The following is a 71,126-nucleotide window of genomic DNA, read 5'->3' on the forward strand; positions in this document are numbered from 1 at the left end:
AAATGCAATGCAAATAGAACTTCAAGCACTTGAGGAGAATCACACTTGAGATATTGTTCCTTGTCCTCCTACAGTCACATCTATTGGGAGTAAATGGGTTTTCTCTGTAAAACTTTACTCTGATGGCTCTTTGGACCGGTACAAAGCTCGCCTTGTAGCTCTGGGTAACAAGCAAGAATACGGGGTTGATTACGAGGAAACATTTGCTCCTGTTGCCAAAATGACCACGGTTCAAACCGTCTTAGTTATTGCCGCTTCACAGTCGTGGCAACTGCATCAGATGGATGTGAAGAATGCATTTCTTCATGGTGATCTCCAATAGGAGATTTACATGAAGCTCCCCTCTAGTATGACTACTTCTTCTTCTCATGATGTACGTAAGCTACGATGTTCTCTATATGGGCTCAAGCAGGCGCCCCGGGCTTGATTTGAGAAGTTTCGCAGTACAATCCTTTCATTCAGTTTTACACAAAGTCAGTATGATTCTTCTATCTTCTTCCACGCATCTATGTCGGGTATAGTCATTCTCTTGGTTTATGTGGATGATATTATCATTACTGGCATTGACTGTGGTTTGATTACTAAGCTTCAGCAGTTGTTACATGCAACTTTTCATATGAAAGATCTTGGCCAGCTCACATATTTTTTAGGATTGGAAGTTCATCATCAGGCTAGTGGTATTTTCGTGAACCAGCATAAGTATATTCAAGATCTTATCACTTTGGCTAGTTTGGAGGACACTTCTTCTGTTGATACTCCTATGGAGGTCAATGTCAAATACAGGAAAGATGAAGGGGACTTTCTGAATGATTATACTCTCTATCGGCGCTTGGTTGGGAGTCTTATCTACTTGACCACTACTTGACCTGATATCTCCTATGCTGTTCATCAGGTTAGTCAGTTTATGTCTGCTCCTCGGCATCTCCATCTTGCTGCTGTTCGACGCATCATCCGCTATCTTCGAGGTTCACCTACTCGTGGGTTATTCTTTCCTACCGGCTCCTCACTTCAACTTGTTGCCTATAGTGATGATGATTGGGCTGGGTGTCCAGATACACGTCGATCTACTACGGGTTGGTGTATGTTTTTAGGTGATGCCTTAATTTCTTGGAGATGCAAGAAACAAGATCGTGTGTCTAAATCCTCTACTGAGGCAGAGTATCGTGCTATGTCTACTACTTGTTCTGAAATTGTATGGCTACGCGGTCTTCTTGAGGAGCTTGGGTTTCTTCAGACTACTTCTACCCCTCTTCATGCTAATAACACTAGTGCTATTCAGATTGCCACCAATCCCGTTTTCCATGAACGCACCAAGCACATTGAGGTTGATTGTCATTCTATTCGAGACACCTTGGAAAGTCGGGTGATATCTCTTCCTCACATCTCTTCTGATCTCCAAGTGGCTGATGTCTTCACCAAAGCTATGACTCGACAACGGCATCAATTTCTTGTTGGCAAATTGTTGCTAGTTGACTTACCATCATTAATTTGAGGGGGGATGTTACCGTATACAATTAATTAGATGCTGTATAGATTGCTATTAGCTGTATATATTATGTTACCATGTATAGATGTTGATTCTTAGGAATCAGTTAGACACTGTGTATGGCACGTACCTTTGTGTACAGATGGAATGAACGACATAAAGTGAATCCAATTGAACACAGAATCATTTTCCAGAAATGTCTCTCAGTTTCTCTTGGATTTTCTGAGTATTTTGACATGGTATCAAGAGCAGGTTCTTGATTTGTGTCTGTTCGAATAGACTCTCTTAAAAAAGAACTGCATGAGATGTTTCTTAATATCATGCCAATGGGTCAAAAAAAAAATTATTAGAAACTGTTCGATACCAGCAGTCGACGATTAGTCATCTAAAGTCTTCAGTTTGAGACCGCTACTCTCTGTATTTAAAATCACTTTTATGAAAAGCAATTGAAAGAAATGAACAGACACAATTTGCTTCATCCTCGCTACAATGACTTGTTCAAAATTAATCATTCCCCGATACATAAAAAAAATAAAGAAATACTTGTGCAAAAAATTGTATATGTGTTGATATTGTGTTTCACGGCCTGAGCAGTAACACGATGGCCCAGCATGGTTGCCTGTAACAAAGAAGGTAGAAGGAACTCTAGTGAGGTCCAGGGTCACTTCAATGCTAAAGTCAGTACAGAAGAAAGATAAGAGAGAGTCAATAAGAAGAAGAGTTCCCAGAGAGCCCCCTCTAGGCGGGATTAGGGTATTTATATCTGGCTCAGACTTGGTTGCCGACGAAGATCGTGGGATGTCAGGTCATGCTCAAGTCAAATCTGACACGAACCTCCTGTTATGGTAGTGTGTTAAGTTGAGGTCATGCCGTCTGACGGTGCCTCAAACAACATGGCATTGCATGTTCAGGCTCCCAGACATTCATTAAATGTAGTATGTTCCTGGCCTGGTGCGCCCACTACTTGACATGCCCAGCCACCTGGGCTCTGGGGGCCTACGCTAGTTTCATACTTTCTTGCAAGACTCGGTCGGTCTTTGAGATCCTAGGCGTTCACTACCTATGTGGGCTCTTCGACTAGATCGAGCTTGATGCTTGGGTCTCTCTAGAGGGCAGGCACGTCGTGTGCCTGACACACAACTTCTTGCTTCAGGCCCCTGGCTAGCTCTGGTTACTTACTGCCTGATGGGTTTGAGGCCTTCTTACTCCTTGTGGCCTAATCCTGTTGAGCCAATGCCTTTCCTGGGAAGGGCCTCGGTCACAATATACATAAATGAATCTGTATGTGCATAATTATAGAAATGCATGAGAGATCGATGGAGATAAAAAGAAAGAATGTGCGATTGGGATGTAATGAAATAGAAATATAGTGTGTGCCATATAGAGTTTAAAGACAAAAACAACTAGTATGTAAGACAGAGAGAGTAGCTTATTAGGGAAAGTGGCATCATAAAAAAAGATAAGAGATTGAACAAAGGAGAAAAGGGACCGAACTCATGGGAGGGGGTGTAAAAACCAAAAGTCAACACAAATTAATTAGTAGTTAAACATTTGCTAAGAACCAGATCATCACGAGGGTAATCATAAAACACCAAATTTGTTTAGAGCGATGTTATAGATGCAAAAGGATCTTACAAATTGACATGGTACACTATCAATGTGCCACATCTGTTTTTTTTTTTTCCCTCCCCTCCCTTTACCAATTTCTTTTCCAAACACTTGAGCCTAACGTTGTCGCAGCCTCTCAACGACGTTGCTCTCTCATCTCTAACAAGATGGGAGACATCATCATCGTCACTCTCACTGATAGTTACACAATCTCTCTCGATCTCTCTCTTTGAAAAAAGAATATGTGAAGGGACGGGGGCAGTAGTTAGGGGGAGTTAAAGAAAGGAAAAAAAAAAGGATTTACATGACACACTAATACTGTATCGTGTCAATTTGTAGAATCCTCTTTTGTCTCTATGTTTTTAAGTTGTTTAACTTCGCAAACCCTCCTGTTAGCCTTTCTTTCCTTTCTATCTAAGGATGCTAGGGAAATGAGATGATATGAAAATTTTGTTAATAATAATGAGTTGATTTGTGAATAGCACTGAGATAGTTTAGGTTAAATATTTATTGTGTTTTAACAAATGAGAGAGAAAAAGTTACATAAAAAATATTATAAATTTTAAATATTATTAAATTTTAATTTTTTTAAATAACATTTATTTTAAGATTTGAAAATTTTTAATTATTTTTTACTTGAAAGTTTGGAAATATTGTAATAATTTGTTTGAAAAAAATTAATAATTAATTTAAAAATATTTATATTTGTATAATATTTAAAAAATTCTGCTACGTGCAACTGAGGTGCAAAACTGTGGGAAATTGGCATGCCACGTTAGCTAAACAAAAAAGAAGAAGAGCGAAACATAACACAGATGAAAACGAGAATAAGGAAGGGAAATTCAGATTTCAGAAGGTTTAGAATTCACGTGAGTTTAGGAAGAAAAACTTTTCGATTTTGGGTCTGAAAGAAAGAAGAGATCACTATCGTCATTGTTGTCTTCGGGTCTGGAAGAGCTCTTCGTCGTCGTCTTCATGTAGGTGTCTCGTCCTTCTCTGCTCGCCTTCACGTGAACAAGTTGTAGCTCTCATCTTAGGTCCTACATTTTTTTTTTTTTTTGTCTACAAAAGGCAAGAATTTGAAGAAACTCAGGTCTAGGTCTTGTAAAAAGATAATGTCATAGCCAATTACATATTACAAAGAACGAGTGTACTCCCTTGAACAAGTTCTTATCTACTAGCTTTGCTTTCTTCCTGGCCAAGCTTGAACGATATAATATTCCAGAGCACATAATTTTGAAGACATAAACTTGTAAAATTGAAACGAATCCTCTCCTAGTTTCCAGTCTAAGCATAGTAATTCCAAGCTTCATTTCTTCTTTGCCTAAACCTGAATTATATCTCCATTAAAATCTTCTCGGTTCACCTCAGTTGCATCCCGCCGGAGTGTTGAGGAAATTTAATAATTTGAACGTTTGGGTTGTCCTAGTTTTTAGGAGTGCGGGTAAGTTTGTTTCAATTTATCTAGTCAATAGAAGTCTGTTTACCCAGTCAATAGGAGTTTGGTTTTAATTTTGGATAGTGCCTATTTTCATGTTACTTTCAGTTATGTATTAGCCTATTTATAGGCTGTTTGTTTATCAATGAAAAATTAGAAAAGTATATCCTCTGCTTTCTCTATAATCCTCTGCTTCCTACTGTTATCAGTGGTACTAGAGCAGGTTGAGTTCCAAGGAGAGAAAAAGTGAAATTGATGGCTTCCGAAAGTTTTGTATAGCCAACCATTCCACACTTTGATGGTCACTATGACCATTGGAGCATGCTCATGGAGAACTTCTTGAGGTCCAAAGAAGATTGGACGGTTGTTGTTTCTGGAGTAGCAGAACCAGCATCAGGTGTTATACTGGCAGATGCGCAAAAGACAGAGCTTAAAGGGCTGAATTTAAAGGATCTTAAAGCAAAGAATTATCTCTTCCAAGCTATTGATTGCTCAGTCTTAGAAACCATTCTTTGCAAAGACATAGCCAAGCATATTTGGGATTCTGTGAAGAAGTACCAAGATACAGCAATGGCTAAGAGGCAGTAGCTTCAAGCCTTTCATTCGGAGTTCAAAATACTTCGAATGAAGTCAGGAGAATCAGTTACAGACTATTTTTCAAGAACGATAGCAATCGTAAACAAGATGCGGATCTATGGCGACAAGACATAGAATGTTCTCATTGTTGAGAAGATTCTTCGATCCTTGACACCAAAATTTAATTTTGTTGTCTGTGCTATATAAGAAGCTAATGATGTTGGTTTACTGTCAATTGATGAGTTACAAAGTTCTTTGTTGGTTCATGAGCAAAAAATTAACCAACAAGAAAAAGAAGAACAAGTATTGAAGACCTTATCAGAAAATCACTCTACACCTAGTAGAGCTGATAGAGGACGAGGAAGAGGCAGGGGTCGAGGTAGAGGAGGCAAAAACAATAATGATCGTGGGAACCAACACCAAAATCATCATCATCAAGAGAATCAATTTCATGGAAGAGGCAAAGGACATGGAGGCCACCACTCAACAACTTATAGATCAAAGTCAACAGACAAGTCCAATGTTAAATGTTTCAGATGTCATAGGTATGACCATTATAAATCAAAATGTCAAACTGATTTGAATAAACAAAGTGAAGATCAAACTAACTTTGCAGAAAAGGAAGAACAAATTTCTCTTTTGATGGTGTGTCACGTGAAGGAAGAAACTCAACAAAACATGTGGTATTTAGACACTGGCTGCAGCAACCACATGTGTGGAGAGAATGAGGCATTTTCTGACTTGGATGAATCTTTTCGCAGCTCTGTTAAGTTTGGTGACAACTCCAAAAATTCTGTTATGGGAAAAGGAAAGGTAACAATCCAAACTAAAGGAAATGCCACCCACACTATTGCTAATGTTCTTTTTGTGCCAGATTTAAAGACCAACTTGCTTAGTGTGGGTCAGTTACAAGAAAAATGATACAAGATTTTTATCAAAGATGGAGTATGTCAGATTCAAGACGCAAAGTTAGGCTTAATTGCTCAAGTTAAAATGACGGCAAATCGTATGTTCTCACTTTATCTCCACAACACAGCTCATTCATGCTTCTCGGCAAAATTAGAAGATAAGGCATGGCTATGGCACTTTCGCTATGGGCATCTGAATTTTGGCGGATTGAAAACACCACAACAAAAAAGCATGGTGACTAGGCTTCCTCAAATTACAGCTTCTTCTCAAGTTTGTGAAGAATGTATTGTTAGCAAACAACACCGTAATCAATTCCCACAAGGAAAATCTTGGAGAGCGAAGAAAGCATTGGAGCTTGTTCATTCCGACATTTGTGGGCCAATAACACCACATTCTAATGGAGGTAAAAGATATATAATTACCTTCATTGATGATTATAGTCGTAAGACTTGGGTTTATTTTTTGCAAGAAAAATCTGAAACCTTTGTAGCTTTTAAAAGCTATAAAGCTCTTGTTGAGAAAGAATTTGGAAACCCAATAAAAGTTATTCGCACGGATCGTGGTGGAGAATATAACTCACATGAATTTGTAAATTTTTGTGAGAACCATGGAATCAAGAGACAACTTACAGCAGGTTATACACCCCAACAAAATGGTGTATGCGAGAGGAAGAACCGCACTATTATGAATATGGTGCGAAGCCTTTTGACAACAAGTGGAATTCCAAAAATTTTCTGGCTTGAAGCAATTAATTGGAGCACTCATATATTGAACATAAGTCCCACACTTGCTGTTCAAAATATGATACTAGAGGAAGCATGGAGCGGAAGGAAACCTGCTATAGATCATTTTCAGATTTTTGGGTGTATTGCCTATGCCCATATTCCAGATGAGAAGAGGAGGAAGCTAGACAACAAGGGATAAAAATGCATTTTTCTTGGTGTTAGTGATAAGTCAAAAGCTTATAAACTATACAATCCTAGCACCATAAAAATTGTCATCAGCCGTGATGTGGTATTTGATGAAAAATGCACCTGGTTATGGAATCAAAATGGTGTTAAAGAAAGTATTCCAGCAGATTTTGATGATGAGGAGAAATTGCAACAACCTATGGAAAATGAGCAAGAAGAGGAAGTCACTCAAAATGTTCCAACTGATCAAAGCCCACTTGCAACTAAATCACAAAGGTCTCAACGTGTTCGAAGAAGACTAGCATGGATGATTGATTATGAGGTAACTGGAGTTGACCAAGGTGATGACCCACTTACACATTTTGCTCTATTTTTAGATTGTGATCCTACCATCTTTGAAGTGGCTGTCAAAGAACCAAAATGGAGAAAGGCTATGGATGCTGAAATTATAGCCATTGAAAGAAATGATACATGGGAGCTATGTGATCTTCCAAAAGGGTAGAAGACAATTGGTGTAAAGTGAGTTTACAAGACAAAGCTGAAGGAGAATGGTGAGGTTGAAAAGCACAAGGCATGCTTGGTAACTAAGGGCTACAAGCAGGAGTTTGGTGTTGATTATAAAGAAGTCGTTGCTCCGGTTGCAAGGCATGATACAATCATATTGGTGATTACTATGGCAGCTCAAAACTCATGGTCTATCTTCCAGTTGGATGTGAAATCAGCATTCCTCCATGGAGATTTGAAAGAAGATGTATTTATCGATCAACCTCCTGGTTATGTAATGCTTGTCAATGAACATAAAGTGTATAAGTTAAAGAAAGCTCTATATGGATTAAAATAAGCTCCACGGGCTTGGTATAATTGTATAGAAACTTATTTTTTGAAGGAAGGATTTCAAAAATACACTTTTTATAAAGACTGGAGATAGAGGAAAAATGCTCATTGTTTGCTTATATGTAGATGATTTAATCTACACTGGAAATAATACATCCATATTTGGAAGTTTTAAGAAATCCATGATGGTTAAATTTGAGATGTCTGATCTTGGCATGATGCATTATTTTCTTGGTATTGAAGTGATGCAGTCTTCTACTGGAATTTTTATTTCTCAAAAGAAGTATGTGAGAGAAATCTTGGATAGGTTTCAGATGAATGATTGTAATCCTATATGTTGAACCCAAGGTTTCAAGTTTCATGTGATTATAAATCTACACATGGATTTTGATGATAACAAATGAATTCAAAAAATAAAGGAGTTTTAAGCTCAAGTTGTTCACACAATGGAATCAAGCACATCAAAGAACCAAGCATGAGCAAGAAGGAAACAAGTTCACATTAAAGTCATAGAGTAATGTTGTAAATCTCTTAAAATTCGAAATTAGGATTAATACTCAAAATTAATATTTTATCATAAAGCATTAAAATACATTTTCCACATGTGCATGAATATTTTTGAAAATTAAATTTGAAAATTTTGAAAGATGATTGATTGTCATCTTTTACATGTGCATGCCTTGATTAAAGGGTTGAACTTTGAAAATATTAAAGATGATTGATTGTCATCTTTCACATATGCATGTTTTATTTGAATATTTTTAAAAGTGATTGATGCTTTTTTAGACTTATACAAAAGGTAGATGATTTTGTTTGAAAAATTTGAAAAGTAAAGTGTGCTCATTTTGTCATATACAAAAAGTAAAAGATTAGGTTTGAATTTTTTGAAAAGGAAAGTGTGCTCCTTTTGTCATATGCAAAAAATAAAAGATTAGGTTTGAATTTTTTGAAAAGGAAAGTGTGTTCATTTTATCATATGCCAAAAGTAAAAGATTAGCTTTGATTTTTTTGAAAAAGTGAATGATATTATCTTTGACAATTGAAAAAGAAGAACTTTTTATTTGAATTTTTTGAAAAAGTGAATGATTTTGTCTTTGACATATGAATCTTTTTAAATTTGAATATGAAGTCTCATATGCCTATAAATAGATCATTTGAGAGCTTCACATTTACAACATCAAAAGCATACAATATTCATTCAAAGCTTTCATTCTCTCTTCTCTAAGCATTGAGCCTTAATCCTTGTTCATTTTGAGAGATATAGTTTGCGTTGTATTGTTCTTATTTCACTCATTGAGGAGTGTTTTCTGATAACCTACCCACTATCAGCTTTTGTTTCAGAAAAAGGATGTGTATAACCCTTGTGCGTGTAGAAAGTATTCTATACGGGGAATAGTTGAATCACCACTTGTAAGGTGATTGCAAGTGTAGAAGGTGTTCTACACTGATCCTTTGTAGCGTTGTTATTCAAAGGTGTAATAGGTTTCTATCTCCACCTAAAGGAGGTTGAATAGTGAATTTGGGAATCCTCAAGGGGTAGCTTGAGGCGAGGACATAGGCAGTGGGGCCGAACCTCGTTAACATACTGAGTTTGCTTCTCTCTTACCCTTATTCTTTATATTTATTGTTATTTCATATTTTATTTATATTTTATATTATATATTTGATTTATAATTGTTATTTTTTTAATACAACTCAATTCACCCCTCTTGTGTTAGTCATCTGGGTAACAATTGGTATCAGAGCTAAGAGCTCTATTATAAGATTAACTATCTTTTGAGTTAAGATCTTATGGCTAACATTGCAACTTCATTTGGTGAAGGTCAATCTAGCAGTCGGCCTCCACTCTTTTGTAGAGATAATTACTCATTCTGGAAAGTTAGAATGAGAATATTTCTTCAAACTCAAGGTAGAGAAATCTGGAAATGTATTGTAAATGGACCTTATATTCCAACAAAAGTGGTTGATGGAGTAAAGGTCAAAAAGGAAGAACAAGAGTTTGATCGTGAAGACGATAGACTTTATACTTTAAATTTAACTACTATGAATTTATTATATAATGCTCTTAATGGAAATGAGTTTAATAGAATAATGAATTGCGCTACGACAAAGGAAATATGGGATAACTTGGAAGTAACTTATGAAGGAATTTCGCAAGTCAAGGAATCAAAAATTTATATTCTTACTCATGAATATGAAATGTTTAAGATGAATGATGATGAATCAATTTCTAGTATGCACACTCGTTTTACTAACATCATAAACAGTTTGACAGCTCTTGCCAAAGTTTATTCCAAGGTGGAGATAGTAAGAAAAATTCTCAACTCTTTACCAAAACGTTGGGAATCAAAAGTTACAGCGATTCTTGAAGCTAGAGACCTCAAGAAACTCGAAGTCAATGAACTCATCGGGTCACTTATCACCCATGAGTACATATTGAAAAGAGGAGAAGAAGAAGGAAAGCCAAAGAAGAGCTTAGCACTTAAAGTTGTTCCTCATGAAAGTGAAAGTGATGAAGATGAAGAAAATGACGATAAAGATGAAGAAGTTGCAATGATAACAAGAAGAATTCAGAGGTTCTTGAAGAAAAGTAGAACTCCTCCGAGGAAATCCTTCCAAAAGTTTTCCAAGAAAGATTCAGGTAAAAATGACACTTTAATTTGTTATAAATGCAATAAACCTGGTCATATCAAGCCAGATTGTCCTCTGCTAAAAAAAGATCGAAACAAGGGCAAGAAAGCAATGAAAGCTACATGGGATGATGATTCAAGTAGTTCAGATAGTGAAGCAAGCAATGAAGAATCAGCAAATCTTTGTCTTATGGCTAAAGATGACATTGAGGTAACAAATCTTGATAATATTGAAAATCTTTCATATGAAGAATTGCAAAATGTTTTAGAAGAGGTTTATGAGGAATTTGAAAAATTGGGTATCAAATATACTACTTTGAAAAAGAAAAATTTTTCTTTAACAAATGAAATTGATATTTTAAGAAAAGAAAATATCATTTTGAAAGATGAAAATCTTGAATTGAATAAGAAGAAAACCGATTTAGAAAATATTATTGAAAACTTTACAAATGGAAAAAGAAATTTTGAAAAATTTCTTGGTAGTCAAAGATGTGTTTTTGACAAGGCAGACTTGGGATATATGCCAAAACAAAAATATAAACCTTATAAAAATTTCTTTGATAATCCTTCTATATCAAAGACCAATAATCAAAATTCTTTTCATAAAAATAATTTTGTCAAAAAAAGATATTATTATAATCATTCAAGTTCTTCATATATGTCACATGCTATTTGCAATTTTTGTAATAGAAATGGTCATAATTATCATACTTGTCCTATTAGAAGAAATCATACAATGACTGTTAGGGCCATATGGGTACTTAAAAATCTTGTTTCTTTTAATACTAATAAATAAAGGACCCAAAGAACTTGAATACCAAGAAAAATCATTTTAATTGTTTTTATAGGTATGCATGAAGTCATCCACAAGCAAAAATAAGTGGTTTTTAGATAGTGGATGTTCAAGACACATGACGGGAGACAAGACTAAATTCTTTGATCTTAGATCTAAAGAAGAAGGACACGTGACATTTGGAGACAACTCGAAAGGGAAGATCGTGGGAATAGGTAAAATTAGTAATGAATCTTCTCTCATGATTGAAGATGTTCTACTTGTTGAATGTTTCAAACATAATCTTTTGAGCATAAGTTAATTATGTGATAAAGGATTTACAGTTACTTTCAAAATGGATAAATGCATTATTTTGAATGATTATGATTGTAATATTTATTTTATTACTTTTAGAAACAATAATATTTATACAATCGATTTTGAAGAAATTACCTCACAAGATGCTATTTGCTTTTCAGCGCAAAATGAAACTAGTTGGCTATGACATAGAAGATTAGATCATGCCAATATGGAACTTATTTCCAAACTTTCAAAAAATGATCTTATGAGAAGTTTACCAAAAACAAATTTTCTTAAAGAGAAAATTTGTGATGCATGTTAATTTGGTAAACAAACAAAACTTCTTTTAAAACTAAAAAACATATTTCCACTACTAGACCATTGCAACTGATACACATGGATCTTTTTGGACCAAATAGAGTTGCAACTCTAGGAGGAAAATATTATGCATTTGTTATTGTTGATGATTTCTCTAGATATACTTGGGTCATCTTTCTTGCTCATAAAGATGAGGCACATAATGCATTTATCAAGTTATACAAGAGAATTCAAAATGAAAATGGCTATACTATTTCAAGTATCCGAATTGATAAGGGAAAAGAGTTTGTTAATAAAAATATTGAAACATTTTGTGATAAAAACGGTTTTGTGCATAATTTTTCTGCTCCTCGAACTTCTCAACAAAATGGGGTAGTAGAGAGGAAAAATAGATCTCTTCAAGAGATGGCAAGAACAATACTCAATGAGAACAACTTGCCTAGTTTTTTTTTTACCGAAGCGGTAAATACTGTATGTTATGATATAAATAGAGTTATGCTAAGGTCTAAGTTAGATAAAACCCCCTATGAGCTTTGGAATGAGAAAAAGTCCAACATTGGCTACTTTCATATATTTGGATGCAAATGTTTTATTTTGAATGACAGGGATAATTTAGGCAAGTTTGATGCAAAATCTGATGAATGTATCTTTCTCGGGTATTCTACTAATAGTAAAGCTTATAGAGTATTCAATAAAAAGATTTTGACGGTACAAGAATCTATGCATATAGTATTTGATGAATCTAATTCTCCACTCTCCAATAAATCTATTGATGAAGAAACATGAGGTATAAATAATACGGAAAGTCTCAATCTCAACAAAGAGAAAACAATAGAGGAAGTTCAACATGGAGCCATCAGGAAAGATCATCAAAATTTAATACAAGATGCAACCAAACAGTGAAAATTTGTGAAAGATCATCCAGTGGAACAAATTTTGGGAGAACCTTCACAAGGTGTAAGTACTCGATCATCTCTTAGAAATATTTGCAATCATACTGCTTTTCTATCTCAAATTGAACCCAAAAATATTGATGACGCACTTCTTGATGAATCTTGGATTCTAGCTATGCAAGAAGAGTTGAATCAATTTGAAAGAAATGATGTTTGGACACTTGTTCCTAGACCCAAAAATCATACTATTATTGGAACAAAATGGGTTTTTAGAAACAAAAAAGATGAGTCCGGAGTCATTACTAGAAATAAGGCTCGACTTGTAGCCCAAGGTTTTAATCAAGAAGAAGGAATCGATTATGATGAGACATATGCACATGTCGCAAGATTAGAAGCTATTCGAATGCTACTTGCATATGCTTGTTATAAAAATTTCAAACCTTTTCAAATGGATGTTAAAAGTGCTTTCTTAAATGGTTTTATAAATGAAGAGGTATATGTTGAACAACCTCCAGGTTTTGAAAATCATATTTCCCCAAATCATATTTTCAAACTCACAAAAGCACTATATGGACTTAAACAAGCTCCTAGAGCTTGGTACGAGAGACTCAGTGATTTCTTGATTAAAAAGGTTTTTCAAGAGGAAAAATCGACACAACTCTTTTCATTAAATATGAAAATGATGATATTTTTTTGATTCAGATTTATGTTGATGATATAATATTCGGTGCTACTAATGAAAATATGTGTCAAGTTTTTGCTAAGACTATGCAGGAAGAATTTGAGATGAGCATAATGGAAGAACTTACATTCTTTCTCGGATTGCAAATTAAGCAAGCAAAAAGTGGGACATTCATTAATCAATCAAAATATATTAAGGAATTACTGAAAAAGTTTGGGATGGAAAATGCTAAGGAAATTGGAACACCAATGAGTCCATCAACTAAACTTGATAAAGATGAATCCGGTAAGTCAGTTGACTCGAAAATATATCGAGGTATGATTGGTAGCTTATTATATTTAACAGCCAGTAGACCAGATATTATGTTTAGTGTGTGCTTATGTGCACGCTTTCAATCATCTCTAAAAGAATCACATTTAATTGCAGTTAAGCGCATTCTTAGATATCTTAGTGGTACAATTAACCTAGGGTTATGGTACCCTAAGCACACATCTTTCGATCTAATCAGCTACACATATGCAGATTATGCTGGCTGTAAAATAGATCGAAAAAGCACTAGTGGAGCATGTCATTTCTTAGGTCATGCACTAGTTTCCTGATTTAGTAAAAAATAAAATTCTGTTGCACTATTTACTGTTGAGACAGAATATGTTGTTGCGGGTAGCTGTTGTGCTCAAGTTCTCTACATGAAGCAACAATTTGAAGATTTTAAACTCATGTATAATCACATTCCAATCAAATGTGATAATACAAGTGCTATAAATCTTTCAAAGAATCCAATACAACATTCTAGACCTAAGCATATTGAAATAAGATATCATTTTCTTCGAGATCATGTGCAGAAAGGCGATATAATATTAGAGTTCACAAACACACACAATCAGTTAGCAAATATTTTTACAAAACCTTTACCAGAAGATAGATTATGTATGATCAGAAGAGAAATAGGTATGATGCATGCTATGAATATCTCTTAAAAGATAGACTAGAGTCAATAAAAATAGAGATAGATTTTTTAAATACTTTTACATAAACTTGAGATTCTTAGCCTCATGTTTGAGACGCTCATTCTCTTCATACAATATCATGTCATTCTTATCCATGGAAACCGGCAAGCGGAATGAAGAATCTAATAAAGATTTCAACTGTTTATTCTTCTGCCGAATGATTCATTCTCTTGTGTGAGACTCTTGAACAATTCGTTGAAGTACAACAATTTGTTCTTTGAGCTTTTCAACTTCGTGATTTTTGGCTTGTAGCCGCTGAGAAAAAGCAACAATAGAGGAAGAGTAGCGAGTCTCAAGACTCACCAAGTTATAAATAGCATCAGAATCTGACTTATTAGTCAGATTATTATTTTCTTGCTGCAACATGGCACCAATGACAGCTGCAGAAAGGACAGGAGGTTGAAATGCAGAATGTCTCATGGATGGATTTAGAGAAATGTTAGAAGAATGAGCTATTGAGAAAAGAATAGAAGGCTTAAAACGAGAATTTTGAAGGAATGCAGATGAGTTATAAATATGAGATGAAAACTTGATGCGGATTGGATAAACTTCAGGATTGATTTTATAGAGATAGCATAAAAAATAAGACAAACTATTGTCTCTTCAAATCTTATTTAGTCAAAAGAAATACAAGATATGCTGGACACACATTGTCAAAAGTTTTCTTACTAAGCCAGCGAGATTAACAGTAGATTGTCCCTATTTTTCTAGTAAACGATGAACCTCTGCTGTTATCTGTCGATGTTGACCTTGTATCTGAACCCTTTCTCGTTCCAGCTCCTCTATTCGTGGTTGCAAATCATGAGCATACCAATCTGTAAATTTTTTTAACTCTTGGTTTTCTTGCTTTAGCCTTTTATTCTCACTATCCTTATTAGCAAGCTTCTGTCGTAACTCAAATATTTGCATGTTAAGATGATCAATCTCACTCACTCTCGCCATTAACCTTCGAGACATGATCGTAACAAAGGCAACATATTGACTACTGAGCATTCTTGATTCTGCAATAATCTCAGAATCAGCCTTACTAGAAAAACAGTTCTCTGCTCCTATCATGGTATTGACAGCCTCAGGAGAGAAGATTGATGATTGATCCATCAAGGGTTCCTAATTCAAGTCTGGAACCTTAGTGGAAGAGAATTGCTCAGCCATTCTATCGTTGTGGAAAAACAGAACTAAGGTCAAGAAGCGATGTATTTTTTTTTTGCATCCGATAGATGAAAATGATCATTTTTCTATAGCAACTCAGAGCTTTCAATCACGTTTGTCAACAACATCAGGCGATTGTTTAAATCTCCAGCCGCGCTAAATTCATAGAGTTAGGCCTCGAGACTTTGCAGCATTTGTCGGGTCACGGACGGCTCCTTTTTCAACTATCTATAGTGATTATTAAACGCATCGTTTTCTTCAATCCATTTACTTGCTGTCAATCCTTTTTAATGATGCCAAAAGGGGGAGAAGTTTTAGACTAGAACATTAACATTGTTTAAATTGCTAAACAGAACATTAACATTGTTTAAATTGCTAAACTTGTTATATATGCTTGGAATTATATTTATACTTTTGCTTGAAAAACTAACGCATATTTTCAGGGGGAGCTTAAGTATTAATACAGGTTTCAAGTTCTATCAAGTATTTATCATCATCAAAAAGTGGGAGATTGTTGAACCCAATGTTTCAAGTTTCATGTGATTATAAATCTACACATGGATTTTGATGATAACAAATGAATTCAAAGAATAAAGGAGTTTCAAGCTCAAGTTGTTCACACAATGGAATCAAGCACATCAAAGAACCAAGTATGGGCAAGAAGGAAACAAATTCACATTAAAGTCATAGAGTAATGTTGTAAATCTCTTAAAATTCGAAATTAGGATTAATACTCAAAATTAATATTTTATCATAAAGCATTAAAATACATTTTTCACATGTGCATGAATATTTTTGAAAATTAAATTTGAAAATTTTGAAAGATGATTGATTGTCATCTTTTACATGTGCATGCCTTGATTAAATGATTGAACTTTGAAAATATTAAAGATGATTGATTGTCATCTTTCACATGTGCATGTTTTATTTGAATATTTTCAAAAGTGATTGATGCTTTTTTAGACTTATACAAAAGGTAGATGATTTTGTTTGAATTTTTTGAAAAGGAAAGTGTGCTCTTTTTGTCATATGCAAAAAGTAAAAGATTAGGTTTGATTTTTTTGAAAAAGAAAGTGTGCTCATTTTTTCATATGTCAAAAGTAAAAGATTAGGTTTGATTTTTTTGAAAAAGTGAATGATGTTGTCTTTGACAATTGAAAAAGTGAATGATGTTGTCTTTGACATGTGAATCTTTTTAAATTTGAATATGAAGTCTCATATGCCTATAAATAGATCATTTGAGAGCTTCACATTTACAACACCAAGAGCATACAACATTCATTCAAAGCTTTCATTCTCTCTTCTCTAAGCATTGAGCCTTAATCCTTGTTCATTTTGAGAGATATAGTTTGCGCTGTATTGTTCTTATTTCACTCATTGAGGAGTGTTTTCTGATAACCTACCCACTATCAGCTTTTGTATCAGAAAAAGGGTGTGTATAACCCTTGTGCGTGTAGAAAGTATTCTATACGGGGAATAGTTGAATCACTACTTGTAAGGTGATTGCAAATGTAGAGAGTGTTCTACACGGATCCTTTGTAGCGGTGTTATTCAAATGTGTAATAGGTTTCTATCTCCACCTGAAGGAGGTTGAATAGTAAATTTGGGAATTCTCAAGGGGTAGCTTGAGGCGAGGACGTAGGCAGTGGGGCCGAACCTCGTTAACATACTGAGTTTGCTTCTTTCTACCCTTACTCTTTATATTTATTGTTATTTCATATTTTGTTTATATTTTATATTATATATTTGATTTATAATTGTTATTTTTTAATACAACTCAATTCACCCTCCCTCTTGTGTTAGTCATCTGGGCAACAATGTAAATATTCCATCTGAGTTTGGTATAAAGCTAAACAAAGATGATGGAGGAAAAAATGTTGATGACACTCTTTACAAACAAATAGTGGGGAGTTTAATGTATTTGACAACAACAAGACCTGATATAATGCATGCTGTAAGTGTGATTAATAGGTACATGGAATGTCCTATAGAGATTCATCTCTTGGCTGCAAAAATAATTTTCCGTTATTTGTAAGGTACTAAGGACAATGGGTTGTTCTACAAGAGTGGAGAAAAGTCAGATCTATTTGGGTTTATAGATAGTGATTATGCAGGAGATTCAGATGATCGAAAAGCACATATGGGTATGTTTTCGTGATGGGGACAGGAGCTGTTTCATGGTCATAAAAAAAGCAACTTATTGTCACATTATCATCCATTGAAGCTGAATTTGTTGCTACAACAGCTTGTGCTTGTCAAGCTATCTGTCTAAAGAAAATCCTTAAAGAACTGCATTTTAAGGAGGATGGACCTACTCATATTTATTGTGACAACAGTTCAGCAATAAAGCTTTCAAAAAATCCAATTTTACATGGTCGAAGCAAACATATAGATGTGAAGTATCCAGATTGTTGATATTCTAACCAAGCCTCTCAAATTTCTTGCATTTCAGAAGCTCAGGAAGCTACTTGGTGTTTGTACTTCAAATGTTTCAATTTGAGGGATAGAGCTTCAAAGTTTAACTCTTATTAAACTGGATGTATGTTTGGAACATCAGTTTAAGGGAGAGATTGTTGAGAAAATTTAATAATTTGAAAGTTTGGGTTGTCCTAGTCGTTAGGAGTGCTAGTAAGTTTGTTTCAGTTTATCTAGTCAATAGGAGCTTGTTTTGAACTTTTGATAGTGCCTATTTTTATGTTACTTTCAATTATGTATTAGGTTGTTTGTTTATCAACGAAAAATCAGAAAAGTATATCCTCTGCTTTCTCTATAATCCTCAGCTTCCTACTATTATCACGAAGGGCTATCATGCCTGCCTCCACATAAACGACTTTTAGTTGTGCCCTATTGAAATTATCGGTCAACCGAGCCAGTTCTTCAAAATTCACATATGGATGAACATTCATCTTCCTCGAGTGGATTTGCAAGATACAGGCTCTGGCTTCTTCAGTGAGATGTGAAAACTGAATTTTACGACCCAATCGACCAAAACGCATAAGTGCAGGATCCAATTTGTCAGCACGATTTGTAGCAGCGATGACCTTAATCTGGTCATCACTACTAAAGCCATCAAGTTGATTAAGCAATTCTAACATCGTCTGCTGAATTTGCCTATCTCCACTTACTTCACTATCAAAACGTTTTGTGCCAATGGCATCAATTTCATCTATAAAAATGATACAGGGAGACTTCTCTTTTGCAAGTTGGAAAGGCATTATGAACAAGTTTTGCTCCATCCCTAATGAACATCTAGACTAGTTGTGGGCATTGAATACTGTGAACTTGTAAGATGGTACATGCACTGTTCTTCCTTGCTCTAAAATTCATCTCTCTGGCTTGAATTCTAAGCAATTTTCACCCCATATGCTTTCCATCCATTCCATTGAGTAGAGAGAATATAGTTTGGAAAACCGTCTAGTTTTAATGTTCCTTATTCTCCATGATTCTATAAGTCATACAAGCTATCAACAAGTCAAATTTTGCTTCTTCTATCTTCTCGTTTCGTGTGTCAATTTTGAGTGGAAAGGTAGGGTTAATGTGAGAATGGGCTTTCGACTTTAAAGCTCCTTCATCATAGATTTCTCGTGGTAGATTTTAAGTGAAAAAGGTGAAAGATAAAGATAGAAGGTAGTTCTGGAAATGGAGGTAATAGGATTTCGAGTGGACTGTGGTAGACACAGGGAAGATGGAGAAAAACTATTATGTGAAATGAAAAGATGAAGGCGAAAGAAAGATAAAAACGGCATCATTTATATTTTACCACGTAGGATGCGGTTTCTCGACAATTCCACTGGCCGGTTTCGTATAGAGTTTCTCATATTTAAAAGGGAAATGATATAGAAGGAGTTATATGAACATCCCTTAGGAATCCGTGTTCTCGCGCGTTGACGAGGAAGTCCGTTGGCGTACCGTTCATGTGGCGTTGGGTCAAGCCTAACACGTCTTATTTCGTGTGCCGGTCTTACAAACGCTGCTACGGACACATATGGTATATATTAATACACACACATATATATATATATGTTTATATTCATAACGATGCCTATTGCCTAAAGCCAGGTAAAGAAACTCAGGTTGCTCGAGAAAAAAGGTCAACAAACTCAGCACAAAACTTCCCCCATTGCCCTTTTTGCAGAAAAATGTCAGGCTACCCTCACAATACTTCCGGGTACGGCTACGGTGCTCCGACGCCTGGAAGCCAATCTTATGGTTCCTCCCCATACGGTGCACCTCCACAGGGGTACGGCACACCCTACGGCGCGCCGCCACCACCACAGCCGCAAGGTCAGTCTCCCTACGCCCCCGTGGCCCAGCCTTACGGCGCCCCGCCATCGGCCCCGCCTTACGACCACAAGCCCCCCAAGGAACAATATTCCTCCTCCGCCGGGGCCGCGTACCCCCCATCGGGGCCTAACTACTCCAGCCCTTTCGGGTCGCTGGTGCCCTCGGCCTTCCCTCCCGGCACCGATCCGAACGTCGTTGCTTGCTTCCAGATAGCGGACCAGGACGGCAGCGGGCTTATTGACGACAAGGAGTTGCAGAAGGCGCTCTCTTCCTACAACCAGAGCTTCAGCTTGAGAACCGTCCATCTTCTCATGCACCTCTTCACCAATTCCAACACCAGGAGAATCGGTTAGATACTCTCTCTCTCTCTCTCTCTCTCTCTCTCTCTCTCTCTCCCCCTTTTTAATTGTATGAATATTAGGGTAAATTTATCAATTACACGGGAGGGATGGAGAGCTCTGGTTTCACTCTTCTGGTGTAGTGAGTTCTGCGCTGTACTGAGATCTGCCTGTCTTCTGGATTGCGCTGAGAGAAGTAAATCCCGGCTTATCGTTAGAAAATGCGCCGGGTTCTAGGTCCTCCGATTCACGGGAACGACTTCTAGTTGGCTGGTGTGGCCGCTCGATGTTTGACCGGTGGTATGTGCAGAGGAAGGCGTTGAAATGTCCATAAAGCCCTTAATCTGTAACGCGTAATGCCCGTGGGATTCCGAATATGGCCGCGGTTTATTGGGTACATGCGATCTCATCACGTGGTCCCACATTCCACGTGTGAAATATGGATGATAGAGTCATAGCTGTTTGATGGCGTCTGGGCCCGCTACGTTCCTTTGAGATGCGAAAGATGTGAAATCATTATCTCATTATTATAATTTTTTAAAATTTTTATATAAATTATAATAAATAATTTATTTTTTAAAAATCTATTTGAAACTTTCTGACATCATCACACCATTTATTGTGAGCAAGCCCATCCGAGTCTCACGTTCCCTGCATACTAGAGAAAACAAAAACAATTTATTGCTAATATTTCATCCTTTATCCTAAAATTAGTCAAGACTGGACTAACTTCCTTTGAATCTAGTGGTTCTCCACCTAACAAGGTTTGTATTAACTTCAGTTTTTTCCGCCTAATATACTGCAGGACCTAAGGAATTCACTGCAGTATTCTACAGCCTTCAGAGTTGGAGAGTAAGTAGAGGTTTATTATTATCAGTGATAGTATACATTTTTCCCGTCTAAAATCTAAATTTGTATAATCATCTACCATATTCGACTTCTCAGGACATTTTTGAGAGATTTGATAGGGACAGGAGTGGCAAAATTGATTCCTCCGAGTTACGAGAGGCACTTCTGAGTCTGGGATTTGCTGTCTCGCCGGTGGTTTTGGATCTGCTTGTTTCTAAGTTTGATAAAACTGGAGGCACAAACAAGGCCATTGAATATGATAATTTCATCGAGTATGTTTTGTTTTTTGCTTCACTATTTTATTGGTTGGTTCAAGATCAGATACCGTTTTAGTTGCAACATATTTTCTGTTTATTAATGGCTTACCTTTTTTTCTGCAATGCAGGTGCTGTCTTACGGTTAAGGTGAGCTCATATCTTGTGATTAACATTATTATCATCTTGATTGAAATATTGCCTCTACTCTGGCATGCATGCCCAATGCACTAATTACATTGGCTCGAACAAGGCATTTGTGCCATTTTACTTGATTTTGACACTAGCAAAAGAGCATTTATTTTTCCCTTTTTGACCTCCATTTAAGTTTTCAAATGATTTGAGGTAGCTTTTCCTGAAGCTTATTGACTTGAATACATTCTGCACTGCTTACAGTACTCTTGAGTTATTATGAATTTCCGAATTCTAGCCACCTTTCTTCCCATACAGAATTCCGCTACCAAAATAAGAAGAGCATTTTCTTTTCATTTTGATAATTCTGATTTCTAACTTGCATGCTTGAATTAATTGTGTGAAATCTTTGAATCTGAGTTTTCCAGCACTTATAGAGACTGAACTTTAACATTTTGACCAAGGCAATTCGACTTGCAGGGACTAACTGAGAAATTCAAGGAGAAGGATAAGGCATACTCCGGTTCAGCAACTTTCACTTATGAGACCTTCATGATGACTGTTCTCCCCTTCCTTATCGCATAGCCAGGTTGATGATGGTCTTCGGATTGGTTTGATCTGATGTCGATTGGCGAGTCTATTGGTGTATTTTAGCGCAATAGATATTTGCTTTTATTTCCTAGCTTTACTAATATCTCTACGAGTTTCTGTTCAATTGTATGGGTCTTGTGTAAAGAGTGTTTATGGGTAAATTTGTTGACAGAATTATCATTCCATATCTCTTTCCTGTGAGGATATATTTGACAATGAGCCATGCTACGAGTCTCTGGATAACGATATTGTCAAGTTGATTCGTATGTCTTGATCGTGTCTTCCCACACAAATGCCATGCCGATTTATGGTTCCGATATATGAATGGAAGTTGATTGGAAGAACAAACCTACTAAAAAATCCTTTGCTTCCTTCTAAATTCTTTAAACCAACATTTTAAAACATGGGTTCTAATATCGCTTTTCATTGTTCAGTCTTTACTTGCAAGTGTGATGGGCAAATTGTTTCGATCAAGACATGCAAATCCGCTTTCATGTGAATGTAAACAAGGGGCGGTTGCTTTAGCTCATCATGCTGTAAGATGCATTTTTATTTATGTAAAAGGAGATAACGCATGCAGTTATATGGCTCTACGGCATATTTAATTTTCTTCTCAGTAGCGGAAAGCCAATTAAGTAGAACCTCCGCTTGGATTGTAAAACTGAACCGCTATTCCATCTGATTGTTGAGTCGGCCTTGCATTTGCTTCAAATCCCTGAAACAAGAACAAACTAACAGTAAACTTTCAAACACAGCAGAAAGTTTATAACGGCAAAGTAATTTCACTGGGATTTGCATCGATCCTGAAATGAAACTAGAGGCTCCACTGCCAAAAAGACATGTTGATCAAACCAGGATACTCTGTTGAAAATCACCTTAAGAAGATGGATAGAAGGGAGTGAGGGGAGGACAGATAGGCATGCACTAGTTATATATTTACTTATAAAAAACTTACATCGTGAACGGCTTCCCTTAAAGCTGCCACTTGCTCCCTTGAAACTGTCCTCACCTACAAAAAAGAAGTCATGTTTTGTTAGAAGACAAATTAAGGGTTACAGAGCTAACACTGCAATTGCTAATTGAGCTGTGTTTGGCAAAGGACCTTCTTGACTACTGTCCAAATGACACCTTCAGTGCATGGAGGAGTTGTAAGAGATCCAATGTATCTGTAATACTTTCTACTCCCAAACTTAATTACTCCCGGATTGACAGTCCCCAAATTTCTCTCTTCTTTCCCAACTGATTTTATGTGGTGAAACATCTGTCAAAACGTAGGGGGAGATGAGAAAACAAGCTGGGAAAAGTACCTACATAGTACGAATTCTCAAAATAGACACGATTCATTCATACAACATATGTCTCTTCCAATCATTTTATATCTTTTTACTTTCAAGAGTAAAGATGAAGGGTATGAAATTGAAAATTCAAGTCATTTATATCAAAAGTCATTTTATATCTTTTTACTTTAAAAAACCATCCAAGTGACCCGGTTGGCCAAATTTTGTTTATTTGATGCATTTTGTCAATCATGGATGCATCTGTCCAAGCAAATGAAAGAGAAGACAGTCTAGATACCTTTGAGAGGAAGGGATCAGGGTGGCCATATTTATAAACAATTCCAATAACAGCTATCTCTCCACTGGAGCTTAAATGAACAACATGTAGCTCTAAGTCATACCTGAAAACGGAATTTGCAGTGAATATATATAATATTTGTCATCAGCCATTGCACTTTTGCATGTTAAAAAAAAATGTGTTGAGTGGAAGATACATAAATTTAATAGCATGGTTCAGACAAATGGAAAAATACAAAGAATAAAAGTCAAACAAAAGACCTCGATCCATTGAATGTGTGCTCGGAGGGGGAATGCCAGTGACACCGTAGCAGCTTGTAGTCTGTACCATTTATGTTAATGTCTCCTGCATCTCCTCTCCATATCACCTGACAAAACATGTATTTTGAATAAATTGAACCAATAGACGTCAGCTGAGAGATGTACATGCATGCCACTTTTAGATACATTAAGGAGTCATTGTTTAGAAGAATTATATAAAGGGCCTAGCGATGCATGTTTCTATAACCTGGTGTGGGTTGATCATCAAATAATTAACTATTCTAGATTTCACAATCCTGGTTGGCGGCCATGCCGCGCGCTCATGCATTAATGCGATTGAAATTGCAAACATTAACTGAATTGATGTGTAAATATGATTATGGAAAATGATGACATGCAGAGCATGACTCAGGCAGCTAGCTTACTGTAATGTCGTGTCCCCTGTTCTTCACAACAGCAGGAGCTGGTTTGTAATCCCTTTTTATTTTTCCCAGAGAAGGAAAAACCTGCACCCTTCTGTCCTGAAGATCGATAGGAGACTGCGTTTTTCCACTGCCACAAACTTTCCAATGTGGATCAATTTCGCCCCATTTCTTTGGCCCTTTTCCAGTTCCCTCGACGTAAGTAAATGGAGTTTCATCATCTGTCCCCCCAAAAAGAAGAAAAAACCGAAGAGAGAGGAAAGGAAAAGGAAAAAAAGAAAAGAAAGATAAGAAGTGCATAATCAGATTAGGGTCATATGTACAGCATGAAAATATAATTCAAGGAAAATAGTTTATACAAAGTATGCAAATTTCAAGCATACCATTTAAAAATATAGAAAAAAACCTTAGACCTATGTGAAAATATCAACCTTTTTTAAATGGAGTGAGCGGATTTGTACGTCTTAAAACTGTATTTAGTATTATTCCGCTAAGACAAATTAGAAGTGCATGATCTACTGTTTCCATTCCTTTTACATATATAGTTACTCAGTGAGACACAATGACATAACGTGACATTCCTTTTACGTGTTCCCGACTACAAATTAAGAAAGCGTTATCAAGACAAAAATATTCTTGCAAAGAAAATTAAGTAAAGAGTCGAGAGAGAGCATCTTTTGTTCTTTTCTTTGTTTTGTTTTTTAATCAAACATAAAGCAAATCTGATGACCAGGCGATCCTACAAAATATTGATCGACAGGTTTTTTTTTTTTTTTTTTTTTTAAATAGACGCATCAAATATTGTCTCCCTTTTCAAAAGTAATTGCCGAAATCATTATTTTGGGCCTCATAACCTTATACAACATCAAAAGGAAAGAAGCTAATACTTTCTTTGTCCTCAAGGATATAACAGAAAAAAGGCTGAAATAACTGTTTCAGCTAGCATGTAATCAAAGTGACGCTATAGTAGTACTGCTAATTAATAATAGCGTAAACAAGTCAATGACATTATTTTTGGAGAATAATTTTGCATCTGATATGAGTGTTTTGATCTAATGCTAAAAGCTAAGAAATTAAACAGCTGTCACTATCATGACAAATTTTAGTGGGGTCAAGGCCGGGACGATCTGGCCCCTCAAAAATTTGAGAAATATATATATATATATAAATCATCATATCAAGGGTTTTAGAGTTTAATTCAACTTGATCCCTAAGATTCATTCCTGGCTTCCCGTCACGATGGATAGCCTAGTTGCTTAGCAATGAAAACGGGAATTGATTAATTCCAGCGGGATCATTGGCAAGAATATGGATTTCCTAGCTGCTCTTTAGAGTTTGAGTTTGTCATAATCATATAAATAACATGAGCTGGTTACGATCGGTCTTCAAGCACAGTGAAAGCTGCAAAATGATTTCACAAAGAGGACGATCGAGGTTATAATTTAATTTGTTAGAAATATGTATTACGAAACTTTGATCTGATCTGGAATATTGGGTTTCTAGAAATCCATTTATTTCTCACGATTCGACTTGAGCAAAAATTTTGTGCTGATCAAGATGAAATCTAAACAGCATGCTTCAAAAACACAGAGAGATAAAGAGAGAGAAAGATCTGCTATGCGATGTTTTTATAATGTGTTAATCATATTTCCATTACCAATAGAAGATCTAATGTCATTTCTACAAATGTAGTTGAAGCGATAAAAGAAAATAACGTACATCGGAACAAAATTGGTGTAATTTTGTCTGTTCGTGATGTTATGTGTTTGCGCTAGAATTGAAAAACAGAAAGAGAAAACCACCAAAATCCCATTAGCGACCTTTAAGACGAACTAAAGCAAGAAGATACCAGGAGCAGAGAGAGAGAGAGAGAGAGAGAGAGAGAGAGAGCTGAGAACGTACGTACCCACTTCAGAGACGAACGTCGCTTTGGAGAGGTAAGGGAGACATGATGAGAGAATGAGAAAAGTGATCAGAAAGAGAAAGATGGTGGTCATGATGGGTGGGTATGGAAGAAGAAGATCAAGGTGCTTGCTGCTAAATCTTCCTTCCCAGTACCAGTACTGGATCTTCAGCAGCTGCTGCGCTATGTTGTAATCCTCATTTCCCTTAACACGTATATATAAGAAAGCTGAAAGGTGGCCGTCTGTGTTTAACATTGAAATTTTCTGGAACTTGGGTTGATTTTACTACTGAGCTTTGCCCACCCACGCGCTTATCAGGAGGTGCGTGCTCGCGTACCTCATGCAACGGTTACGAGGGGGGCCTGCGACTTTACTCATACCGGATAATAATTAGGAAATTAAACGTTTGAAAAAGTAATTCATAAATTAATATGATTTAATGTATTAAATTATATTATAATAATTCATAAATTAATATAATTTAATATATTATATTATATTATAAAAATTATGTTTATTATAAAATATATTTAATTTATCACATAAATTTATGTTTAATTAATATTTTTATGTTTATAACACTTACTTAAATATTTGCGGCTAGGGGCGGCCAACCAGTAGAGCACAAATGGTAGCACAATGGTAGAGTAGCAGAAAAGCTTATGTTTGTTATTGAAATTTTTCAGATAAGAATTTTGAGTTTTAAAATTAAATATTAAAATATTATATTATTATATTAGAATTTAAAAAAATTAAAACAAAAGTAAATTATTTATTTTATTTTATATGGAGATTTAAAAAAATTATAATGATGAGATGATAATTTTATATTTGAGATGAGAATTTCATGTGACCAAACAGTAAGCTTTATTGTTGAAATATGAGTAGGTTTTGGGCAATGTTTGAACAAACAAAAACATCAATCATGTTCAATTCTAATACCAGTGCTCCAGTGAGGAACAAGATCGCAAGGACAATGGGAACTTCAATTACTAATAAGTACAATAAGTATCTTGGCTTACCATATTTTTTGGGAAGATCAAAATACAATTCTTTCCGAGTCATAAAAGAGAGGATATGGGGGGAAATCAATAGCTCAAATAAAAATTTCATTTCCCAGGTAGGGAAGGAAATCCTATTGAAAGTTACAATTCAATCAATACCTACTTACTCAATCGATAAGTGCCTTTATGCTTGCAAGGAGACTTTACAAGGAAATGGTTGCTCTTGTGGCAAGATTTTGGTGGAACTATATATAAGGAAAATGATAAGAAAATACAATGGAGAAAATGGTTGAAATTGGATGAGTCTAAATTAAGAGATGAGGCCTGGGCTTTAGATAATGAAGAGTCTTCTAATAAAACTTTGTTAGCTAAACAGATATGGAGAATATTGAACAAGCATGATTTTCTTGTTTTTCAAATAATGAAGAATGAGTATTTTTTTTATAGGTAAAAGAAGTTTTATTGATCCACGTAAATAGACAAAGCTTGAGTACACATGAAGTATACAAAAAATAGCTTAATTACAAAACTACGTGCTACTTATAGTAACATACAAGTCATTAAGACTTGTTTCGTTCAAAACAATAGAAGTGGTCCAAAGCAACAAAGTATGAAATAAAAAGTCCCTAAAACTATTCAGAAGCGTTCCCTATCCTCAAAACAACGGCCATTTCTTTCATCTCATATGCACCATATTAGACATAAAAGTACCATCTTCCATATAATTGTGATCTGGCAGTTGCCCTTAATCCCTCGCCAACAAGATAATAAATCTATCACTCTCCTAGGCATGGCCCATGTGATACCAAGCCTCAAGAAGATTGCATTCCACAAAACCTTAACTACTTCGCAATGAAGAAGAATGTGGTATGCTAATTCATTGTTTCGTTTGTACACATAGCACCAATCCATTAAGTAGAGTCCACGCTTTCGTAACTTGTCGATTGTTAAGATTTTACCATGTAAAGCCAACCTACCTTAGAAAAGCAACTTTGAGAGGAATTTGTTGGATGCTCAACTTCGAAATAGACCATCTTTTATATGGAGGAGTATTCTACTAGCTATGGATTTAGTCTAAGAGGGCTTATTTTGGAGAGCAGGGAGTTGATCACATATTAGAATATGGAGGACTAAATGAGTTCCAACTCCAGATCTTATACTATTTAGTCTCCCATTAATGTGTCAGATGAAGAGGCCACAGTTAGAGATTTGGTGGATGTTGATACTAGTGACTGGGATTTCTAATATGGTTTATCATATTTTTAACCAAAAGAGACTGAGATTATCTACAATATGCATGTTAGTAGACTAGGTGTAGAAGATAGAATGATTTGAAGACCCTCAACAGATGGAGTATTCAGTACTTAAACTGCCTATGATATGGTAATAGAGAGAACAAAGAAAATCTATGGAGAAATTTCAGGGGGATCAACTGGGAACCAACTTGGAAGTTATTATGGAATCTTAAAATGCCAGGATTTGTTAGGCATTTCAAGTGGAGAGCTTGGCATGATATACTTTCCACAAGACAAAATATGTTTAAAAGAAAAGTGTTGGAAAGCTCTTGGTACACCATACCACTATTTTACTTGTATTTTATTATATATGATATGGTGCATTTATTATTATTTAATGATAAATAAGTATGTAATAAATGATCATTCAATAATGGTAAATGTATTACATTTTATTTAATGGGATACAAGTAAGATGATATTATAGTGTATAGAATTTTCCTTTTATAAACAAAGTATATCTCCTTCCATTCAATTGTTGGTTTCAAATATTTAATTGAATAGTACATCCATGGCCTCAAGAGTCTATCATTGTAAATATTTTTGCACTAGAATTCTTCGTGAGCATTGTAAATATTCATTGTATATGTTTTGTACATTTTTTTAAAAAAAGTAAACAAATAAATTTTACAGAAAAATAAATTATTATTATTAAATAACAAAACTCACAAATTTTAAAAAAAAATATAGTTACAAGCACAATTATGTATTAATCTACGCACTAATTTAATGTGATTGGTCAAAAAATAAATTTTATTTAAAATAATGTTAATTTAAATTTTAAGTATAAAAAAATTAATATTAATATATAAATTAGTACGTAACTTTACTTATATATAATAAAACTCTTTTAAAAAAGAGTAAACAAGATATTCATGCTATAAAACTGTAATAATTAATACTCATGTTTTTCATTGAACATCGGAGAGGAATGAGATTTTAGATGTCCAGTGGGGGTAGTTTTGACATAATCCAAAACATCTTAAAACCTAAGAGGTAGAAATTGCTGAGGACCTTTTTTTGGCCGTCTAGGGCTAAAGCTAAGCAGAGGACCGAGAGAGGGAGCGAGCTCGCGGCAATGGCGACCTACGACCTGACCCCGCGGATAGCCCCGAACCTGGACCGGCACCTGGTCTTCCCTCTCCTGGAGTTCCTGCAGGAACGTCGTCTCTACGAGGACGAGCAGATCCTGAAATCCAAGATTGAGCTCCTCAACAAGACTAACATGGTCGACTACGCCATGGACATCCACAAGAGCCTCTACCATACCGAAGACGTTCCACAAGGTCCAAACCCTTTTATTTCCGTACTAACAGTACGTAGATATATGTATACGGTTTTTGGGGTTTTGATGTGTGTATACATGATTGTAATTTGTAGATATGGTGGACAGGAGGGTGGAGGTAGTGGCGAGACTCAAGTCGCTGGAGGAGGCCGCGGCGCCGCTTGTTGCGTTTTTGCAGAATCCGAATGCGGTGCAGGAGCTTAGGGCTGACAAACTGTACAATCTCCAAATGCTTAATGAGCGATACCAGGTTTTGTTAGCCTATGATGTTTTAAGGATATCCATTTGGTGTCGGTGTTTCTTGTGTTCTTGTGTTGTCGTCATTGTTGTGGTTTTTCTTTTTTTTTTTGTCCAATCTGAATGTGATCATGGGTTTCTAGAACTGATCAACCGATTGGCGTTCTTAGAACTTTGGATTTGACGGAGTGTTTACTATTACGCGGTCTTGGACCTTGGTAGTAGTTTGGCTTTGATGGAAAATTTTGAAATCTCAGTATTATGCGCAAAGTGCAACCGTTAGTGGCTGTAAATTCTTTTGAAGTGTCACTCTTATTTAGTAGTACTTGTACGTCATCCATTGGACTTGAAAGAATATGAGCTTTGTTAGCACAAAGTTTCCTCTTTGTGCAGTTTGTAACCCGAGCTATGGTTTTCAATCGAAGTATTGCTTGTATTTGTGAGCAGTTCTCCATTTTATCATTTAAGTAGGATAAACTTGTCAATCTTTTAGATGCGTTGTTATTGAAGTTTGGTTCCTACAGTTGAAAACTCCCTCTTTATCAGTTTAGATTTATGAAATGATGATTCTTCTCTACCAGATTGGAACGGATCAAATAGAGGCATTATATCAGTATGCCAAATTTCAGTTTGAATGTGGAAACTACTCTGGTGCTGCTGACTATCTGTATCAGTATAGAGCCTTGTGCACAAATAGCGAGAGGAGTTTGAGTGCATTGTGGGGAAAGCTTGCGGCTGAGATTTTGATGCAAAATTGGGACATTTCTCTTGAAGAGCTCAATCGTTTGAAAGAAATAATTGACTCAAAGGTTTTTCTTTTCCATACACCACTTGTTCATAGCATGCACTGGGTTTTTGTTATATTTCAGTGCAAGGCAAGTTTAACAATGGTGTTTTGTTGCAGAATTTTGCGTCACCAATGAATCAGGTGCAAAGTAGAATATGGTTAATGCATTGGAGTCTCTTCATCTTTTTCAACCATGACAATGGACGGACACAGATCATCGACTTGTTTAACCAGGATAAGTATTGCTTCTGGACTAGTCCATTTCCATCTATTTACTTTACTTTTGAAAATTCACTTGCTCCATTGTACCTGAGTGTGATTTTGTTAACACCACTTGATTCCTTACACTTCGAACTTGCAGATTGCTGACATCCTTATTGTCAGTAAAGCTTTAATAACTTATGTAAAAAATTAATGATTTGACAAGTCAATCATAACTTGAATTGTTTGTAAATGCTACTATTTTGCTCAATCCTTACGATGTTTTTCTATTCTGTTATTGGTTAAACACTTCGAACTTGCAGATTGCTGACATCCTTATTGTCAGTAAAGCTTTAATAACTTATGTAAAAAATTAATGATTTGACAAGTCAATCATAACTTGAATTGTTTGTAAATGCTACTATTTTGCTCAATCCTTACGATGTTTTTCTATTCTGTTATTGGTTAAACACTTCGAACTTGCAGATTGCTGACATCCTTATTGTCAGTAAAGCTTTAATAACTTATGTAAAAAATTAATGATTTGACAAGTCAATCATAACTTGAATTGTTTGTAAATGCTACTATTTTGCTCAATCCTTACGATGTTTTTCTATTCTGTTATTGGTTAAGCAAAACTATCAGTTATTCATTATACTCTTAATTTTCTCGTGTTTCTTTTGGTTTTAGTGCCATGGAAATTGTTTCATATGTACAATTGCCAAGCTTAAAAACCAATGCTTCTGGTTTGAGGCTCAAATGCTATTCTGCTCTTTGCACAGTTGTCAAGTTTTTATATGTACTTTTTCAAAATTCAGCTTTTGTCATCCAGCCCAATCTAAAAACATGGAATTGTTTGTGTCAGGTATCTTAATGCGATTCAAACAAGTGCTCCTCATCTGTTACGTTACTTGGCTACTGCATTCATTGTCAACAAAAGGAGGAGACCTCAATTCAAAGACTTTATAAAGGTTATTCAGCAAGAGCAGCATTCTTACAAAGATCCCATTACGGAGTTTTTAGCATGTGTGTATGTCAATTATGACTTTGATGGGGCACAGAAGAAGATGAGGGAGTGTGAAGAAGTAAGCTTGCTATACTTTTTTTCTGACTTCTTTTTAAGGAAATATAATTCCTATACCTTTAGTGATTGGGTTTCAACCCAATATGCGTCTCAAGCATGGGTTGAGTTCCCTATTTTGTCATATGACACTTCTGCTTTTGAGTTGATTTTTCATAACAAAGGTGCATACATATCTGGTAAAATGTTTGTGAACAAGTTTGAAAGAACGACATTACTCTGGTAATAATACCAAAAATAGCATCATGCTTTCCTATTATGCTAATGTATTGCAACAATGTAGGTCATATTGAATGATCCCTTCCTTGGAAAACGGGTTGAAGAAGGCAACTTTTCTACTGTACCACTGAGAGATGAGTTCCTTGAAAATGCCCGTCTATTTATCTTTGAGACCTACTGCCGAATACATCAGCGCATTGACATGGGGTACGCATCTTCTTTTTGAATGTGCATATTTTGTGGCATTGTATGTGGAAGTATAACTCTTAACATATTAAAAAAATTAGTTATTTTTTACTATTTTTTTGGGCGAATGGTTTTAAAATTTGAAAAATATTCCATACTAAATTCATTGCATATTCTTCCGATTTTTTTTTTCTCTTTTTTGTTAGTGACTATTTTTTGTTCTCCCCCCCCTTTCTTCCAAAAAGGGGTGAAATTAATCTCAATACTAATTTTACTAGTATCAAAAGGAAAGCGGTAAAATTATTTAAAACTAGCTTCTTTCCCACTTTCTTCCAAAAAGAGGGCTGGAAACCAGTTTTTAGTGTTAATTTTTGTTGGATAAAGAAAATTATTGTGTTATTAAACACAAAGACCGATGAAAAAGCTAATGATGATAGTGAGGGTATAAAATTATCTTCTAAAAGATTGTTGAGTTTAGGTCAGAGGTTTTCAGCTTCTCAAGTATATGTGGAGAAAACTCATTTCTGAATTAAGTTTCAAGGAGAATATGAGCAATGAAATGTTTAACTGAAACACATCAATTCTCTATTCTATTAAAGTGTTTACAGTCACTACTTTATAAAGATGTCTGAAATTCTCACTTTTCAAGCATTTTTTTGGGATTACCAAATATGCCATGAAGAGTGCATCAGTCAGATTGAATTGGAATTTGAGATGTGCTTTTGTGGCAGGGTACTTGCGGAGAAATTGAATTTGAATTATGAGGAGGCTGAGAGATGGATTGTGAACCTTATCCGGAGCTCAAAGCTCGATGCTAAGATTGACTCTCAATCAGGAACTGTGATTATGGAACCCAATTATCCCAACGTGTAAGTGATAGATATTTTAAATAGCTCTTTAGGCAATTCACGCATTTTTTGACGCATTTTATCCACTCAATTGTGCTACCTCATCATTCTTTTTCCCAACCTGCCTCCTAAATTAATCTCTCTTTTGCAGGTACGAGCAGCTAACAGATCACACTAAGGCACTCTCAGGACGTACTTACAAGTTGGTCAGTCAACTTCTGGAACAAGCACAGCCACAACCTGCACGTTAAGTCTGGTACTTTGCGTTTCCCAATTATTCAGAATTTTGTTTCTTTTGGGCTGAGCAAAAGATTCAAGTTTGTGTAATTTTAGTGAGCAATCTAATTCCCAGTTATTTTATGATAACCATATTGCTTGTTTCTTCTGGCAAGCTAAATTATATTTTTGTTCAAAAGGCTTTTCAAACTATTTAAGATCTGAAGAGGGTGTCTCTCTCTCACTCTCTCTCAACAGTTATGCCTATGAATCGTTGGACTATTTTCTCCCTGCACAAAATCTGTGCACCGTCTTGCACTTGGTTTGCCGCCCTACCTTTGGTCAAGGGTGTTACCAGGGCAAAGTGTGCAAAGCATCTTTGGAATCTGAATTTACAAGAGAGCACTCATAGAGATGCTTCAGTTTGTTAACAATGTGTTGAGCCTGTCTGATTCGAATCCGATTTAGAAAACCACGATTAGTCTACTTTTCTAATCTCGAGGAAAAAAATTGGAAAAAAAAAAATTGCATTAGCCTTCATCGAAATTTTAAGAAATTACATTAGAATCTAGAACACGCCATCCAGGAAAGAGTTTAAATCCTATTTGGGAAATGATAGCCCCTAATTTTGTCGCTAGAAGTAGACTGCTTTTGAGCTATAGGTTTTTACCTCGTCTCTCACTCCAATAAAAGCACTTGTGTATGTTGCCTCCCGAGCTTCCCTTCCCCAAAAACTCAAGAAAACTTTTAAGTGAGATTTGAGATTATATTTTTGCAACATTTGTCAAAATTACAATTGAAATTACTTTAGTTATCATTTCTTATATTTAATCCAGAATGCTACAATTTCAGTCCCATGTAGAAGAAATTTCCCACCAATTTGAAATGGTAAATTCATTCCTATGAAAATTGGATACGCGTAACTTGGCACCTAAAATTTTCACAATTATAAGAATAATGATATTCATTTTACAACCATCCAATGTGATTGTGCTACTTTGTTTAAAATATTAAATATTTTATTTGAATCATTCTGTTAACTATCTTTTACATCCCAATGCGGATGATAAAATGGAGAGGACGATACTAAAATTTTTACAAACGTAGACAGATGCATTGCTGCAAGGCAAACACGGTGAGACACGCAGCTTCTTCTATAAATAGGCATCTAAAACATTTGTAAAAACAAAAATTACAATTTAATACGAAATCCGTCAAAATTGGTATACCAAGTTACTCCCAACTTTCTTTCTCCATATTTAACATTGGCCGAAGGAACTGGTGCCAAGGCATTTATCTTTTCAAGGTGGAGAATTATGCACATGAATGAATGTTTCCTGTGTTGTGTTAGGACCAAAATCCCCCCTTATCCCTCTCGACTCCTTGGATTGTATGGAATCATCCATCCCCAAAACTGCAATACCCCACACAACACTAGCATTCTTAAACCAAAGGGCACAGTCATTTCCAACATAATGCATTATTCGGCTGTCAATTACCTGATTTGTATCAGTACGGTACCCAGTGATTTCTATACATCCTTCGTAGAACTAGTGCATCCTATAGGCGCTCTGCCCACGTTCCATAGCCCATTCACTTTTAAATTATGAGATTCTGGTGCGTTCTCACCATCGAGAATGTGAATTTCCGTATGTTTTCCAATTCTCCCACCGGTTTCCTCTGTTGGTTCTTTCAAATTGAGAGCTGTGAACATCTGAAGTTCTTCTATAGCTGCGGCTTTCCTTTGGGGCTTTCCTCACACCCTCTTCAATATCATAGTCTGACCGCTGCTCACAAAATGGTTAATTATAACGTAGAAGAAGAGATGCAAAGACAAAAATAAGGGATGATAGTTTTCTAGTTCCCATTTCATTACCATAGACACCCCACCCCCAAGGTAAGAAATAGAATTTCCCTATTACTGTAAGCAGAGTTAGATGCCCGCACACACCCCAACACACACATGCACATGCACATGTAAAGAAAGACGAGAAGGTTGGAATTCCTGTAGTGCTGAATATAACGAATGCTGGAAATGCAATCAAGCACAAAAACTTCTCAAGATTCAGTTATCATGTGGGCAGCAAACCTTAGTGGTGTCTGAAAGCACTGCATACGCCTCTCCAATCATTTTAAATAGCCTATCAGCATCCTTGTGAATCTCCTGGGATATCTCCTTCCAAAGTCGCCCTTCATCTCCGCTTTCACTTCTTGCCAGGAACTGGCCAGCCTAAAAGCCACCAAAAATATTATACAAAATATTTAATGAGACCTCCTAAGATGAGTAAAAACCATGCAAATCACCTTATAATTGAACAAATGTAAGGGCAAAAGCTTCAAACCTTATCTGGGTGATGTCTAAGAGCTGCCTTACGGTATGCCTTCTTGATATCAGCTGCTGTGTCAGATGGTTTAATTCCCCTGACATTTGCAATTTTTTAATAGTAAAACAAAAAACTTAAAAGTAAGCAGCATGGAGAAGCCACAGAAAAATAGATTTCATCATATTCAACCATCAATACCTCAAACACAATTAAAACCATCTAGCAATCACAATAACAGCCACTTCTGCCATAAAAATTAACATAATAACTCAAAAGGAAATTGGGTGAAATGTTGGATAAAATGTGAAATTCTTATCACATGACCAACACTCATCAGCATCAAAGTGCGCTCCCATGTTGGGGCGGGGGGCCTGCCAAAAAAAAAAGAAAAAAAAAAGAAAAAGAAAAACTTCTTATGATGATGAGGAATCCGGGAAACCATGCAAACACAATGTCTTTAAACTGGATAAAACCTGGACTTGCATAACGCGTCCGCATCACGTGGATTAGGCAAATCATTGGCCTTTCACCTACGGGGCCAAGAAATTGTTTGCATCCAAGGGTTTAAATCTTAGACCTAGAAGGAGCATACCACCAAGTAGGCTGTACACCGATGGGTTCGACGTCGGTTTCGGCGCCGAACCGAGACACCACCGAACTCTTCAATGTACCTATTAAACCGGCCGAAACCGAGGGTTTGGGAAGAGAAAACTGATCATATCGGTCTCGATTAGCGTCGGCGCAATGGTCGGTCTACCGTCGGCGTCTTTTGTGAAGGAGGAGGAGCTGAGGAAGAAGAATGAACATTGGTGCCGTCGTCTGCCATGGATGATGAACAAGTTGCAGAGAGGAAGAACATGTGCGGGGAAGAAGAAGAGGGGTTGGGGGGGTATGAACTCATTTTGAAACGGCGCCGTGCGCCGTTCTATTATATATTTTTTAAAACATACATGCTCTAAATGATGCCATTTCACTTACTTAAGTGAAACGGCGCCGTTTTATATTCATATATTTGAAAAAAAAAAATAAACAGACCGGATCGGTCGGTTCAACGGTTTCCTAGGGGTCCAAACTGGCGTCGAACCGCTGATGTCGGTTTTGCTTCAATTTTTCTCGCCCGCCGACTGGTTCTTTGCCAGTTCTGGCCGGTTCCGTACTCCGGCCGTCGGTCTGATCAGTTCATGGCCGGTTTAATTGGTTCCTGTACACCCCTACCACCAAGACCAAGGCTCATACTACTCGAGCACCCCTAGGGTTAAAAACTTTTCTTAATCTTCCTTCTAACAAGAAACAACTACATTTTCATACAACATTGCTTATATTTTCTACCTATCAAAAAAAAAAATCATTGTTTATATTTTCTGCTTTAGTGGATAATAACTATAGGCTTCAACACAAAATAGATTAAGCAGAACTAAAAAAACCAAGTTTGAAAGGCTCTAATCAAAGTGAAAACTTACAAAATCAGGTATAAATCCAATGGAATTCCCTTTTTAGCCTCTTCTTCCATCAAAGGCAGATGCCGTTGAGCTTCCCTTAATTCTTTCAAACTGCTGGTGGATCTACCTGGCGTGCCTGATTGTTTGGCTTTCTCATCAGACTGATTTTCATGAATTGATATAAGTCTCCGGAGGTCACTAGCTGCTTGTTTATAATCTCTAATCATCTCATGTAGGGTGGCTCTTCTAGAAAAAGCCTGCATAACAGCAGGAGCTCAGGCACAAAATACTGACAAAAAGAAAAACTATTGTGCAATATCATTATTAATTAACTTTTATAGGAAAGTGAAAGTGTTAATAATGGAATGATCATTACAAGCAAGGAAGACATGATATCGTCACTTAGAAAAGAATGTTACTGCCTTACTGACATTCTTCTTTGAACAAGTCAACAGGTGGCACAGGCAAAACAAGTGTGCCATCTAACAGGAAAAGAAGAACAAGTACTATCTTGAACAAATTCAAAACGACAATAACTTCCTTTTTATTTATTAAATTTTTTGTTTCTTCTGAAGAAAAACATAGTAATCACTAGAGGAAAAATCTATCAGAGAAGCCAATATCCCAAGAAAAGGTCACTTATAAGATAAAAACAACTGAAACAGAAGAAGAAATACAAAGAGTAAGCATTTTCTTGAAATCAGTGTATGACTAGCGTCTGAAACTATTTTATCCAGAAATGCTTTCTTATTTGGCCGATGTATGAATAGAGAAGTAATAGAAAATCAAAATGAGTGATAGTGAATAATTTATGGGGAATCAATATCTTCAGGGGAAAAAAAAAAAAAAAAACAAAGAGTGCCAGTGGACCAAATCTGGTTAGTTGCACATTCTCTGACAATGTGCTTTGGAGATCATAAGGAATGAAAATTAAAATAAAAAGGGCAATGCAAAGGAATGGAAATTAAAATGAACAGGTAATACAAAAGAATTATTAAGTTCCTCATTCCGTTATTTAAATGTTCGTAAGGAAACGAAAAGAAAATTAGTTCATCTTGTTTGGAAGTGTTTATGATGGAATGGAAAAGAATCTGATTACAGATACATTACTATTATATGCTCTTCTAAAAGTTAGCAATTTCGTTTTGCATGAAATCTGAAGGACAGGAAGGTACTTTCAAAGAAAGCTTGAATTGTTCTAGCATATTAAGACAATCAACTTCTAAAATAAAAACAGAGAGGCCATTTTTTTTATTGGTAATCAAACCGAGCCATCCAATTGACCACTTCTACAGCAACTAGATTGATGCTGTAGATGTTACCTATCAATCAGAACCCCAATCTAGTTGCTGATCACAATTGGAAAAATTAACTTTTTCCTAAAAAGAACAATTAAATAAAACAAAAAATTGTTGAAATTTATAAAGGTTTCAAAATGAATAATCAATGTTTAAGGATCCTGTCAAAATTTGATGGATTAGTACCTGCAACTCATATTATTTATCAGTAATCCAGAAAGAAAAAAGACAGCAAGCAAAAACTTCTTTATCACAAGTTGGCTCTCTCTCTAATGGCCAACAAAATAAAAAAAGAAGCAATATGATCTCTTTTCACATCATAAAAGTCAGTATTCAAAACAAAAATAAGTCCTACATTTGCTAGCATGTCATGACAGATGAATGCAAAGGCATACCTTAGCGTAATTTCCATCAAGGGCTATGGCAAGACTGCAATCTGCAATAGCATCAGCAGTTTGGCCCAAAGCTTGGTATGCTGCAGCGCGATTGCAGAGACAGATTGCTGCAAAAGGACGTGATTCGACATTGCTAGATAAAGCAATGGTATAGTACTCTATTGCATCAGTATATTTCCTGGATTGAAATGCTTCATTCCCTGCTTTCTGTTTATTTCAAGAATTGTAACATGGGTGAATAAAATCAATAGGTAATGCAAATTCAATAAAAAGAAATTCATTAATATGCTGAGCTAATCAAGAGTCAAATCAAACAAAAAAAGTCAAACAGAAAATTATGGGCTGCTTAACACAAAATTGACTGGACAAAAGAACCTTGATGATATCAAGAGAGTTAAATCTTTAAATAAGGGCATTATTGTTTTTAGAGAAATAAATACATCACAATATTAGGCCATCTTGGCCCACATCACAGCAAAACTGAAACCGAAAAAGATATTGATTTATAACTGGAATGACAAGATTAACTAGAAACGATATTGATTTATGATAGTGACCACATAACTAATTCGACTACCCAAAAGAGGTGAAATTATTACTGATTATGAAATTAAATATAAATCGTTTTCCTTGTTGCAGCACAGTACAAAATCAGACCAAATCTGAAGGGTGGAAGTTGCTGGACAGCAGAAAATTCGTAGCAGCAATTTTTGAACAGCAATGGGTAGTTACTTTATGGGGATTTAAGATGAAAACATTATTTAAAAAATAAATCATTAGAGTTTTGGAGGATGAAATATGACATAGAAAAGAAAAGGAGAGTAAACACATGAAAAACTTTTTGCATCACAACCAAGGCCAAGAGGCATCCAAGAGAGTAAATATGACATATGATGTGTTTGTATGCATAAAAGACGAGGCCTGTGACCAAGTAACTTGGGACATGAAGAAAACTTTCCAAACAAAAGCTTAAAGCCAACTAGGCATACCTTGCAGCGCAAAAGTTCACGTATGATGACAGCTAATGAAATTGACAACTCCAAACTCTTAATTCCGGACCTACAGTGTTGAAATTAGCATCAGAAACCTCAAAGCCAGTAAAATAAAGATATATACTGAACAAACTGGCAAGTGGAAAAATGATATTGTCTTCATAAAGATTCTGTAATACTTGTTTATAGTAGATCTCTCTTGTTCCAGCTTCTGAAGTAAATCAAGAGCTGCCTCAAGTCTTCCCATATGAAAATAGCACTTGGATATCAAGCACCACCTCCACAGTCTAACAGTTGAGTAACTTTGACATCCAGAACCTTCCACATATGCTACAGTGCTCAGAGAAGCAAAATTCTTTTCAGCAAAAGAGAGACTCCGCTCACAGAGCTGAATTACCTCTTCATACTTCCGCAACTGCAAAATGCCACCAAATAACATAGCTGATGCTGAGACCATAGGCTTATAAAAAAAATAAAAAACCCTACAAAAATGATCAACTTGATTACAATAATGCATTAACGGAAAAGTAAAAATAGAGTTGTCACAGACCATATAAAGGGCCTCCGCTTTCATTTCAAGTAATTTTTCTGAGTATAAACTAATTGACAAGGACTCATCAATTATTTCTAAAGCGCTAAGAGCAGCATCAGAGGTTCTCTGTTCCAAAAGTTCGGTAGAACGATTCGTACACTTGGCCACTTTCTGCCAGTAACACAAGCCACATAATTAGTCAGTGCATTAATGAACCATTATGCACATAAATTAAAAGGAAAAAAAAACATATCAGTAAATAATTAAAAAAAAAAAAAAAAACTTATTCTGCCATAGGATTAGTAGTTTCACAGAGGAAGTAGTATTCCCCAAATCGGGGTGAATCTATGGGGCTCAAATTGTAACCTCAACAAGTCCTTTGAGGTATAAGCCCAAGTGTGGTTTTGACTTTTTTTTTAACGTTATAAATAGTATCAGAGCCAATCTCAATCTGACATGGGGAACTTGAACCATACCACCTACAACGGAATGGTCGGACGAGGATGCCAAAGATTTTTATTATAAAAATTTATTAATAAGTGCCAAAGGTGCAACCCAAGCACATAGGAAGCATGAAATTCTAACACCTATCAAGAAGAAGAAATAGATACAAAAAAGTCATGCAGAGTCTGCCCATTAAAGTCATTAGAGACAGAGAGGCAGGAGGATGCTACATATTTAAAAGACAGAGATTGCAATACCCTTAATTGAGGATATGATCATGGTGAATGGGATCCCGGATTACATGAGAGATTGTAATATGCCAGATATTTAAGTTTGTTGCTGATCCCGCATTACATGGTGAATGGACTTTTAACAGTGTCATATGCAAACAATAGAAATTCCTGCTTCTAGCCTATACAAAATTTCCTGTGATAATCAGGCAGGAATTCTGAAGATGAGCAATACTTTACCCAATAGTGAAACAGAGTAATTCATTTTTATGTAAGTACAACAGAGTAATTCATGGCAGACTCTCAAGTGGTGAAGGCCTTGGTCTTGGTGGTATGCTCCCTCTAGGTCTAAGGTTCCAATGCTCTTGGGTGCAAACAATTTCAAGGGGCCATCGGACTGGGAAAACTTCCCTTCAATTACCCAAGGTGCACTTGCAAACTCCTTACCGAGAGCCTGTGCACCCCCGGGATTAGTGGAGACTATGTTCTCGGACACCCAATGCCAACAAAAAAAAAAAAAAACATGGCAGACAAACTATTTGCCAAAAATAAGCAAAATGAAAAAGATACATCTTGTTAAAACATTGTTAAATGTTGATATGCAGAAATTTATAATGAGACGCATGTGAAAACTATATAGGTTCGATTTTCAGCCCAATAAAGAACCATAAACATTCAATATCATGCGATATTAAAATAATAGAAAAGAAATGCAGTACCTGAGCCTTTTGAACACCATCAGCAGCCTCTATAATGACTTTCCGATCCAAGCAAACACCACCCCCTGATTCCAAGCACTTGTTAAAACACCGCAGAGCATCTTCCACTTCCCCAAGGACAAGGTGGCAACTGCGGAGAAAGAAAAAACATATGTAGCGGTTATGTAAAATGTCTTCTTTTTAAGCAAGTAAGGCAGCAAGTTGCACATAAATTGAGCTCTTAGTTCTGTCCTTCTAAAGTTAACAGACTCCACTATTTCTCATTTGTAGCTAGTTTGAGTCATGATGGCAAGAGAATCATAATTTGTTTCAACATGGTTCAACCAAGATCCAAATTTTCACTAATTCAAACCAAACTTGTTAATAATAACCACCTAAAGCTTTAGCATAAATTTTTTAATCATAATTTGATTCGACTTGGTTCGAACAAGATCCAGATTTTCACTAATTCAAACCAAATTGAGCATCGTTACCAACTGCACATTTGGTATGGCACACCATTCAACTCAAATAAGTTCTTTTGGTTATACATAATATTGTGAATGTAGTTGCAAGAACAATGAGCTGGTTAAAATCTTACTGTACATATAATTCGAAATCATAAAAAACAAAGTCTTACTTTGCAGCTCTCATTTGAGCTTTAAGAAAGTTGGGATCTAGTGCGATAGCCATCATGCAGTCCCCTAAAGCTTCCCGTATTCTTCCCAGAAGCATCCGTGTAGCCGCACGGTTGCTATAACACAGCAAGAGAGACCCAAGGCAGCATCCTGATCTTTCACTAGAAGGGACAGAAACTATCCCCTGGGTGTATAAATCCTCAGCTTTAGACAGCTTCCGATCTCTATAAGCTTGGTTTCCCCTAAACAAAACAATACTTGCCACATGAACAACAATGAATATTCTAAAGGAAAAACAAAAACAAAATAAATGTAGACCAAAGCAGCATAGCTAATTATCAATAAAACCCAAGCAGAAATAGAATTAAAAGACTGTTTATTATGATACAGACGTTGGTTGGTTATTATGATGAATAAAAGCACCTGAGTCGCAGCTTATCACAAGTTTCTTGTATGGAAACAGAGAAAGATGTATCCCCTTGCGAATGTTCATGCACTTCAGATTTATTCACTGCATCCAAATGCGAAGTGGTAATGGGTGACAACTGAGCAGAAGATGACCGAGTGTTGACATTTGTACTTGGAGTACTAACAGATGAATCACGGCCAACCTTCCCCTTACTTTTCTTTCTTTGCTGTCGCCTTGTCGCTGATAAACTACCTTGTGCAAAGGATGATGCAGAAAATGTAAAAATTTTCTCCATCTTTTCCATACTTGAAGAAGAATGGAACTGTGCTCTACAATTATTTTCTTGCCTCTCTGTGTTTGAGCTCAAAGCAGTTCTATCCCCTGTTGACATAACACCAGCCCCACTTCCATTTTGATAACAAAACTTCACCTCATTCTGTTCTCTAGATTTCTTCTCACTTGTATTATTAACATCTAATCCTTCTGCAGCACCCAAATCTTCATCTTTCGTGTCATTAAGAGCTCTTGAATGCAGGGTAGAGGGTGCCAAATCAGTATCTAGGTAGGATAACTCCTGTGAAGTAACATTAGCTTCTCTTAAAAATGGATCAGCCGCTGTAGTTTCTTGATAGGGAGAAAAATCCATGGGGGAGTAACATCCAGGTGAGTCTGGATTTTCAGAACTGATTTCCTGTTGCACATGATCTTGTCCTGGCTTTTGCCTATTTAGGGAACATAACTTTGATTTTCCCCTCGTTTTGTTTGATCTTTTGTCCTTAACAAGCCTTTTCTTTACTGAGGCATTTTTATTTATTTCAGGATATAAATTTCCTTTAAAGCAAGATGGATCCCATTTTGGCTCGCTGAAGGTTGTAAAGGGCACCCCCAATCCCCTTGGAATGCTTGTAAAACGATTCCCATCCTTATTTTCACGTCCACCTACAAAATTTATTTCAGAAGCACTACCATTTGGTTGGGATTCAAGGCCATTCGAAGAGAATGAAGATGACGCAATGGATGCATTCTGTTGTGTATCATCATTGGCTTGACCTTGAGGAAATTGGCCAGCCTTCAAATTCTTATTGAATCCTGATGAATTTTTGTCAAAAGAACCAGAAGTCTTCTCGATTCTTTTGAACACAAAAGCAGCCCTAGAATTGGCATGTAAGTTCTTATTCAAATCCCCACTCTTGTGAGTACCATCACCCTTCTTGGAATCATCGATATTCAATTTCTTCAATTCATCTGGAAGTTTATATAAGGGACTTGTCCCAGAAGCACTTTCCACATTATGATTATCTCCAAATACAGATTTTCCCTTAACTTCGACATCGAAACCTAAATCATTGGCCTGAGTCTTGATGCTTTCACAATTATCAGAATGTTTATCGTTCAACTTGATCTCACTATTCTGAGTCTTACTGCCGCTTCCAAATACGAAGACTCCCTGATCAATATTGTCCTTCAAGCTCTTATCTACGTCAGTATCAAAGCTAACAGTATTAACTTTCATTTTATGGGACTCTACTCCACTCTCCCCTTTCACTTTCTCCCACTCCTCAGTACCCAATTTCCCTAGCATTTCACCAGATTCTCTCATTTCCAAGTTCTTTGACACTGAACTAAACCAACTACTGCCAAATACGAAACCCAAATCATCATGCTTCCCAAACTCAGCTTCATTCCGAGTTTTCAAAATGCCAGCATCTTCAGAGTCCAATAAACTCGAGTTTTTACTCTGACCAGCACATCTATTAGTCATTGTTTCAGTCTGCATATTCACTTTATACTCGTCATGATCTGGCTTCTCTGGATTCTCACCAGACTCTCCCTTTTCTGAATGCCAAATGGATGGCAGATCACTCTGACTAGTACCAAACACGACATGATCATGCTTCCCACACTTGGTTTCAGTCTCTAATACAGCTTTTCCAATGCCTTCAGAGCCTGATTTATTTGCATATTCCCGGTCCCTTTCTGCGTTTGATTTCAAAGCCAAATTACTCTGATCAACATCAAGCATGGAACGATCATCATGAAACTTCCCATGCTCAGATTTAGGCTCTGTTTCCACAATTCCCTCACCATCAACCACTGATTTTCTAGCATTGTTACCAGACCGTCTCTTTTCCACGTAGGAATTCGGTTCAATACCACTCTGCTTAGCACCAAACACAAAACCCGCATGGCCCATCTCCCCAAGCTGTGTTCCATTCGAATATTTCACCTTCCCCTCGTCCTCGCTACCCAAATCTCCAACACTTTCACTCATCCCTCTCACATTATACCCCAGATTTGCATCGAAAACACTTCGATTAGCACCAAACACAAAGCCCGCACCCTCAGAGTTCACATGCTTAATATCACCATTCGAAAAACTAAAACCCTTAGAAGCACTAGAACCGGTACTTACCCAACTGGAACTCTCCGAAACTCCATTCGACGTGCTAGCCCCATCGCCCACTCGACCCACAACATGCCGAAACGGATTGAAATTCAAACCAACCTCGTTCGACGGCGCCGTCGACCTCTCCTGCTGACTCCCCAGCTGCTTCCTCACTTTCACGAACCTCGGCCGCGCTCGCAAGCCAGCCCGCGCCACATTTGAAGCAAAAGGTGCGCCGCGATCGCACTCGGTTGAAGTATTCTCCGTGAAATCGCTCGAAGCAGTTGCACTGAAATTGAACGAATAATTGGGATTGGGATTGGGATTTTGGACCGAGGAGGCGGAGATTGGAGACCGGGCATTCAAGGCCGCCGGCGACATTTCCCGGCGACGATCGATCAGTGAAACTAGGGTTACGGACTCTTGCAATATTTTCTCTGTATGTCAATCAATTATTTGAGTCCTCCGCTTAGTCTGGAAGCAACGGAACAGAGAATGTGAACGTTGGGACTTGGAAGCAGAATCGAAGGGCGAGGGTTTTATGTCATTTTGTGCCGTTCATCTTTTTACTCGCGAAATTCAAATAGTGACGAGAGACAAATTTCGTTAATACAGATAAAATAGGTTTGGCTTAAAAATGTTTTATTGAACAGGGAAAAAAGTTAAATAAAAATATAATAAAATTATAATATAAGTTTTTAATATAATTTTTGTTTTAAAATTTTAAAAAATTAAATTATTTTTTATATTTTATTTAAAATTTTTGAAAAGTTGTAATAATTAAATAAAATATATATATATATATATATATATATTTATAAACAAACGATAGTATTAATAAAAATAGGTATAGTCCAAGTATACAATGAGGTATACAAAAGATAACACATATCTAGTTCGTTAAATAGGACAAAAAGAAATCATGTACATTTAGGCCATTGAAATCTATGACAATAGCCCATTGAAAGAAAGTGCTGAAAAATAACACACGAAGCTCCTTTAGTGTGTGCTTCTTCTCTTCGAAAGTCCTCTCGTTATGCTCTCGCTATAAGCATCATATAATACAGATAGGGATCATCTTTCAGATAGTTTTGATTTGTGAAGTACCTCTCGGCATCACCCAATTTGCCAAAAGATAAAATTTTAAAATTAAAAAATATTTGTATTTAAGTATTTTTAAAAAAAAAATGATAAATTTTGAGATGAGATAAAATAATATGTGTTTCCAAACTATGCCTTAAAATTTTGCGGATCTTTTCCTTATGTGCATAAAAGCATTCTTTGGAAGAAACATCAAACATATGGTATTATGTATAATACTTTTTTATAATTTAAATTTTATCTTGTTAATGACATGAACATGCAAAATTTCTATAATTTAACCGGAAGATTTTACAACTTATAAGTTTCACGTGTCAACACATGAGATTTATTATAATGATAAAAAATAAAAAAATCAATATTTTCATTATCGCAATATTTAGTATAATAATACACAAGTAATGTTATATACAATCTTATGGTATATAAATTTTGTACAATCATTCTAAAAAATCAAATTTTTAATAAAAAAATAAAATTTACTATTAAAAATTTGATTTTTCAATATGAATTATAGATTTAATCACCAGTAATGCTTCAGCTTGCACACCTTACTATAAGTGCGTTAAAAAAACAAAAAACAACTGGTGCTATATATATATTGAGAAAGAAACTATATGGTTTATATATATACATAGAAAAAAGATACACAATCTCTTACTATCCACACAACCTCCACATACTACACTTTTTTTAATTTTCTTAATTTTTTTCTTTTATCAAATATTTAATATATAGATAATGAATAAAAGAATTTAATTAATTTAAGAAGAATAAACTTAAAAAAAAATTTGAAAAAAAATTTAAAAAATATGGTGTGTAGAGGTTGGGAGGTTGTGTAGCATTGCTTATATATGTGTATATATATATGTGTGTGTGTGTGTATAAGTTAAAGAAACTATATGGTAAACGATAAAGGGTACATTTTATGTGTTTCTCTCTCCAGAGGCCATTTTCTCTCTACCAAACTTTCAGCCATCTTCCCATTTATTCCGCCTAAAAGGGGTGGACGTTTAGCTCCTCCCTCCCTCTTCCTGTCTGACAAACATCAGAATTATCTATAACTTTTTTGTTCCCGATCTTTTCGTAATTTTCCATTCGTAGTAACAAGATGCATCGATCTACTACCTACCGGCCTCTTACGACCGTCAAACCCCCCACAAATAGACTCTCCAGCCGTCAATATGTCAGAAGATGGAATACAACTGATCAAAAGAGTGGCGAGTGAGTCTCACGTGTGGCTCATATTGCGTGTGAAACTCACGCGCTGCCATGTTAGGGAGAGTTTGCCGTTGTCATGTGCGACACCACTAGGATCAGCAACTTCAGATTTTTCATATTCGACCATCACCTTATTTCCAAAAGTGGCGCGTGAACCACACACGCCTTCACAACCAATGACGGTCCTATCCCGGCGTATCAACTCATCTTCCAAGTGACAATGGAGGTGAATATTGTTCTGCTAACTTTAAGGAATTTCTAAGCCGCAATGGAATTTTTCATCGCCTACCTTGTCCTCACACAACTCAACAAAACGGTCTTGCTGAGAGAAAACATCGCCATATCATTAAAATGGGCCTCACACTCCTTACTCAATCTGGGTTACCCAAGAAGTTTTGGGTGGATGCCTTCTCAACATCTATTTTTATTATAAATCGTCTACCTACCCAGGTCCTTAATTTTTCATCTCCTTTTAAGCATCTCTTTCATCGTCCTCCTGATTTTAGTTACTTTAGGACTTTTGGCTATAAGTGTTTTCCCTATCTTCGTCCCCATATGCCTGATAAACTTTCCTACTGTAGCACCCCTTGCATCTTTATTGGCTATTGTTCTAATCAAAAAGGGTTTCAGTGTTTTGATCCTTCCTTCCGACGTGTTTATCTTTCCAGGAATGTGGTCTTCGATGAAGCTGTGTTTCCTACTCGTGGACAGTCCCTTATCACTGACTCTGGCAGTTCCATGACTTCCTCAGGTATCTCTCAAACTTTACTCATCTCTCCTCCTTCCCATATTTTATCCTCTATATCTTCTGACCAATCTCTAGTGCCCGATGCTCCTCTGCCTTTATCCCCTGATATTCATATGTCCACTGCCTTACCCGAGCCTCACTTAGTTTCTTCCCCTCCTACTACGCCAATATCCATTGACTCCCCTGAGCCTCTCGTCACCTCCTCTCCAACTACTACACATTCCCTTTCCAGCACTCCTGAACCTCAACTACCTCCACCTCCCTATCATGTTGTCACTCGATCTCAGTCTGGGCATCTCCAACCCCGTTCCTTCCCTGGCTTTAAATTATATTGCTCTACATGTCACCCATTTTCGTGCCTTGCATGCAGATGCTATCATTTATGAAACTCGTACCTATGCTCAAGCGGCATCTATGCCTTAGTGGCGTGCGGCAATGGAGAGTGAATTTCAAGCTTTACTAAGGAATGCCACCTGGACCCTATGTTCACGTCCCCCTGGTAAGAATGTTGTCCCCAACAAATGGGTGTTTAAATGCAAACGTAGACTTGATGGGAGTATTTAACGACTTAAAGCACGGTTGGTTGAAATTGGCTATCTCCAGCGCAATGGTCTGGACTTTCATGAAACCTTCAGCCCAGTTATAAAACCTTCTACTGTCTGTATGGTCCTTGCTCTAGCTGTTTCTTTCAACTGGGATATTCGGCAACTTGATGTTTCTAATGCCTTTCTACATGGTATTTTGGAAGAAGATGTGTATATGGCTCAACCAAAGGGGTTTGAGGATCCTGAGCATCCTAACTTTGTCTGCAAGCTTCATAAGTCCCTCTATGGTTTCAAATAAGCCCCTCGGGCTTGGTTCAACAGGTTGTCAATTGTTATTTTGTCTTTGGCTTCCATAGTTCTCAAGTTGACCCATTTTTGTTCACCTATCACCATGATTCAGTGCATGTTTTCTTGCTCATATACGTGGATGATATCCTTGCAACCTCTAATGATAGATCATTTGTCTCTTCTATAATATCCAAGCTGCAGTTGGAGTTTGCTATGAAAGATCTTGGTCAGCTGTCCTATTTTCTGGGCATTGAAGCTACTCGTGATTCCTTTGGTCTTCATCTTCGTCAAACAAGGTATATTATTGATCTTCTAGAACGAGTTAAACTTCTTGGCATTCGCCCCTATTGTGCTCCTGGTGTTTCTGGCACCAAATTATCCAAATTTGATGGCGAGACACTTTCGGATCCTTCAGAGCATCGCCATATTGTGGGTGCATTACAATATGTTACTCTTACATGTCCGTATATAGCCCATTCAGTGAATCAGCTATGCCAATACATGCAGACATTGACTACTGCACACTGGACAATAGCCAAACGAGTGTTGCGCTATTTAAAGAATACTTTTGATTATGGTCTTCTTTACAAATCTGTTTCATTTTCAGTTAATGCCTATTGTGACTCTGACTGGGCAGGTGACCCTGATGTCGACATGTGGTTATGGTATCTATGTTGGTCCTAATCTCATTTCTTGGTCTGCCAAGAAACAACCTGTGGTTTCTAAATCTAGTATTGAGGCCGAATACAGGTGTTTAGTGTTGGTTACGGCTGAAATATATTAGTTGCGTATACTCTTATGCGAGTTACATGTTTCTCTTGATTCCCCTCCTGTCATTTGGTGTGATAATATCAATACACTTGCTCTTGCTTCTAATCCTATTTTTCATGCACGGTCTAAACATATTAAAGTGGATTACCACTTTGTGCGTGAAAAGGTGGCAAATCGAGACATTCAACTGGAGCACATTCCCACTACTCTTCAACCAATTGATATTTTTACTAGGGGCCATATTGCTGATTGCTTATGTTTTCTAGTGCCAAACTGTCGGTTTGTGATCTCCCTCTCAGTTTGCGGGGGAATGTTAAGGGTAAAGATCACTTTGTTCTCTTGCTAACAGATTCAGTTGGTTTGGATAAAGATCAAACAAGATAAAAGCAAGTTGTTTAGCTTCCAAATCTTTACGGCTTGGTTGTTTGGTTTATGTAATCTGTTAGTTAGCTTATCTTCTCTAGTTTATCTCTTGTAACAAACATGTAAATTATCTTTATCTACTTGTAACAACAACGTATATAGATATGACAAATATACTCTGTGGCTGGTATTAAGCTAGATACAATGAAAATAGAAAATAGTAAAGTTCTAGAAGAATTGTAAGAATTGTAGACAAGTTTCTCTTGCTGTTAATGTAACCGTTTTGATACCTTCTTTACATGTATAAGTACCACACATTGTGGCAATGAAATGTAATGAAATTATTCCACAAATATTCTCCTTCTGTTAGTTGGTAAGTTTTCCAGAACAAATTTCAATTCTTTCACAAATTTCTTCATCCTTCTATCTCTATTTCAAAACTCAAAGATGGCATCATTTTCTAATAAATCACAAGAAGAGATACTGACCTCTAAGAAGCAACAATATTTGAGTTTAGATAACATCCTTATTTACCACATTTCGTAGTTGAACAGTAGATTGGTTGCCTTCCAGCTGACTGCACTTTGAACATTCAAATATTATCAAATTAGAGCTTTTTATCTATGGTTTGTCCAACTACTAGACCTTTTACACTTGAGACCTCAAAGGTTCAAACAACCAAAATTGACACATTTTACCATTCAACTACCAAAGTTTGACAAGTGGTACCATTGTCCAATTTTGATTGTTAGGATAGATGAAAAATTGGTAGTGTAGCCCAACTTGATAGTTAGATCTTAATGGAGGGTGTACATTCCAACTTGTTGGCAGTTTAAGGGTGCATGTGTCAATTTTGATGGTTTTGGGTGCAAATTATAAAACACCTGGTAGTTGGAGGTCGTAAGGTGTATTTTCTCCTAAAGTTTTCCCCCTTAAGAGTAGTCTGTGGATTTTGATAGCCTCTGGGAGAAATGGTTTGACAATTTTGGATGTTACAGACCTAAGAGTCTAAGACTGAAAATGATGCCCTTTAATCATTATTTCTTTATGTAGTAGAACATACAAATTTTGTAACATCTCAAACCCAAAAAATTGATTTTTTTTTTCATTATTTTGATTTATTTCATTTTTTATTTATTTTTATTTTTATTACTTCCATAATTTAACAATGGATCAGATTTAGAGGGTTTGTATTTCATTTGGAAGTCTCCTTATCAATATAGTTATCTTTAATTTTCAATTTGAATAGATTCGTAGAATAGAACCAACACTCCAATTCAAACTTTAACCAACCTCCAGATCACTCACGTACTCCCTCTTTTCTCTCTCTATAAAACTCACGAGACCCTTAGCTAAAAGGAGAAAAAATTATACACACCAGCCCAACGTAACAGTCTTTGCAAATTGAGAAAAAACACTCTCAGCCAATTGAGGCACTTAACTCATCGAAAACAGCCACAGAAATCGCCGGTCAGCCCAACTCCGGCAAACCCAGCTTGATAGTTCTCTCTCTAACTCTCTCACTATTTCTCTCTCCTGTATTGCACCACCATTTTGAGGAGCCCTTTGGCATCGCCGACCACTCGCAGCCACCCCTGAGACGCCGTTGAACTCAACCCACCTCCACCATCGTAGTGGGTCTCTTTCTTCTCTTGGTTGGTTTGTCACAAGCCACTCCTATAAGCTCCTTGTCTCTTTTATTTTGCTTTACTTTAGACTTTCCCAATGGCCCCTCAAATAAACTCTGATATTACTTTTATGCCCTTTAAGCCCCTAATTGTATACCCTGTAATCATCTTTTGAATAACCTTTGGTTAAAATTACAATCTTGCCATTAAGTGCCTATGCCATATTCATGTTTCTATATGTGGGCTGGCCTCTCACTTGGGCTTTGGGCCTCCCTATTTTCCTAAAGGGGTTGTTATCATATTATTTTAAATTGGGCTTGATTTACCAAATTTCAGAAACTGTTTTTAGTGTTTAAGTGAACAATTTCTTCAATTGGGCCTTTCTTTGTTTTAAAATATACTTTAGCCTATTATTTTAGTTCATATTTCAATTTACCTTTAACTAATTTTTATAAAATTATTAAGATATATGTTTACACAAAATATTAAGTATTATGATATGAGTTTTAAATATTATTATTTTATGAAATTTTTGTATAATTGAATATTTGTTAAATTATCTCTTTGGTATTATTTGAAGTATTTGGAATCCTACGACACGTTTTCTAGAAAATTTAGGAATGATTAGTGCCTCGTATAGGTTACGAGTTACGACGTAAGATTGTGGAAGCAGCGCTAAGAGATAATTAGTATGATCATGTAATTGCATTTGTACTGTAAATTTTCTAATTGTATACGAAAATATGATTTTTGACTATGCTACGCTACAAGCTAAGTCAAGGTTAGATTTCTTTCACGATCTTTGATAAATTATGATATTTTGCTTGCATGAATGAATTTGTTGTTTGATGGAGTGAATGATTCTAAAATCACATGGAAGCCATGAAATGTACATGTAGTAATTTAAGTCAAGTATGTCATGTAGTAAAATAACCAGATTATCTATGCCATGTTCATGTAGTGATTAAATCATATATGCTATGTAATATAGAACTTAGATCATGTATGCCAGGGAATGTTTATGTTTAGATCATACTATGCCATGTACAAAAATATGCCATTTTATGCTATACCATGTACAAGGATATGCCATTTTATGCTATGCCATTTACAAGTATATGACATGCTAGAAAAATTCATGACATTAAATAAGTTCTATGCATTAAGAAAAATAAGATGTTTAAGGGTGACACAGACTTAAGCGTGTTCACCACAAGCTATGTTAAGACGATGCCACAGACCTTAGCGTGGTTCACCATATGTTAAGTAAAACACGGACCTAAGCGTATTTCACTCCAAGTTATGTTAAGGATGACACGGACCTAAGCGTGTTCATTACAAGTCATGCTAAGGATGACACGGACCTAAGCATATTCATTACAAGTCAAGTTAAGGATGACACAGATCTAAGCGTGTTCATCACAATTTATGTTAAGGGTGACACGGACCTAAGCGTGTTCATCACAAGTTATGTTATGCGGTGCCACAGACTCAAGCGTGGTTCACCTTATGTTAAGTGAAACAAAGACTCAAGCGTGTTTCATTCCATGTTATGACAAGTTATGTAGTGTCATGGATTCAAGCGTGGTTCATCATATAATAAGTAAAAGACAAGATAAATAAGTAATTTATGCATTCATGTTATATGTTTGCCATGATTATGTATATTTCCGCTCATGTTGATGATGAATAGGCATGCTATGAGAATCTATGAATGATATATGTTTGTTTGAAGAGTCTTTCAAAAATTAGGTCTAAACTAAATTATAATTTTATGGTATGATGTACTATTTACTAAATATTTGACTCATTTTTTTTGTTTGTTTCTTTGTTCTTTTCTACGTTTAATTGTCACAAATGATGATTGTAAGGACGTAAAGCTGGAGGACCAGGAATACATCTAGTGCAAGGACTTAGTTTCTTTTATGATTTTTTTTTTTGGATAAAAAGTCACGCATAGAGTTAGTTTATGTTTTTATTTTATGTTTTCAATTTTATGTTTTCAAAGATAGTTATGTTCAGTTTTATTAATATTTTCAATAAATGAGATATTTCAGGATATGAATCTCTTTACCGGGTATTATATTATGTATGTTAGTAACATCTCTATCCTACGGGAACGGGGTGTTACAATTTACAAATTTGTTGTCTGGATAATTGTATTTAACAAACCAAGGAGTCGAGTTCATATTCATAGCTAAGGAAGACTACTGATAAATTGAAGAGAGTGATTTGTTGGGTAAAAATATAGCATTGTTTCTTATGAATGAGCTCTAAAGTTTAAAATTTGATAATGAAACAGTTTTAATTTGAGGATCTTCTCAATTCATTAAACGCACTCGTGCACACCCAAAATAGTGTGTAATTGTTTATATGTGGCTAATCTGTCAAACTGAACTAGGTGAACAATTTTAATTTTTGCGATCTGATACATCCAAATATTAGATGTTAAGACCGCCATAAGTTCAGATTTAGTCTGCACAGTCTTCTTAAACTAACATTTGCAAGCATTAATTTGTCATCAGCTTGTCTCTGTGATATTTGGTCAAGTCCTATAATGATATGAATGCCCTTTTTGGGATATTTTATAAATGTCTAGACGTTCACCCATAGAGATTTGTCTTGTGCTATGGAATACTGTAAAGCGATAATCCTATTGCTAATTTTAGTCCAATTCCAGTAGGTGAACTATTTGTTGTTATTGTGAAATGATTCAAGCACAGTTTCTTCTTGTCGAGGCTATGCTCATATAATTGGATATAACTCCACTTTACAACATATTGTCTCCATGAAAGATCAAGATGTGCAGAAACAGAACAGCAGAGTGGTTCCTGTAAGATTCTTCTACGTACTTTCGTTGGCCATACCTCAAGCTTAGTAGCTACATAAATACTTTTGGAATTCACCTAAAAGCTTTAGCCTATATTTATGAATTTTAGTATCATATTAGGTAAGTTTTCATGGAATTTGTCTTACATATTGAGAAGCATTGTATGTGGATTGAAATAAGTATAAAATTCGAAAAGAGGGGATTGTATATATTAATAGACTTACATGCCTAGATAACTTATTTGCATCAAGCACTTGATTATGTCTTTCAAGCATTTGATTATGTATGTCCTTCAAGGGGCAGCTATGTGTCGTGAATCTTGCTTAGTTTTTGTAGGCACTTGAGCTAAAAGTTCTTTGCCACTTAAATTCTAAATTATAGTTATTGCTCTTCATAATTTTGGTTTTAATCAGTCTGAATCCACATGTTGGAGGTATATATGTGAAAGATGGCTAACAAAACCTTTATGTGGTGACACATTTACCAATAGCATACTAAGTTGTCACTAAAAGAGAGACATTGACTCAGTAAGGGGTCTCAATGTTGTGAAGAAAGACAAAAACATTGCATGATGAGTGAAGTGGATCTCCGATTCATTTAATTAAAAGGATAGACAAAAGATCGATATCCATTTTGTGATGATGTTGGAGTATCACTCCTATAATTGAAGTCAACTCGTTAATGACAGCTTCCATATTTCGCGAACATGAGACAAAATGTGAAATCATAATGAAGTTGCTTCTTTTTTTTACCCCCTTCAGGTAAACCTATTTGGACATTGATTGCAAAAAATTATATTTTATATTTTCCAAAATAACCATGGTTAAACTTTTTTTTTTTTTTAAGTAACTTTATGTAAAAAGAAGCTTGTAAAATTTAAGACGAGCTGTTATGACCAACTATGTGGAAATCATCATGTTGAACATCTTTATCCAACTCAAAACTCCTCTCGAGTAGTATGAAGAAATATATGAGAAGAATCAGTTTTTTAATTCGAATTTGGAAGAAATTATTGTGGGGATGCACTCTAAAAGGGTGAACATGAGAAACATTGACTACAAGAAAGGTCACAAAATTTTTGAAATGAGAAGAACCAAAAGTTTGGGAGGGTTTATAGCTGGCTTCTTATTTTATTTGTTAGTTGGATAAGTAAAATTAGAACTTATTTTACACTCTTCAATTTCTTGGGATCTATAGACATCTATTTTTCCCAATTGCTCTTCTTTACCATAAACTTTTTCCATTAGATGTTTAAGTGCACGTTTTGTTTAGAAACCAGCCACTATTACTTGTAGAGTCAGACTTGAAGTGTGGCCCCATCATTTGTTTTGTTTCAATATCTGTCTAGTAGGAATAAAGCATGGTAGACCTTTCCCATTTCGTTTCTTTGTGAACAGAGTTGCTTTCATTCACATGCTTGTGTTTTTTCTTGGCATGAAATTTTGTGCTTTGAATGCACCGTACCGGATAAGAATGAAAACTTAATGCGGATCAAAGTATCAAAACTCAATTGGTGTGAGAAGGATGGAAAATGTGTTCTTAGTCCGGTTTCGAGTCCTCTTGGTAAATACGTTCTTAATCTGGTTTCAAGTCCTCTTGGAAATTCTGTAGAAGTTCATTGGAAAGTTGAAGAAAATGTTCTGAAACATGCATCTCCAGAAGGAATTATGAAGGCTTGTGGAGAAGTTGACATGGAGGCCCTCATTACAACTGATGACGCTATATGGAGAGGCTTTGGAGCTTTGGATGATAATTAATTTTCTTCCTATTACAATTGATTCTACTGACTTTGAAGCCAGTATCCACGATGCATGCATATCTCCCCATGTAATCTACAGGCGGTGTTTCATAACAATGCGGACTGGCTGGACAGAATCTACAGAAGTGGATTAGTTGAGTTATTGCTCGTATGCACAAGTTGTTGCACTTGACGTTTCTCATAATTGTAAGACTTTAGCTACGATCACAACACGTTAGTTCATGATCTGAGTTTATTTTGAAGAGGAATTTAATCTGTTTGTTAGCACACTGTTACTTTCATCGTAGAGATGTCATCTGATGTTATATATGGAATCACACGGACATTACTGTACATATCGCTCTGTTTAATACACTTAAATAAAGTTTTTTTTAGTGAGGTTGATGCCTTACATCTAACTCATAGTGCGATCTTCTCTTTGCACTAGTCAATTTTTTACCAGAGTTCCAACAAAGTTTCCACTGCCCCATAGCCTTGTACTTACCTTTGTTATTTAGAGCCAAAGATGTGTAGGATAACTGTCGTAGTCTACTATTTTTTTGGCCATATACGTACCGTGTGGCCATCTGTGGGGCCAGCATCAATGTTTCATGAAGTGCGTACTGCCTTCTGGAAGATTCTTTGTCCAGGAGCAAGAATTGCCAAAGGGTCATAGTTCGATTTCCTCTGTACAAATACTTCCCAGAGAGAGCCAAAGTGAGTTTGCCACTCTTCACGTGTGTTGTAGTGGGGCAGGTATTGCTTCATTCCAAGTTGGGCTGTGGCGCAGAAGTCTAGAATCCTTTTGTTTTGTATTAAAATGTGTTCTAAGCCATCTGTTCCTGTAGAAGATGGCACTGCAGAGGATAAAAATGCCACTAGGTAGAAAATGTCTTCATCTGGGGTAACTAAAGATGTTTTGTTGTTCCACCTAAAACACAGAAATAAGGGAAATTGAGGTTGAGATTATGAAATATTCTGAGATATTCTCTATAAAATAATTAGAACCATTGAATAAGTACTTCGATTGGTTGACTGGGTAGATAATGATAGGACCGTTGCTTGTGTGTGTAAGAATGTTGCCGAAGATCTCCTCAGCAAAAACAGAAATTCTGCTCTTGGGGACGAGAAGATTCAGCCATGGGTGAGGAACTTCCCACAAACCCTTTGCTCGTAGTTTTTTCTCAGACACATGAACTCTATCCAGAAATTCCACATAAGAAACTTCTGACAGGAAGAGTGTGGACGGAATATAATTCAACTGCGACAGTAACTTTTTAATATCCTGCTTTTGAAATAGAGGTAAACAGAAATTTTAGGTTGTGCCTTTGTACGTATATATTGAAAGTACAATGTGATAGTTTCTAAGCTAGTTTCACCTGATTCATAGTTTTAGTCTCATCTGGATTGAAGTATTTGACCATTTCAAGACTGTACAGAGTTCTTCCATCTGAAGTGAATTCATTGGCTTGAAGCGGGTCCTTGGGACTGAAAGAAGATCTCCAGTTATTAAGAAGGCCGGTTCTGTTTATATTTACGAATCCTTCAACGTAGTCGAATGAATTCTCAGATGATATCAAGTGCTCTTGATCTTTGGAAAATGTGGAGAATTCTGAGTAGAGCACTCTAATCCATTTCACCTGTCCAAAGTAAATGGTTTTGCTATAAAGGGAGGCACTTTTATATAGCCTTGGATATTAATGTGCTTTAAAGAAAATAAATGTATTCTCACCATCTTTGGTGCTGGTCCAAGAGAAATCCTAGCTCGGGTGATGATGCCAAACTGTCCAAGCCCACCAAGAACAGCATAGAAGAGGTCAGCATTTTGTTTCTCAGAACAGGTAACCACTTCTCCCTTTCCTGCGCTCAAAATCTTGGCCTATATTAGTTGTGACTTTCATGGTTTTGGCACTGAAACTAGCAGTTATATTTGCGTACTGCATCTTATCTTGAAGGGCAAATCTATTAAAGACTCACGATCAGAGCACCTCATTATTGTGGATAGAGGGTATCATTGTTATTTCAACCGAATCAAGGTACTGTACTTAATTTACTAGAGTACCCTTTTCTTTTCGTGAAATGACAGTGCTATGTCCCTTGTTAGTGATCTGTGGTTGAGCCTAATTGTACTGTAACCATGCTCTTGGGAAAGACTAAATGGATTGATGGAACATTACCTGTGACAACTTCAAGCTGGTAGACGTTGTTGATCTGGGGTCCATGCTGGAATGCCTGCCCACTAATTCCAGCATTTGACAGAGTACCCCCAACAGTGAGATGAAGGTAATCTGTCCAAGATTTAGGAGCCAGCCCATGTTTGAGAGTTTCATGCAGAATATTTATCCACAACTCACCACCTGAAACATCTACGTAAGGCATATCTCCAGTATGAACTTGCATTTTAAGTCCCTGAAGTGATTCCATGTTGATAACTATGCCTTGATGGGCTTGAGCTTGACCCTGGATGGAGTGAGCATGGCCTCTAGCAGCAACTGTGAGCTCTGAAGCAGAACCCATTTTGAAAATATGCCTTATCGTGGTGGAAATATCAGAAACTGATTTTGGGTGTAGGACTGCTGATGGGAGGAAATGATATAGGTTGCCAAAGTCCTTGGCTGCATGGTGATTGTTCTCAAAACTGAAGTACCCATCTAGGGTAAGTGTTTCCAATGATGAAAGACTAATATTGGTCGAATTGAAACGTGGTGGAACCGTTAGAGTGGCAAAAGAGTTGTTAGAACAAAGATTTGTTCTATCGGGTATGCAGCTTAAGAATAAAATCATGAGAATCTTGAGGTGTATAATGTTATTCTGCTTGAGAAAGCTCAAAGATGCCGACCCCATCTTTTTTCTTAGGATCTGTTGAGAGAGGAAGAGAAAGGGTGAGAGGGTGAGTGGGGGGGGAGAGGGGGAGCTTCTCTTTGTTGTATTTTGTGAGGCAAAGCAAAAGGAGAGGTGTGGAAGAGCCCAAGGAAATGAACGGCAGAGAAAAGAATTTAAAGGGAGGTTTTGGGCGGCATAGTCAATCACATACACAGTGATGACTCCGTATATAGACCCGTCTGTCATGTTATATTTTCGGTGCCCTGGTGTGCGTATAGGATTTGCCTTTTGGCTTACCTTTTTTGTGTTCGAAAGTTAGGAGATGAAAAAAGTCACAGGAAAGTGAAGATTTGGGTACAGTTCCCACAGTAATAAACACATTTTCTACCTCTTTACTTGGCCATTTATGTAGTTTTGTATTGCCGTTTCAAGTGATGATAGTACCCCAAGATGCCCAAGACATCGACCTGCTAGTTACAGTCACTACCATCTGATTTTCTTTTTTAATGAATATATTGCACGAGTGCTCTTTTGTCAGAGCTTTGCAACATTGGGATTTAATTCTCCGATCATAGAGTGATCGGCGGGCCGGCCCCTACTAAGTCTCACGCTATCACAGCAGAGTGTTTGAGGTGCATCGGATTGTTGGGTCCCACTGCAGTGGGGATTCTTGGGAAAGGGTATAACATGTATTTTTTTGGATGGAAAATACTAGTTTCTCACTGATCAAAAGTGTCCTTAGTGCATTTTTAAAAAAATATTTTTAAAAAATTACCACTAATAAATTTGTGTATTTTTTTAACATTTAAAAACAAAAATAAAAAATAAAAAAATAAAATGCACTACGGGCACTTTGGAGGGCATTTTTGGAAGACAAACTAGCATCACTCTTTGTGGAGTAGCTAGATCTCTCCTCCTAGAGCTACACTGTTTCAACTTAAAAAAGCTTCCAGATTTAGCATGTTCAGAAAGCACCAACCACTTCACTACTTGATGCATAGTTCTGTTTAAAAAGACAACCTTTTCTGGTATTATCTATCTGGTGTAAAATATGATATTTTTAATTATTTTATTTGCCAACATAAAGCGAAATGATAAAAAATCTCCTATATTTTCAAGTTTTTATGTTTTGTCCTCCTATGACATGAATTACCTGTTGTCCTATGTATATGTATGTAAGGACGAGTGACATTAATTTGTTGTGTTTCTTGATGTTCAAACTTGTTTACCTAAATCTTGGCATGGATTCGATCGAGATATCTACTTGGGGAATGTACCAATACTAGCTAGTATTAGAATCATAAATTTCAATACATCAGAAGAAAAATGATAAACACGTCACTTTTTATAACACTTTATACGATAATATTTTAAAAGGAGCTGTGTTTTTATAAATTGTCTTATAAATATAACACAATTTTATTAAAATATTCTTATTTTATAATGTATTGTAAAATGTGTTGTCTGGATATCATTATTCTATAAAAAAAAATCTGTACAGTAGCCAACTCTGATATTGATGGGATTTCTTATTGGTCAATCAAATAAATTAACAATGACTTGAGCCCTTTCATAATGCAAAACTCTATGGCCATTTAGAAAATGACGTTGTCAAACTTCTTGGGTACAGGACTGGCATTTGTAATTGATTTGTAAGAAATGGCCAAAGATCTGATGTGAGTTAAAAGGCAAATCTATTTTGATCATGAACTTGTATTCTTATACTGACGTGGACGTGACAAAACTTGAAAGATGGGAACTTAAATCGAAAATAAGAGGGGTTTTGTGGGGGCTCAAGCACGTGATCCTCAAGGTTCAATGTTGGGTGGAGAGAGGAACTGCTGTATTGACCATCGCTACGATACAAACTGTCAAACCAACTGTGAACTTGTGAAGGAACATCCTGTACGTACATTCTTAAAGATAAGAGGAACTATTTAAGCTTTTACCATGAAGTAAAAGATCCTCTTGAGATTGAACCTGTTTGGTTGGGTTTGTACCAGAGAAAGCAATGAAAAACTTTGATATCACTGGGAATCGATCTGGTTATCTGAATCGAAACTACTACTTTTTTTCTTTCTGCCAAAATAAGAAAAAAATATGATTGGATGAAGTGAACAAGCTTGTACTTGGGTTCCTATCATGTTACTCTGTCAGCTTGCTGTTTCACCTAAAAACATTTGTATAAAAACTTAGTGCATGCAGGAGTCAGGCTGTGTTTTTATGTGTTTTACAGCAATGATATATATATATATATATATATATATGTATGTATGTATATGTCTATAGCTGGTGTTGGAAAAGTGGGGGGCCTGGGGTTCTTGGCCTGATCTGTAGGAAGAGTGGGAAGTGGATGCAGGCAATGACAGTTTGAATGTGGGGGGGGAGAAGTAGTAGCACTATTAAAGGTGTTAACCTAATAAATAGGGTGGTCTTGGAGTCTTAGATCCCAGCAGTGGGACATGATCCTTGAAATGATTCCCACGTTTGATGCTTTTTCTACATAGCTTTTTGTGCCCAACAAACCACTATATATTCTGGAAATTATCACCTCAATTTGCTTTCCTTGTTGGGTGATCGAGAAAAATAAACAAACCATTTTCATTCAGCAACTCTTTTTTAAGAGAAACATGTGTTACCCCAAGGGATCAAACTCGATTATTGGACGTAAATCATTCTCATTTCAACCAATGATCAAAGAGAGAAAAAAAAAATCATGTTCTTAATAAAAAAACTCATGGTTTGTTATTAGAAGTTGACGCCTTCTATATTTTATTTTCCATTTGTTCGAGAATATTTCCCTCATGGAGTAGTGCTCCAAAGAGCACAAACTGAGAATCTGAAGGCCAAATAGTCAAAGAGATGTCAGGGACATGCAGCCTTTAATAGTACCAGCTTTCCTTTTGGCAAAGATTATTATATAAATGTCAACAGTGCAAAGAAAAATAGCCACATATAGATTTCCCACACAAAATTGTTAATTTCTTGAACTCCACTCCAAGACAGGCAAGTCAAAAAGGTCTTACAGCTAATGGGCAATGCTTTTCACTTATGACGTATACCTCTATTCTGTCTGAAGAAATGGGATAATGTAAGATATATGCAGAGGGTCGAATCCTCTTGCCTCAATTTCCTAAAAGAAATTAATGATACTTTAATACTGGTGTCGAGTTCATCACATGGCTCAGCTAGCAACTGCATGCTTTGGAAGTGAGATTTCGGTACGTCTGATCAGATTCAAGTACTCATGAAAAATAAAAACAAAACAAAATATCTTCACAGTTCAATTCTGAGCATAAAGGATCGAGTTCAATCTTGATCTCATCAGAAGAACAGTGACAAAAGTAGAAGGGTGGAACTTAAATAAAAGAAGATAAAATAAAAAAAGAAAGAAAAATAAGAAAGAAAGAAAAAAGAAGAAGGGCCAGGCACCTTCACACTGACGATTTTTTGTTTTCAATTTTGTAATTATGAATTGTTTTATCCTGCACACCAAAATGTAGACAAAACTTTAAAACCAAAAGGCTGGTCTATAAACTAGACTGGCTTTGGGATCCTAGATCCCACTGTCTCAGACAGACCAACATGACTACTTTTTTTAATTATCCTTTATTATTAAAATATCTTAATTCAATGCCAAAAACACATAACCAATGCTGAAGTTTCTCATCCATTCAATCTTTTTTAATTTATTACGAGCGCATGATCACCATTCTACTTATTGTTGTTAGCTACCTAAGCTAGCTCTCATCTGACAAAGCAGCTGTATTACACAAAACCATTTTCTCTAATTTGCAAATTAAACTCCGGTTTATATATAAGAAGTGTTTAATTTTATCTCATCTTATCAGTATAATTTTTTTTAAATTTTTATTAAAATATAATAAATAATTAAATTTTTTTAATCTAAAAATGATAATAATATTAAAAAATAATATTTTAATAATATTTTATTTAATTTTTAACTTTTATCACAACTAATCATCTTATCTCAACTTATTATCCAAACAGCACTAAAGTCTTCTAAAACATGATTGCAATTAGGGTGTCTTCCAAATTTATACCCTAGCTATAAATTAACCATACCTTACAGATGATTTTCATAATAATCATATACATTATAAGAAAAATACTTATTTGTACTCAATTATTTACTACTAAAATGACAATTTCTTATCAAAATAAATCAATTCTCGTCACAAATACTTCATTTTCATACGGTGAAAATGAATTTGGGCAATTTTCAGCATCTTGATATCTTCTAAACTGGTAATATTGCAAACTTTAATTTAAAAATATAGAAAAATATTTTCAATGTGGATAGAGATCAGAGATCAGTTGGTTTAGCCGCAGCAACTCATATGTGATTGAATAGATAGAAACGTTTTACGAAGAAACAAATAATAGGCATGCGTGGTGTGCCCAGCTAGCTGATCCCCCGGCTGTCAATGACTCAATACAGCTGATTGAACTTGTTTGTCATCAGTTAAGAGTTCTGATAATGACCATATATAGTACTTATTCCTTGTATATATTCGAGATTAATAGTGACATATATATATGCATGAATATATGGTAAAATTAATATGCCTATGCCTATCTATATATACTTAATGTATTAATGATTTGTTCTTAAATAGGAATCATGACGTACGTACACTACAACAAAAATGATTTTTTGGGACGAAATTACTTTGGGACGAATTGAAAATCGTCCCAAAAAGTGGGATTTAGGAACGAAATTTGAATTTCGTTCCAAAATGACGATGGTTATGCCATACCGTTCGAACTCGTTCGAACGGTATTCTTAGGGACGAATATTTTTGTCCCAAATAAGTTAACCGTTCGACCGTTAATGATTAACCGTTCGAACGTTTAATTTTCACCGTTTGAACGTAATATTGGCGCGATAGGCAAAATTATTTTGGAGGGAAATTGATAAACCGTTCGAACGGTTAATATTAACCGTTCGAATGATGCATATTCACCGTTCAAACGTTATTTGAATCGTTCGAACGGTGACAGAGTTTTAATTTTTTAAGTTTTTTGCCAAATTATATTTAGATTAACTAGTAATTATAAAAAATTGGTTAATTAAATAATATGAATAATCTAAATTAAGAATTAGTTTAGAAAATATAAAACAATACCATTGCATATAACTTAAATACTGAATTTACAAAACACAAAATATTGTCCATACAAAAAACAGGAAATAAATAAATAAAATTTATCATAAAGTAATTAAGACCCCAAGTCTTTGCACACTTCCTCGACTGCAGCTATACGTTCCTCTATTTGTGTCAGTCGAGTACTGATGGTGACCTGAGTCGCAGACATGGCAGCAAACTCCATACGCACTGCATCGATCACTGCTGATGTCTGCTCGCTGATCGCTGCACGCACTATGTCAGCCATCTCCTCACGAGTAACACTGTGGACTGATGCCTCGGCCCGTGTAGATGTCTCTGCAGCTGCAGCTGAGACTCCATGATCTCCCGGCTGTGCATCTCTGTGAGGATCAACTGGTTCTGGAACATGTGCACGAAAACGCAGTCTCGAGTGTCCCGTGCTGCGTGAGAGGGTGGTGCTGTTTATCGGTCCCATCGGCTCCCGTTTACGCTCAGCAACATCTGGCACAACACCAGCACATAGTAGATATCGGGTGATCAGGACTCCGAATGGTAGTATATCCATCGAAATGTACCGAGATTCTGATCGAATCCTATCGAATATATATCCCACCAAGTCGATAGGAATGCCACGAGCGACCCGTATCATAAATTTCGTCCGATCAATGCCAACTTCTGTCTTGTGCTGCCGAGGGTCAATATTATTGGCAATTATCAAATTTAATATCTTAAAGAAAGAAGATAAATCTGCCTGTTTGATGCTCTTCGTCCCGTCATACGGTGGAGCATCTGGACCGACAACCAAATCCCTCACCTCGTGATCAGCAAGGGTATCGACCTCATCAGTATAAACTGATGCCTCCTCCTCAGCTGTCTCCGCCTCAACTGAAGGATCAGACTCTCTAGGCACCACATTCGGATATGCATCTGGCAGCCTAGGAATACCGAGATGCTCAGCAAGTCCATCTCGTGAAAATACAACGGGTACTTCTCGGACAGTGATACTGTAGGCCCCAGAATCATCTGCGCTGGCACTGCCGAGTTCTCTATAGAACTCAGCAACAATGTCAATGTAGGAGACTGGCTCCCATGCTTCCTCCCGTTCATCCAAGATAGGTCCCCAACCACGATCACTGAATATTGAGGGCAATGAATGACCCTCCCAGATAAGACTCTGGAAATCAGAAATCTTCACTGGTCGCTCCAGTGAAACTGTCCTCTCCCGAACTGGACCACTACTACTCTCACCAAGATTGCGTCGCTTACGTGCCGGTCTAGAAGTAGACATTATAATCAACCTGAAATTTATAATTACAAACTAGATATATAACATTAACAAGAAAAATACAATAAAGAACTATTTACAGTAGTTTGAAACAAACAGCAATTTAATAATATTTGCCATTCTGAACAACATTATCAACAATAAATATGTCACTCAATATCAATATTAATAATATAAATATAATATTAAACACCGTTCGAACGTTTACCGTAACGGTCGAACGGTTACAGACAAACCGTTCGACCGTTTAGTTATATCGTTCGAACTATGTAACTTAACGGTCGAACGGTTACAGACAAACCGTTCGACCGTTGATTTATATCGTTCGAACGTTTACTGTAACGGTCGAACGGTTACAGACAGACCGTTCGACCGTTAAGTTATAACGTTCGAACGCTAAGCATAGCGTTCGAACGATATTCGTCGATCGGGATTCCAGGCCGAGTCGACTCGGCCATTGAAATCCATGGAATCCTTCGATTCCCTGGATTTTACACCAAAATAAATGCAATAGAAACCTAAATAAATGTTCCTAACATGGATTTATGCAAATCTACCGATTATTTTGATGTATAAATCGGTTTACCCTAACTTAAACAATTAATCTATCAAAAACCTAAATCTAAACGGTAAAATGCTTTAAAAATGAAAAATACCGGTTGTTAGAGGTAGGGGCTTCGAGTGGGCACTGTTGACGGCGGCGAAGACGGCGTTCAACGGCGGAGATCGACGGTTTGGAGGCTTTTTCACGGAGGAAATGCGTGAAAATGACGTCGGGATGGGCTTATATATGCAGTACCGTTCGAACGGTACGTTATACCGTTCGAACGAATTAACTAAATATTGATTGCCATCCCTAATTAATCGGTTTTCAAATATTTAAATGCAATATTCCGTATTAATTATATTAAATATAATAATTAATTCAATTATAATATATTTTAATTGTTAAAAATATTAAATGCAATATATTTAATGCACTTATATATTATTAAACACTATGTATTATATATATAATTTTTTGGCAATTTATAGTATATATTATATTATATTTAATTAAAATATATTATACTATTGAATATTATATAGTATATAGTATAAGTTATATTATATAGTATAATTAATATAATATAGACTACTATATACATGAAGCCATGTTCATGTATTTATATAACATATATATTATATGTGATATTAACTAGTACCACATATATATATACTAGTATAGATGACACTATATATATTAATAGTAGATATTCTATTATTAAATATCTACTATTAATATTATAGAAATAAACATTATATATATGCATGTGATACATATAACCCTATGCTATGATACCATATATATGTTATATATAATAGGTTAATATATGTAGTACTTGTTGATTATATTAGATGTAATATGATATTTTATACTATATATGTTACTAAACTATATAATATATGTTTGATTATATATTATATAGTTATATTACTATGGCTCTAAACTATAGTATATTTAGAAATTATTATATTTAAAGGTATAGTGCAAAAAAAATACAATAAGCAACAATATAATTAAACGTTCGAACGGTTTACTATTGGCGTTCAAACGTTTAATAGTACGTTCGAACGTTTATATTAACGTTCGAACGTTAAATTAGCGGGGGAAATTATTCCTGCTAATCGATTTGACGTTTGAACGGTATAATATAACCGTTCGAACGTTAATTATTAGCCTTCGAACGTATATTTTCACGTTCGAACGTCAAATCGGCGGGGGAAATTTTTCCCGCTAGTCGATTTGACGTTCGAACGTTCATTAAACAACCGTTCGAACGGAAATGTTCTGCATTTACACGACAGAACCTCACAATCTCGGACTCGTTTCAGTCGACCGAGCATCACTCCCACGCTCATTTTGTTCCAACCAACGCCATTATTCTTCAATCTAGCCCTCAAATATTACAAACTCCTATCAATCTCTTATATTTTCGGATTAAGAGGTTGTTTTTACCGTTTGGTGAAGAGTTTTTACCGTTTGGAATTTTTGAAGCTTTATCTCTCCAAATCAGGTATTCTCCTTAAATTTGACCTCATTTTAGTTTTTATATAAGTGTTTTCGTTTGCTTACATGAGTTAGTCATATATTTTGCTATCTTTTGATGTAATATGGACTGTATTACTTGGGGTTTTCGGAGGTTGAAGACGAGTGATTTCTGGATGTAAACCGTTCGAACGGTACGTGTACCGTTCGAACGACTGTATAGGAGATCGAACGGTCACGAACACCGTTTGAACGATTTCTTGGGCAGTGTTAAAATAATTAACATTTTAAATGCAGGAGTGTAATTAAAAATTAAATATATATAATCTACATTTAATAATACTTAAATACTTAAAAGATTCAAATAATCAAATGAGAATGAATTAAATTACAAATCATCTAAGATTTGTTACAAAACTTAATTATTTATGATGTTGAATTATTTGTTTGATACATGTTAAATATTGGCATATCTTATATTGCTTGTTCATCAATATTAGCCTTAGACCCGTTCGAGAGTTATCAATCCGCCTTAATTGAAAGATTGATAACTCTTGAATTGTCCAGAGTGGACAGTTTGGAATTGTAAGATCATTCTCGCAAACTATCGAGCTATATCTGTTATACGTCCAGCATTAAGATTTTGGCAGATTTATCCCTTGTTCTCCGGATATGCAGTTTCGGTGATGTTGTATCGACGATGGATAAGTCGGTGCACACAACCAGACGAGCATATTTGGAGAACTATGGGGATATGCTGCCGAAATTTTGTTGGGCGTGACAGATTATAGAGGATAGGTTTGCGACTATGATCTTACAGTTCCGAATGGGATAGGACCAACTACCCGGTGTAAGGTGGCATACTCCTTGATTGATACATGATACATGCTTGTTTGTTGATGCACACGTGCTTGTTTATAATGAAGATAGTCAGCATGGATAAGAGTTGGATGCGAGTTAGCGATCGTTTGGGTCAGAATTACAACGTATATGCTGAAGGTGTTAAGAAATTCTTAGAGTTTGCATTGGGTACATGTGATAGTGATGGACGTATTAGATGCCCATGTAATACATGTAGGAATTTGCGCTCTCATAAGATAGACTTGGTGAGAGAGCATCTGTTTGTAAAAGGTATTGACAAGGGTTATACTGATTGGGTCTTACACGGGGAACCATATCCAACTTCATTCGATACTCCACATGAAGAAGAAGCTATCGATGAAGATGTACAACCAGATGTTGTTGGAGATGAGTATGATGAGGATATGGAAGAAATGTTAGGTGACATCGGTGCGGGAATGTTTATGAATGAAGGTGGCACGGACACATCAAGTTCAAATGATGGGGGTCATAATACTTTTGCACGATTGTGGAATGAGTCACAACGTGAGCTATATCCAGGATGCAGAAGACACAGTAAGTTGTCATTTACCGTAAGACTGCTACACATAAAATCAATGTGCCGATTATCAATTAAGGCTGTCAATATGTTACTCGAGTTGTTTAAGGAGGCACTGCCATCAGATAATACACTTCCTCGTAACTTCTATGAAGCAAAAAAATTGAAACGAGGACTTGGATTTGATTACAACGTAATACATGCATGTAAGAATGACTGCATATTATTTTGGCAAGAGAATGAGCAGTTGAACGAATGTCCCATATGCCACGAGTCAAGATGGACATCTGACAAACAAAATGTGCCGCAAAAGGTAGTACGCCACTTTCCATTGACACCTAGATTACAACGATTATATATGTCACGTGCAACAGCTGCAGACATGATATGGCACTCATCAGCCAGAGTTAGAAACGATGATATTTTATCACATCCTGCTGACTCTCAGGTGTGGAAGGAATTTGATAAGGAGCATACATGGTTTGCAGAAGAACCACGTAATGTGAGACTTGGGTTGGCAACAGATGGATTTAATCCGTTTGGGAACATGAGTACTAGTCACAGTACTTGGCCAGTCGTACTTATGCCGTATAATCTACCACCGTGGAAGTGTATGAAAGATCCATATTTCATGATGAGTTTGCTCATTCCAGGTCCGAGATCGCCGGGAAATGATATAGACATACACTTACAGCCATTGATTGCAGAATTGAAAGATTTGTGGGAGAATGGGGTTGTCACATTTGATTCATCAACAGGCAAGTCGTTCAAGATGCATGCTGCGGTTTTATGGACAATAAATGATTTTCCAGCATATGGAAACTTGTCAGGTTGGAGTACTAAGGGGAAAATGGCATGTCCAACATGTAACAAACATACTAAATCTGAATGGCTCACTTACGGGAGAAAATTATGTTTCATGGGTCATCGTCGATTTCTACCTGGTGATCATAGATGGCGGGGAAATTCACAAATGTTTGATGGTACTGTTGAATGGGGCCAACCTCCACCATATTTGTCTGGTGAAGATTTACTTGCACAATTTGTAGATGTTGGTTGTAATGAATTTGGTAAAAAACAACGAAAGAGAAAACGAGCTACTTCTGAGTTGAATTGGACTAAGAAGAGTATATTTTTCGATCTTCCATACTGGTCAAAGTTAAAATTACGGCACAGTCTTGATGTTATGCATATTGAAAAAAATATATGCGAATCCGTATTGGGAACATTGATGTCAATTGAAGGAAAAACGAAGGATACATTAAACTCAAGGAAGGATTTGAAGCGGTTGGGAATAAGACCGGAAATGCAGTTGCAAGAAAATGGTTCGTCCGTTTACATGCCGATTGGGTGGTATACATTGTCAAGGAATGAAAGGGCTACTTTTTGTGAGTGGATAATGAAAATTAAATTACCAGATGGTTATGCCTCGAATTTGACAAGGTGTGTGCGAACAAATGATTGGAAAATAACTGGGTTAAAAAGTCATGATTGTCATGTCCTTTTGCAGCGTATCTTGCCTATTGGTATACGTGGGTACTTGACTAGAGACGTGCGCGTGGCTTTGACTGAGTTGGGTTTATTTTTCAAAGACTTATGTGCACGGACATTAAATGTAGAAGCTTTGGATCGAATGGAACGGGAAATTCCCATCATATTGTGTAAGCTAGAAAGTATTTACCCACCGTCATTTTTCGATGTCATGGTTCACCTGGCCGTCCATTTGCCACGTGAGGCTCGACTTGCAGGACCAGTTCAGTATAGATGGATGTATCCCATTGAACGATTTCTTGGGAAGTTGAAACGAACAGTTGGTAATAAAGCTCGCCCAGAAGGATCAATTGCAGAAGCATATATTGATGATGAGTGGCATACCTTCTGTTCCAAATATTTCCACGGAGTTGACACTAGGTTTGATCGGCCAGAAAGAAACTTTGACGTTGACAGAGCAAGACAACG

At 36.2% G+C, this 71,126-nt stretch overlaps 7 protein-coding genes across 9 annotated transcripts; 3 read left to right on the forward strand and 4 right to left on the reverse strand.

Moving 5' to 3' along the window:
• The first annotated feature begins 508 nt into the window (after positions 1–508).
• LOC122275946 (uncharacterized mitochondrial protein AtMg00810-like) lies at positions 509–1,492 on the forward strand. Its single transcript, XM_043085295.1, has 2 exons — positions 509–832; positions 893–1,492. Exons 1-2 carry the CDS (start codon positions 509–511, stop codon positions 1,490–1,492), a joined length of 924 nt encoding a protein of 307 aa, XP_042941229.1.
• Positions 1,493–18,254: 16,762 nt separating this feature from the next.
• LOC122275949 (26S proteasome regulatory subunit 6A homolog) lies at positions 18,255–18,749 on the reverse strand. The gene has a single exon (XM_043085297.1). It carries the CDS (start codon positions 18,747–18,749, stop codon positions 18,255–18,257), a length of 495 nt encoding a protein of 164 aa, XP_042941231.1.
• Positions 18,750–19,536: 787 nt separating this feature from the next.
• Positions 19,537–22,227, forward strand: LOC122276698 (calcium-binding protein CBP-like). Its single transcript, XM_043086592.1, has 5 exons — positions 19,537–20,145; positions 20,941–20,987; positions 21,081–21,256; positions 21,370–21,388; positions 21,851–22,227. Exons 1-5 carry the CDS (start codon positions 19,653–19,655, stop codon positions 21,953–21,955), a joined length of 840 nt encoding a protein of 279 aa, XP_042942526.1. The 5' UTR covers positions 19,537–19,652; the 3' UTR covers positions 21,956–22,227.
• A 138-nt stretch (positions 22,228–22,365) lies between these two features.
• Positions 22,366–26,386, reverse strand: LOC122276699 (alpha carbonic anhydrase 4-like). Its single transcript, XM_043086593.1, has 7 exons — positions 26,125–26,386; positions 24,222–24,439; positions 23,797–23,903; positions 23,537–23,639; positions 23,064–23,222; positions 22,917–22,970; positions 22,366–22,676 (listed from the first exon to the last, which is right to left on the reverse strand). The coding sequence occupies exons 1-7, from the start codon at positions 26,375–26,377 to the stop codon at positions 22,593–22,595; spliced, it is 978 nt and encodes a 325-aa protein (XP_042942527.1). The 5' UTR covers positions 26,378–26,386; the 3' UTR covers positions 22,366–22,592.
• A 3,040-nt stretch (positions 26,387–29,426) lies between these two features.
• On the forward strand, positions 29,427–33,748 carry LOC122277716 (eukaryotic translation initiation factor 3 subunit E-like). Its single transcript, XM_043087811.1, has 8 exons — positions 29,427–29,707; positions 29,802–29,956; positions 30,525–30,752; positions 30,848–30,969; positions 31,797–32,016; positions 32,296–32,438; positions 33,149–33,286; positions 33,417–33,748. The coding sequence occupies exons 1-8, from the start codon at positions 29,500–29,502 to the stop codon at positions 33,514–33,516; spliced, it is 1,314 nt and encodes a 437-aa protein (XP_042943745.1). The 5' UTR covers positions 29,427–29,499; the 3' UTR covers positions 33,517–33,748.
• A 730-nt stretch (positions 33,749–34,478) lies between these two features.
• On the reverse strand, positions 34,479–45,853 carry LOC122277715. Of its 2 annotated transcripts, XR_006229098.1 has the most exons (12): positions 42,895–45,853; positions 42,474–42,713; positions 41,855–41,984; positions 40,480–40,632; positions 40,109–40,344; positions 39,927–39,996; positions 38,938–39,144; positions 37,266–37,501; positions 35,824–35,902; positions 35,571–35,711; positions 34,981–35,268; positions 34,479–34,895 (listed from the first exon to the last, which is right to left on the reverse strand). XR_006229098.1 is itself a non-coding variant. In XM_043087810.1 (11 exons), the coding sequence occupies exons 1-11, from the start codon at positions 45,645–45,647 to the stop codon at positions 35,107–35,109; spliced, it is 4,407 nt and encodes a 1,468-aa protein (XP_042943744.1). In that variant the 5' UTR covers positions 45,648–45,853; the 3' UTR covers positions 34,479–35,106. The 2 variants fall into 2 exon arrangements, 1 of the variants encoding a protein (XP_042943744.1); XM_043087810.1 differs by having other exon boundaries at positions 34,479–35,268.
• A 10,943-nt stretch (positions 45,854–56,796) lies between these two features.
• On the reverse strand, positions 56,797–59,343 carry LOC122275492 (cytokinin dehydrogenase 1-like). Of its 2 annotated transcripts, none has more exons than XM_043084583.1 (5): positions 58,677–59,343; positions 58,232–58,359; positions 57,879–58,139; positions 57,522–57,784; positions 56,797–57,430 (listed from the first exon to the last, which is right to left on the reverse strand). In XM_043084583.1, the coding sequence occupies exons 1-5, from the start codon at positions 59,341–59,343 to the stop codon at positions 57,109–57,111; spliced, it is 1,641 nt and encodes a 546-aa protein (XP_042940517.1). In that variant the 3' UTR covers positions 56,797–57,108. The 2 variants fall into 2 exon arrangements, with proteins under 2 accessions (XP_042940517.1, XP_042940516.1); XM_043084582.1 differs by having other exon boundaries at positions 57,522–57,787.
• Positions 59,344–71,126: the final 11,783 nt, after the last annotated feature.

The sequence above is a fragment of the Carya illinoinensis genome, chromosome 9 (assembly GCF_018687715.1).
Source record: "Carya illinoinensis cultivar Pawnee chromosome 9, C.illinoinensisPawnee_v1, whole genome shotgun sequence".
Taxonomy (NCBI): Eukaryota; Viridiplantae; Streptophyta; class Magnoliopsida; order Fagales; family Juglandaceae; genus Carya; species Carya illinoinensis.

Coding starts and splice junctions, on each gene's coding strand:
- LOC122275946 (XM_043085295.1), top strand. CDS start 509: ATGTCGGGTATAGTCATTCTCTTGGTTTATGTGGATGATATTATCATT. Junction 833..892: donor ATACTCTCTATCGGCGCTTG/GTTGGGAGTCTT, acceptor GCTGTTCATCAG/GTTAGTCAGTTTATGTCTGC.
- LOC122277716 (XM_043087811.1), top strand. CDS start 29,500: ATGGCGACCTACGACCTGACCCCGCGGATAGCCCCGAACCTGGACCGG. Junction 29,708..29,801: donor TACCGAAGACGTTCCACAAG/GTCCAAACCCTT, acceptor TGTAATTTGTAG/ATATGGTGGACAGGAGGGTG. Junction 32,439..33,148: donor CATCAGCGCATTGACATGGG/GTACGCATCTTC, acceptor CTTTTGTGGCAG/GGTACTTGCGGAGAAATTGA.
- LOC122276698 (XM_043086592.1), top strand. CDS start 19,653: ATGTCAGGCTACCCTCACAATACTTCCGGGTACGGCTACGGTGCTCCG. Junction 20,146..20,940: donor TTCCAACACCAGGAGAATCG/GTTAGATACTCT, acceptor AATATACTGCAG/GACCTAAGGAATTCACTGCA. Junction 20,988..21,080: donor ACAGCCTTCAGAGTTGGAGA/GTAAGTAGAGGT, acceptor TCGACTTCTCAG/GACATTTTTGAGAGATTTGA.
- LOC122275492 (XM_043084582.1), bottom strand. CDS start 59,343: ATGGGGTCGGCATCTTTGAGCTTTCTCAAGCAGAATAACATTATACAC. Junction 58,360..58,676: donor CCAGCTTGAAGTTGTCACAG/GTAATGTTCCAT, acceptor TTTTGAGCGCAG/GAAAGGGAGAAGTGGTTACC. Junction 58,140..58,231: donor TTGGACCAGCACCAAAGATG/GTGAGAATACAT, acceptor TACTTTGGACAG/GTGAAATGGATTAGAGTGCT.
- LOC122276699 (XM_043086593.1), bottom strand. CDS start 26,377: ATGTTAAACACAGACGGCCACCTTTCAGCTTTCTTATATATACGTGTT. Junction 23,640..23,796: donor CACACATTCAATGGATCGAG/GTCTTTTGTTTG, acceptor TTCCGTTTTCAG/GTATGACTTAGAGCTACATG. Junction 22,677..22,916: donor TAAGGGAAGCCGTTCACGAT/GTAAGTTTTTTA, acceptor TTCTTGTTTCAG/GGATTTGAAGCAAATGCAAG.
- LOC122275949 (XM_043085297.1), bottom strand. CDS start 18,749: ATGGAGCAAAACTTGTTCATAATGCCTTTCCAACTTGCAAAAGAGAAG.
- LOC122277715 (XM_043087810.1), bottom strand. CDS start 45,647: ATGTCGCCGGCGGCCTTGAATGCCCGGTCTCCAATCTCCGCCTCCTCG. Junction 41,985..42,473: donor GCTCAAATGAGAGCTGCAAA/GTAAGACTTTGT, acceptor CTTTCTCCGCAG/TTGCCACCTTGTCCTTGGGG. Junction 35,903..37,265: donor TTGGATTTATACCTGATTTT/GTAAGTTTTCAC, acceptor TGCAAATGTCAG/GGGAATTAAACCATCTGACA.